Source organism: Neovison vison, chromosome 1, assembly GCF_020171115.1.
Source record: "Neovison vison isolate M4711 chromosome 1, ASM_NN_V1, whole genome shotgun sequence".
Taxonomy (NCBI): domain Eukaryota; kingdom Metazoa; phylum Chordata; class Mammalia; order Carnivora; family Mustelidae; genus Neogale; species Neogale vison.
Window position 1 is genome coordinate 68,232,877 of NC_058091.1, and position 72,089 is coordinate 68,304,965.

The window sequence follows — 72,089 nt, forward strand, 5'->3', positions numbered from 1 at the left end:
CTTAGATCCAAGGTGGCAATAGCTTCCACTGCAACTGTTCTTAGGCTTTGGGTTCCTACATATTTCTTGTAGCTCTTCCCAAACCTGCCCATGACCTTATAAATATTGCCTTTATTAGTGTCTTCAAATTAGTATTTTTAGTGTACCAGCAGTTTCCCATCAGCATCTGAATTAATACAGTAGGATAGGTGTTCAGCCTCATATTGTTTCCCCTGCATCCAATGTGTCTAGGATGAAAGAGCCCATTGATTTTTTTGCATCTTTGAACTTAAAAGATTTCTGTGTCTTTTGCAAGAATGTGGAAATAGCTCAGAGATGACAAGAAGTTTAAAGAGGTCCTGAGCCATGATCAGGAAGACTCAACAATATACTCCAATAAGGCCCATCGTCTGGTGGATCTGGGAATCACTTGGCTTATATCAGTATCAAGGAATCACAGTAATTAAGGATAAGAGACAAATATGTATTTATCAGTAGATGGTAACAGATGAAAACCAGATCACCCTCTCCCAACAAGTGAGACTCTATAGATGTGACAACAGTGGAATTGGGGTGGATAGTTGATCTAAAATGTTTAAATAATGGCAACTTCACAAAGAGAAAGAGAAAGAAAAACCTTGAGTTGACAATGACCAGGAAAATGGGAGGACACAATGTAAATTATTGTAGTAGCCTCCAAGGTAGACCCCAGTGATTCCCACTGTGAGAGTTTGTGTCCTTGTATGGTACTTCTCCACACTGAAGAGAGCTGACCTGTATAACCAGAAGCATACTGTGAAAATGGCAAAATATGAATTCCAAGGCTAGGTCATAAGAGACATTACAACTTCTACTTTACTCTTTTGGACCACTCATTCTGGGCAAGTTAGGAGCTATGTTGTGAGAATACTCAAGTCCCGCAGAGAAGTCCATGTGAAAACAGCTAGCATAACTGCCATTCATGCAAGTCAACCATCTTGGAATCAACTCCTTTAATCTCCATCTATCATTCACACAATTTATAGCCGTGGCCATCTGTAATCTTGACTCATAGGAGACCCAGGTAAGGACCACCCAACAAAGCTGCTGCCAATTTCTTGACACACAAAAATTCTGAATAATAAATGTTTATCGTTTTAAATTGCCAAGTTTGGGGTAATTTATTTCATATCAGGTAATGACAACAGATTTCAGTAACTGGGCATGTGGTGCTGACATAAGAAAAAACTAAAAGGGAGGAAAAGTTTTATAACAGGGCAGTGGGCAGAGCTGGAAGAACTCTAAGAAGAGTATTAGGGAAAATCTGAAGGGCTTTAAAGATATTGTTAGCAGAATCCTAATGGCCTTAGAGAACTGCCAGTGAAGGCTTAAAGAAAAGTAGGGAGAATGTTATTGGAAACTGGAGGAAAGGAGATACTTACACACTGGCAGAAAGTTTAGCAACACTGCCACCTGTGGTAATGTGGAAAGTAGAAAATATACCAATTAATTAGTTATATCACTTGGAACCTCAGATGCAAGCATGTCATTTCAAGTGCAAATGACAACTGGCCATTCTGGGCCACTAACAGAATGCAAATTCCTCTAGTCAACTAACCTTTCAAGTAACTAAGGAGATTCCCAGGCAGTATGCTAGAGGCGCTGCCTTCTTCTTTCTGATGCTTATATTCCAGTGGGAGGAGACAGAAATAAACTAAAGGAAGGTTAACAAAAATAAGCCAGGAGTTGCTCAAATTGAATATTCCCAACCTCTACAAACGGCTAACACTAAGTGGCTTCTGGGCAAAGATCAAATCTAGGATACTATCAGATCCTATCAGAAAAACATGGTTTAAAGAGGAAGCTGATTTTGTGACCATAAAATCTCTTGAGACTTCATAGAGACCTAAGGCATGACCTCAGAACACTGGTGAATCAATACATTAGGACTTTCATCTAATGGAATAAACCTCAATCAGCTCAGCTTGGGGGTAATCTATTACTCTGCAATAGATAATTAACACAATATGTTTTAAGAAATAGGGTTACTTTTTGTTGTTGTTACACAAAACTAAGTTCAAGACCTTAGAATTCACATCTACAACACTTCAATATCCCAAAGGAAAACACAAATTCAATTGGATCAAAACTGAATTTTCATTCTCTGCTTCATTGTATGGAATCACTGTCCACTCTTTTTAGTCACTGCTTAGTCCCTTTCCCCAGCTCAACAGCGCGCGCGCATACACACACAATTGATTACTGGATATCATAGATTCTACTAAGTGAAGTAATTCTAGATTTTTGCAACACTGGCTGGCATCTTGGCTTCCGGTCCAATCCCTGACAGTCCTATCACCATGTTATTCCAAGACTGATTTCCCTAAAATGAAAATCAAGTTATAGGTCTTGTCTATATAGAGAGCTTTGTTGATTTTTAGAAGAAAATTCAGCTCAGCACATGAATCTTGCCATGCTTTGATTCCTGACTGCCTTCTTTACCTTCCATAACTTTCCCATACAGATTCTTTTCCCTGGCCATATCCATTTATAAACACAATATTATTTTTTACTCTGTGCTTTCATACACATGGTATACATGAGGTAGATTACTCTCCCTTTACTTCTTTGACTAGCTAATTTTGAAACAGTGGAAATGCAATATCCCAAGCTTATGGATATAATATTGGCCACATTACTTAAAATAGCTTAGCCTTCATTTACTTGTAGGTGAATAGTAGTAGTACTACCTATATTCTGGGCTTGAAGTGAGGACTAAATGAGATACTTCATGAAAAGCGTTTACCAGAGGTCCCAGCATTGTATCAGCTTTTATACATTTTCACAGCTCCTCATGAGGAAATTTCTTTTCAAAACGCTATGACCTTGCTTAAAGAGAAAAGATTTCATCACATGAAGAACATCCTTAGACACTACTTGAGACTTCAGATGTAAATATGTCACTCAAAGGGTAACCAGTGCAATCATTCTCTCAACTAGCTGTTCTAAGCCATCAGACAAAATACAGATCCTTCTAGCAAATTCAATACTTTCCGGTGCCATTATTTGCATATGATTGTGGGTTTACGTTCACAACTGTTTTTCCTTCTATTAATCTTCATCTTAATTCTTTCCAATGTGCCTTTTGAAACATTTTCCCATTAAAATAAATTCTACCTTTGCATTCTTCAAAATACACTCACAGGACAATCTTGTCTTACACTAAAATTTTGCTCTAGCCCCAATGCTTTCAACGTGATGGATGTTCATTTTCCTGCACTGTGACTATAAAAATGTAACAAAAGCATCGTTTGCATTCTCCTCTTCCCCCTTCTGTGTCACTACTTCTAGACCATTGTTTAACAAAAAACTTGTTTCATAACTCCTGACATATCTGTAAAATGCCTAGGGGTTTTTTCAACAGAGTGTGATTCATGTCTCAATTTTTATATTTTCTCCTTATCTTTTGGTATTTATTTTAAACCCCAGAGAGTCTTTGTTTAAACATTTTATTATCTGAATTTCTTATTGGCCTACTCCTGATGCTTATTGCAATCTGCCCATTTTCCCCTATGGTGGATTGTTTCTTTGAGTGAGTTTATAATGCAGATAGTAATCTCCTCTTCAGAAAACATTAAGATCGTGTCTTTCTCCAGAGTTGTGTCATGTTCACATTATTATGAAATTATAAAATTGTCATAGATTAACATAGAAAGTGGATATTGCTACTTCAAAAAAAATAAATAGTTTCACAGCTTGGGGCTTCCAGACCCTACAGGAAGGATAAATTCAAATCTCAAAATCAGAGCAGAAGACTCATAGATGCAAATAATCTAGAAGACATCACAGAGTGACTCCAGGACAAGACGGGCAAACTCCCTTGTCACCTCCCTGTACTGCAGGCAGTTTGTTTCTGATCTAGCATTTCATTAAAATTGCAGGGACGCCTGGGTGGCGCAGTTGGTTGAACGACTGCCTCCGGCTCAGGGCGTGATCCTGGAGTCCCGGGATCGAGTCCCACATCAGGCTCCCAGCTCCATGGGGAGTCTGCTTCGCTCTCTGATCTTCTCCTCGCTCATTCTCTCTCTCACTGTCTCTCTCTCTCTCAAATAAATAAAATAAAATCTTTAAAAAAAAAAAAAAAATTGCAGTCCTGGCTTTAGGCAAAACACTCAGAACATCTATCTCAAGGTAACTCGAAGCTTTAAATATTCTATTTCCAAGGACATAGAAGCAAAATCTTTGGCCACTAAGCTTGCCAAATACCCCAGGCAATTCCTACATAAACTCCCTCTTAACTGCTCTGGTTTTCATTTTCCTCTTGGGTTCTAGCTTTCAGAAATTGCTTTTACATATGCATATGTATATATTTATACACACACGTATGAACACATGCTTGAAAGCTCACTTGAACATTTAAATTGATAATTGTTGTATTGTATACTGCATTTCCAGGTAGTACAGAAGGTTTCTCGGGCTCTCTAATCCACTGTGTTACCAGAAATGGGAGTCTGTTGGTTTACTTCAACTATTTTCTTTTTTTTACTTTATGGTTTCTACTCACTTCTAATTTCATCTTAAAAGAACTTTGACTTTTCATGGCTCTGCTAAGAAATACATTCTCTTTACTATTTTCTTTAGCTCTTTTCATAGATTTCCCTATTTATACCCCCGAAGAAAAAAGGGGGCTTATCCTTGCTAATGACCATTATTCCTTGTTTCAGGAGGCAAACTAGACCAGCTCTATAGATCACTGGATTGGTTGACCCAGGGGATTAAGCTTCTGCCTTTGGCTCAGGTCATGATCCTAGGGTCCTGGGATCAAGTCCCGCATCAGGCTCTCTGCTTGGCAGGGAGCCTGCTTCCCCATCTCTCTCTCTGCCTGCCTCTTTGCCTACTTGTGATCTCTCTCTGTCAAATAAATAAATAAAATCTTTTTTAAAAATTTAGAAAAAGAAAAGAAAAACAATACTGTGCTGTATATCTAGAGTTGCTGAGAGAGTAGATCTTAAAAGTGCTTATGAGAAGAAAAGAAATCATAACTATGCGTGCTGATGGATATGAACTAAACTTAGTGTGTTGATCATTTTGCAACACATGCACATATCAAATCACCATGTTGTACACCTAAAATTAATTCAATGTTATATGCCAATTGCATCTCAATTAAAAACATAAAATAAAAAGAAATGATGACTTAAAAGAAAAAGAATGCTGAGCAGTGAAACAAAGCAAAAACCTGTGCCCACGGCAGCTTGCATCCTGGAACGACATATAATCTGTAACCTCTAGAGTTCCCTAAGTGTGAACTAGGTATATGGATCTTGGTTGAGAAATGTTACTACCTATGCAGAGTTTCAGTAAGCAATGCTTGTCTGCTCTGTTTCCTTTCTTAATGAGAAGAGCTAATGAAAAATCACAAAATGCTAGGAATCAAAGATTTGTTTCAAACCCTAGAGGATGAATTCCTTAGAAAATGCCAATGTTTAAAAAAAAAAAAAGTGGGGGGGGTGCCTGGGTGACTCAATGGGTTAAAGCCTTTGCCGTCAGCTCAGGTCATGATCCCAGACTCCTGGGATCAAGCCCCACATCGGGCTCTCTGCTCAGCGGGGAGTCTGCTTCCCTCCCTCCCCCCTCCACTGTCTGCCTCTCTGCCTACTTGTAATCTCTGTCAAATAGACAAATAAAATCTTAAAAAAAATGTGTGGGATGCAGGAAATCCCTGATTTAAATTCAGAAGCATAACCAATGGCGATAATGTAGGTACTTTATGAATATTCTTCAATCAACAAATACAAACCTATCATTTATTACAAAATTGAGAGGAAAATATATCCTGTACCCCCACCTCAACAGCTTCCTTTTTCAACCCTGATTCCAGTGGAGATTTTGAGTCCCTTTCTTTCAGTTTCTTCCTGCTCTATACACACTGTGTGTGAGTCATGGTAAGACGGAAGAAGCAGGGTTGCCAGCATGTGGCTGGCATATGCGGTCATTCTTGAAGTGCCACTGGGCATGATGTACGGACGATTCCAGACTATTACTTGCCTTCACAACTTTTTGTAACAGGTGCAGCAGATGAACTTCTGCCCCTGTCTTCCTTAAATGCACACAAATAAAGCGTTACCATGTCCTGGATGTGAAGTCATTCCTACTTCCATGAATCATATTTTGCGTTCATGACTCTGCAACTGAGAATTAGTCATTTAGACCTAATTAGTTTCTACAAAATAGGAAATGTTGTACGAACAATTTAATACCCAGATATAATTTCATGTAGTCATAAAACATCTAGAAAAGTGTCAGGTAAGGTGTTCAACCAACAACAACAAATATATGTATTTTTGCACCCTGCCATCAAAACCCTAAATGAACTCTGAGAATCATGTGTTGAATCTGGCTGCTCTCCTACATTTGTCGAGGGCAGTCACAGTCAAGGGCAAATGTTCAGCAATGTTGAACCCAACCAAGGGCTTGACAAGACCCCATTCAAGGAAAATGCAAACAAATAAACCTTGTTTCATACACCTTTTAAATTTGATATTTTAAATTTGATAACTTGTTATTTGACCAAAATGCATTTACTGAAATACTAAAATCACACCTATTGATGAAACAAGCATGTTACCAGAAATAAAAACAATTCTTTAAATCTGCTGCTTTTTTTCCACAACAAACACATGTATTGAAATGCATAGAAGTGTGCAAAACCCTTAGCTTTATTTCTCTATGCATTTAATATTCGTGGAGACAAAATAAAAGTTTAATATGGGGACTGTCACTGAGATATTTTTAAAATTATTTACAATCTCCACAGGAGTATAAGAATCTATTTTTCTAAGGATGAGCAAAGCACATTTGTATTTCCAAGTAAGTTGATAACACTCTTTGCATTTCTACTTTGGTTTAAGTATACATAACATTCCCAGAAATGACTGGAGAATATTTTCTAGACACAAGTATTTGGTGTCAATTTAATAAACTTTTGTTTAACATCTACTAATATGTTTTATGTTTATATGTCTCATCCATCTTTTTTTTTTAAAGATTTTATTTATTTGTCAGAGACAGAGAGGGAAAGAGAGCGAGCACAGGCAGACAGAATGGCAGACAGAGGCAGAGGGAGAAGCAGGCTCCCTGCCGAGCAAGGAGCCCGATGTGGGACTCGATCCCAGGATGCCAGGATCATGACCTGAGCCGAAGGCAGCTGCTTAACCAACTGAGCCACCCAGGCATCCCTCATCCATCTTTTTTTTTTAAGTTTTTTTATTTATTTGACAGAGAGAGAGAGATTATAAGTAAGCAGAAAGGCAGGCAGATAGAGAGGGGGAGGCAGGCTCCCCGCTGAGCAGAGAGCCCGATATGGGGCTCAATCCCAGAACTCTGAGATCATGACCTGAGCCAAAAAAGAGACTTTAACCCACTGAGCCACCCAGGTGCCCCATCATCCATCATTTATTAACTAAATTCTTAAGCAATTTTTATGCTAATATTAATGGAATTGTTTTATTTTGCAATTTTTCCATTGTTTATTGCTAGCAGGTTAAAATAATTGATTTGTGTATGTTTACCTTATACTAACAACTTTGTCAAATTTACCTATTGATTCTATTAAGTAATTTGCAGATAATCTCACAGAATTGACATTACTGGATTCTCTTTACACAATGATGTGATGTACCTTTTGCTTCTTTTAAAAAAAATATTTTAGAAGTTTATTTCTATTTCATATCTTACTGAATTACCTAGGCTCGTTGAAGGATTCTGAAGAGAAAAATTACCTGTTTGCATTAGTATTTTTAAATAATATTCTGGTAGAAGTGTGTAATATTTATTTGAAATGAGAAGTTAGGTCTAGAAAAATCTAACTAAGGAAACATTTGTGGGAATTCAGAGAAAGGCACATATTCAAGATTTTTCAGAAATAAAATTGACAAGAGATGGTAATCATTTATAAGGAATGAGATATCTAGCCGGGACTGTTAGACATCTACATGAGTTAAGAGACATCTAAAAAGGAAGAGAATTAACTAGAAGTAGATTGAGAAAGGGTAATGAGAATGAACACGTTTTAAGAATATTTGATATCCAACTCAGATCACATTTACATCTTACAAAACCAGTAATTTTAACACTTGTATCGATTAAGTATCTCCCTCACCCAAGGGAAGAGGGCAGATAGCCCTGGGTGACATGGTTTGAATCTCCAGCCACAGCTGAGGGATCTTAATGTGGGATCCAATAAAGTTGATTCACAGGGTGAACAGTTGCCAGGTGCAAAACAAAAAAGAAAAAAACAAAAGGTGGCTCAATAGGAATTAATTTTGAATAGTCTATTTCAACGAAATATGAAGGGATTCGGGTTTTGGAAGCAGAAGCAAATCTAAAAAAAGCCTAGAGAAAGTTTATAGAATGAACAGATTCCATGAACAAACTATAGTTACAGTTTAACCTCAGTTTTAAGGTAACAGAAACTAAGAGGGGACAAATGAGCTAGAGATGAAGAAGGATAGGTATCAAGTACAATTCAAATGAAAATTCAAGAAATATTTGAGCACTTACTATGTTCCAGGTACTTTTCTGGGTTCTGGAAATACAGCAGTGAATAAAAGTTACCAAAATACTTGCCCTCATGGAAGGAGCACGTTTTAGTGGGATGATTGTATAGTATATTGAGCAAAATACATATCCTATCAGAATGTGTAAGTGCTATGGAGAAAAATAAAGCAAGGAAGAGAAATTGTGTGCACTGAATAAAGAAGAATATGAGTATAGAGTAGAATGGTTCAAGAAAAGCATCACAAAAATGATAATATGTCCAAGAATCTAATTTGAAAGCACACTTGACATGTTCAAGGAACACCAAAGGAGACAGTGAATCTGGAATAGACGGAGTCAAAGAGAGTGTAGGAGGAAGAAAAGTTGGATACAACGGAGGCCATGAAAATGTACACCTACAGGTGTTACATGAGGATTCACCATAAATGGATTGATCATTCTCAGATTTACAGTGTCCTTGCTTGACTGACTTATATAGCACCCATTTCCCTTGATCTGCCTCATCTGTCAAATTAACAAACCTAGAATATTTAGCATCTGCCACAATCAAGATCAAGTTTACTCCTCTTTTTGTACACTATTTTTGTTAGACAGTTGCTACTCATTTTGGAGACCCAGTCTCTTTAGACAAATCAGTTTCTCAGCCCCCCTTTCTCCATGATCCCTTTTTAAACCTCGATTCATCATCCATCCCAACCAAACTGTTGTCGGGATGCTGGCATGCAGAAGTTCACTCCAGTTATGAGGGTAACATTACAGATTTTCTTGCTCTAGTGGTCATAACTTTAGTAAAACTCCCAATCAGCACAGTAATATTTTCTTTTTAAAATAATATCCCCAGAGGCAAACCTCACTTTCACTGGAAAAAGACACAAGCTATGGCTTTGGAGGTCCCTCATGGCCTGTGAGCTTGCTTTAGGAAGTCATTCAGCTCACCTCCCATCAGAAATGCACAGGATTGGCAGAACTATAATGACACTGTGGGTTTGGGTGAACCACTTAATAAGTAAGTTACTTAATTCCATTTCTTGCAACTTATATCTTCTCATGAGCTCTAGTCAGAGGGCATCAACTCTGTTCCTCCCATCAAGCTGTTCCTCTCAGTTGGACAATGAAATAGACAGAAAGCTGTTTTTCTTAAGAGTCTGAGGTCCTGGCTTGGATTTATTCCTTTACATTATTCTTCTTTTCTTGTTCCTTTGCACACATGGACAAAAATGAGAAATTGTTGCATCCATGAAATCTCAGTCCAAGGAAGTGATTTGGCATAAAATATGCTGATGTACAAGTTAAACCAACTTTTTTTTCCCATAAAATAAGTGACATCTCCCAAAGAAATGATAACAGTTTTAACTTGAAAACAAAAGCTGCAAAATAAACTAAATTTAGAAGACAATGAAAGGCCAGAATGCTCAAGTTTGCTTGCCTTCAGTAAATTTACAGAAAACTGTAATTTTAAAGAGTTGAAAATACCTTACAGAAATATCATTTCAAAATTTGGAATGGCCATTTCTCCCCCAGAAATCCTAACAGAGTCACTATTACCTAAGTGTGATAAAATTGAAAGTATATGAACAAGTTTCTCCCAATTTTTATAAAATTTTTAAAAATTGAAAAGTAATTATTAGTCCATATAAAATTGGCCAGAATCAAAATATTGGAGAGAGTCAGCAAACTGGAAAATGTCAGTTTCACCAATCTATATTATTAAAGCGCAATTTGCTGCCCTCTTCAGATATGGACATTTAGCAGGGCAGTGTGGTAGAGGACCACGGACTACAGGGAGGAAATTAAACTGATTCTGGGTTTCCTGAATTTTCAGAACTGACATCAAATATTGGATACTACAAAGTAATGCATTTTGCACAGATAAGAGCAAAATTTTGAGATGTTCAAAATTTTCCAAAGACAGAATAAACTTTCTGACCCAGCAGTGAATTTTCCTCTTCTGGGTTTGTCAAACAAAGGCCAAGTGAACACTCTTCTTCATAGATGGTTGTAGAAAAGTATTTCCCAAGCTTTAGTCATTTAAAAACTTGTATCATTAATTCACCATATTTATGTACCATGTTTCAATTTTTTACACTAAAATGATGACTTTTTTGCCTAAGTAATTTTGTTGAAAGAAAAGGCAATAATATCTGTCATAGTGAAGGCTTACTGTCTTGGAATTTTTTTTTCTAAAATAATTTAAGCACTTTAAATAAGCATTTGAATAACTTAAAGACATTCATTCATGTACTGTCTAAAGTCACATTTCAACTTTAGGAAATCTGCTGCAGAAGACATTTCAGCAAAGAGAGTGACCTTTAACGTCCCTTTCCCTCTGTGATCTATGATTCTAAATAGATGATAGCTGCAGAAGCATGATTTTTTCTTTTCAGGGGCTAAACACAGAGAAGTCCACATGGTCACATAGAACCTTCCATGTCAATCGACTTCTATCATTTCAAAAGTGCTTTTATTGGGGCACCTGGGTGGCTCAGTGGGTTAAAGCCCCTGCCTTCGGCTCAGGTCATGATCTCAGTGTCCTGGGATTGAGCTCCGAGTCAGGCTCTCTGCTCAGCAGGGAGCCTGCTTCCTCCTCTCTCTCTCTGCCTGCCTCTCTGCTTACTTGTTATCTCTCTCTCTGTCAAATAAATAAAATCTTTTTTTTAAGTGCTTTTATTATTGTATTTTACCAGTGAGCTCTGCATAGAAATAATAGGGGCAAGAAAATAAAAGCACATAAAGTTGCATTAAACTCACATTACACAGTTAATTCATGGTAGACTTTGTCTACAAGTCAACTCTAAGCCATATGCTCATTCCACTAAATTGAATTCATCTTTAGTGAAGAGACTTATTTATACCATTTGCTGTTTTATCCTCCTTTTAATAAAAATGTTTTCAAATTAGTTGTTCTTTGTTTCTTTATTTTCCCTTATTTCTTAAAATGGGAAAACCATGGCTCAAACAACAAACAAAACTCTGGGTAAATGTTCTCTTGGATACCTTGTCTTTCCACACTTAAGGTTAGATAGTTTTGACTATAAAATGCAATTTCACTTAACATAATTATCCTTATAATAATATTTAAATGTTGAAAGAAGGTACTTGAATAAAGCACATTTTTTGTAATGTAATTTTTCTTGATATCATTTTGAGTGACATTCTGATACTCCAATAACTCAAGTAATTTGTATTTTCTGAAAACTACATATATGCCAGCACTAGGATACATGCTGTGGAGATTTATGTATAAGTATAAAGCAGTACATCAAGAATAATCCTACAATTTAATTAACAGAACAAATTAACATAAATGGAAGAAATAACAAATAACTCACTTGCTAATAGATTGCTCTAATAATTGTTCTAATAATTTTTAATTATTAGATAATAATAATAATTGTTCTAATAGACTTTTCTATGCCTTTGGATAAGACACTTTTCCTCTCTGAGTTATTTTATTTGTAAAATAAGAGGGTTGACTTTGTTCTTTTAAATCTCTGAAATTCTAAATTTAAGTCTTAGGGTAAATAAGATTAAAGAAAAGAAAAAGACACTTAAGAAACTTAATATTCTTGAGGCAGCTAGATGGTTCAGTCAGTTAAGCATCTGCCTTCAGCTCGGGCCCTAATCTCAGGGTCTTGGAATCGAGCCCCACGAAGGGCTCCCTGCTTAGTTGGGGGTCTTCTTTTCTCTCTCACTTCCAAATAAATAAATAAATAAAATCTTTTAAAAAAAGAAAATATTATTTTCTTGCAAAGAATGCAAAAGAGATCAATTTGATAGCCATTAAGTAAATTTTGCAACACCCTGCTGAAGTGATACCAACATTTTTTTTCCCCAATTTATTTATTTTCAGAAAAACAGTATTCATTATTTTTTCACCACACCCAGTGCTCCATGCAAGCTGTGCCCTCTATAATACCCACCACCTGGTACCCCAACCTCCCACCCCCCCGCCACTTCAAACCCCTCAGATTGTTTTTCAGAGTCCATAGTCTCTCATGGTTCACCTCCCCTTCCAATTTACCCAAATTCCCTACTACTCTCTAACGCCCCTTGTCCTCCATGCTATTGGTTATGCTCCACAAATGAGTGAAACCATATGATAATTGACTCTCTCTGCTTGACTGATTTCACAATGGATGCATTCCTGGAAAAATATAAACTACCAAAATTGAACCAGGAAGAAATCAACAACCTGAATAGACCGATATCTAATAACGAGATTGAAGCAGTGATCAAAAATCTCCCAAAAAACAAGAGCCCAGGACCTGACGGATTCCCTGGGGAATTCTACCAAACCTTCCAAGAAGAAATAACACCTATTCTCCTGAAGCTGTTTCAAAAAATTGAAGCAGAAGGAAAACTTCCAGACTCTTTCTATGAAGCCAGCATTACCCTGATCCCCAAACCAGGCAAGGACCCTACCAAAAAGGAGAGTTTCAGACCAATATCACTGATGAATATGGATGCTAAGATTCTCAACAAGATCCTAGCCAACAGGATCCAACAACACATTAAAAAGATTATCCACCATGATCAGGTGGGATTCATCCCTGGGCTACAAGGATGGTTCAACATTCGTAAATCAATCAATGTGATACAACAAATTAATATGAGAAGAGAGAAGAACCACATGGTCCTCTCAATTGATGCAGAAAAAGCATTTGACAAAATCCAACATCCGTTCCTGATTAAAACGCTTCAAAGTATAGGGATAGAGGGAACATTCCTGAACCTCATCAAATCTATCTATGAAAGACCCACAGAAAATATCATCCTCAATGGGAAAAAGCTTGCAGCCTTCCCGTTGAGATCAGGAACAAGACAAGGATGCCCACTTTCACCACTCTTGTTCAACATAGTATTAGAAGTCCTAGCAACAGCAATCAGACAACAGAGAGAAATAAAAGGTATCCAAATTGGTAATGAAGAAGTCAAACTCTCTCTCTTCGCAGATGACATGATTCTTTATATGGAAAACCCAAAAGACTCCACCCCCAAACTACTAGAACTCATACAGCAATACAGCAGCGTGGCAGGATACAAAGTCAATGTGCAGAAATCAGTGGCTTTCTTATACACTAACAATGAAGATACCAACATTTAAGATTTAATTCAGACATATAGGTTAAAGTAGTTGTAAGCTAGTTAACAAATACTTCCTGAACAATTGTTCATGCCAGGCACAGTTGCAATAGCTGCTGGTGATCTCTGCAAGAGTAACTGTCCATATTGGAGCTTCTAGTCCAGAATTAGGGTGGGGTGATCCAAAGAATAAACATCAGGTATCATCATGATTTTGGATTGTACTGAAAACATTAAGCAATAATCACATCTATTTCATAAAAGTTCGGTCTTTCTTCCAATGTGCCGCAATCACAAGGTATCAGCTTGGCTTCTCCAATCCAGCTGCTCCTCTCAACTGGACCCTGAAATAGATAGAAGGTAGAATCTGACTCAAACTTCTGGGGGGTTTTATCAGTCCTTAGGAGAACTATCCCCTAAAAGCTACAGCATATCTATGGCTTCAGATCTCTTCTCCAAGTTCCTTTACCTAGGGCAAATCCATCTGTCTCCTGGCCAGTCTCTTGCTCCTCCTTCCCAGAGGCACCAATGCCTTCTTCCAAGGAACCTTCTTGTTAGAACTAAACTAATCGCATGCCGTTCGTTCACACTGTGGCCTCATAAGATGATCTCACACATCCTATAGTCTGACAAACTTGAAGAATGGGGATCTCAACCCAGTCAGCTCTCCTTGGCTCCGCATCCAAGAAGCTGGTCTTTCCATTACTGACCTTTCAGGTTTTTAGGCAGGATCCAAACACTGACTAGCAGGGGCTTATATTAAGTTCTCAGGGTGGTCTCATTAAGGCCCTTTTCTCCTGATCTGAAGTAAAAAGGACCCATAACAGACTAACTCCTCTCTTCAAACATGTTCCTTTTCTAAGCCTTACTCTTTCCACCCTCTTTATGAGTGAAGGGTTAATAGGATTAGTTTTTCCATCTTCTTTGAAAATGTGGTGTTATTCAAGCCTTTAAACTTTGTCAGTTTACAAGGAGAACAGAACTTTAATTAAACAAGGATGAAACGAGCAAAATCCAGAATGTGGGAAACTTCAAGACAACTAACCCAGGTTTTTTCAACAAATAATTGTCATAGGAGGAAATAAAAGGAGCAACTGAAGAGATATATCAATTAAATATGATTCATAAATTTTGTTTGGACCCTAATTCAAACATACTAACTATGAAAAAATATGAAACAAAGAAATGTAAATACTGGTGGGATTTTGATGATATTAAGGAAACAGAGTTAAATTTTTCAGAAGGATAATGGTATTATGGATATATTAAACACTGAGGAGTCTTTATCTGTTAAGGATACACATTAAGATACTTACTTATATCACATTAAGATATTATATATCACATTAAGTGATATGATGTCTGGAATTTATTTCCAAATAATGTAGAGGGGGTGAGAATAAAGATGAAACAAAGTGATATATGTTGGCCGTGTGTTGAGACCAAGCCATAGATACTAAGGATTCATTATACTATTCTATCTACTTCTGTAAATGTTTGGAATTTTCCATGATACCAACAGGGGAAAGCACAGCTTCATGCTCTCACAGGTCTCTTTGAATTGTGGCACGGACTGTTTTAATGCCTCAACTAAACTATTCACTTAACATTTTACATATAAGGTATTTTAAATGTCTACATGGCCAATTCATGGGTTGTCTAATATCCAACTTACTTTCTACCATACTGTAATTCCCCTCCCTGAAAGCTGAGCCTGGACAACTGCTCCACTCTCTCCTCAGTCCCTCCAAAATGGTGTTGGATGGTCACATCATGCAGGAGCAACATGCTACGGAAAGTAACTCTCTGGATTTTGTAGTCTATGAGACACTAACTGTACACTTCGAAATCTCTTCTACCATGGTAATTCTGAAATTAAGTAAGCTCCATCATGAAATTTTCTGTGGGAGACAGCTATACTTCTTACCGGTCTCAAGAGAGTGACTTTATTTTGAGGTCAAATACTTTAAATTACATTCGTTAATGCCCGAATTTTTATGACCCTTTGACATAATATGATAATGTAGACAATTTATGAAATGTCAGTTGCACTTGTGGAGTACGCTGGAACTGAATGCCACTTAGAGTTTTTCCTATGATGACATTATGCCATCCTAAATCCCTTCTCTGTAAAATCACTTCTCTTTTTAGAATCTGTTGTAAATCTCATGATTGATTACAGAAATTTGCCTTCAGAGCCCAAAACTCTGACACTTGTTTCTTGTGCTGCATTCTGTATTAAGTTATCCAAAAATAACAGTGCCAAAAGCCATTATGAGGACAAGCATTTAGAAGAATTTTAGGGTAAAGCTCATGGAAAGCAAATAAAAAGGAGCCACATAATATTCCCCACTTAATGTTACACTTTCTCTCCACTCAAATATTCTTTTTTTAATAACATGAGTAAAAGAGAGGGCAAATTAAACTTTCTCACCACTATTAAACATTACAAGATACAGATATATTTCCACTAAGCATCATTAATATGTCATAAATTATCCAAATTCTCCTTCCATCCTTAGGAATGGAAAGGAAATCTCAAACACACACATAGAGCCCCAAGATGTCACTGACTTCCTATCACTAAGTTGAAGTTCCCAGCTTCCACATTTCATTGCCTTGCACAGTAAAATAATAAATATTGGACATGCAATATAAAAAGGAACTAAAATCTCATCAGAATATATATATACATACAACTTAATTTCTTATTAGTAATTGGGGAAAAGACCAAAGTTTGACCCTGATTCATTCTCCAGTTAAAGATATGGAACAGAAAAAAAAAAAAAAAAACAGGAAAAAAAAGATATGGAACAGGTTATGGTCATCAAAATTATACACAAAATGTGGGAAATATATTAAAACTTATCACCCAAATGTCTATTTATAAAGATCAAAACCATTGGATTAAGAAAAATTTGAAGGTGATGAATGAGACCAATACTGAATTGGATTGATAATGTTTATTTTATTTATTTTTTAATTATGTTATATTAGCCACCATACAGTGTATCATTAGTTTCTGATGTAAAGTTACAAGATTCATTGTTTGTGTACAACACCCAGTGCTCCATGCAATAGTTGCTTTCCTTAATATCCATCACCGGACTCAGCCATCCCCCATACTCTCTCCCCTCTAAAACCCTCAGTTTGTTTCCTGGATTTGCAGGAAATCAAAATCTTCTTCTTCTCACTAAGTTCTTCTAACTAATCTTCTTCTTCTAACTAACTTCTTCTAACTAACTAAATCTAAATCTTCTTCTAACATCAGAAGAATGCTGGCATAAGTTGATAAGTTGACTCTGAAAACAATTACCTACGTATGTCATACAGATGCTTTGAAATAACTGGGATAAGGTCGTTATGCAAATTATAAAGTAGCACACACCTGAGAAGGAGCCTCACCAGGAAAAACTGCTTATGCCAGAATTTCAGCCAGTAGGGGAGAAAAAGAAAAACACATATGACAAATGCAACTGAGCAAAACCCCAGATATCATCTTCAGAGAATTTTGTATATTTATCAATTATTTGGACTTACCAACGATATTGTTAGAACATTAGGTGGATGGTTAGCTCTAGATAGCAGCTACATATACAGTGTTTATTATGTATTAGAAATTGTCCTAAGCACTACATCAATCCCCGTAATCTTCATAATAATCCTAAGAGAAAGTACTATTATGATACCTATTTTTAAGAGGCATAATAACATAAACTGAGGCACAAGAAGTTCTATAACTTGCCCCAGGGAATAAGTAAACCAGAGCTACTACTCTCTATTACCTCTTTACTTTGAATGGACAAGACTAACTTTCATTAAATAATTAGAAAACAATTGTAAATGTATTACAAACCTATATGTGCATGCCAAAAAAATGTGGTGAATGGATATGTGGTTTTGGAGAGGGAACATGGCCCCAAAAATGAAAAAAAATTTCATAATATTTAACTAGGGCAAAATAAAGTATATCAAAAGAGATATGATACTTCATAGTCTCAGCCTGAGTTAGCAAAATAAATTAAAGTGCATTCAAAAATCATAAATAGAACCCCAAGAAATAAGAATCTTGAGATAATGTTCCTCCAGCATACTTGGTCAGATTATTCCTTGCCACCATGCCATTGATGGAAAAAGCTGAAGCTCAAAAATGTAGGTATAGGGGCGCCTGGGTGGCTCAGTGGGTTAAGCCTCTTCCTTTGGCTCAGGTCATGATCTCAGGGTCCTGGGATCAAGCCCCACATGGGGCTCTCTGCTCAACAGGGAGCCTGCTTCCCCCCCTCTCTCTGCCTACCTCTCTGCCTACTTGTGATCTCTGTCTGTCAAGTAAATAAATAAAATCTTTTAAAAAAAATGTAGGTATAAACCATCAAATAGTAAATTTATATTTTCTGCTTTCCAGACACTGTGCTTTATTAGTACATTAGTTTCATTATTACCGTTAATACAAAAAAATCAAATTTTCCTTGTTGTGATCCAAAATAAGTACTGAAGCAAATAAGGTAAGCTCAACAAGAATGATAAGGACAGACTGGACATAGTGAAGACTCCTGAAAAATGCAGGTCAGAAGTTTATGGAATTGCAGCATTATTGACAATAGCCAAGGTATTGAAATAACCTCAGAGTCCATCAGTGGCTGAAGAGATCAAGAAGATGTGGTATATCTATACAATGTAATAGCATTCAGCTATAAAAAAGAAAAAATATTGCCATTTGCAACAATATGGATAGAACTTCAGGGCATTATGCTAAGTGAAATAGTTCAGAAAAAGAAAGACAAATACTGTATGATCTCACTTATATGTGGAATCTAGACATCAACAATAACAACAGCAGGAACAAATTCTCAGAAACTTTAAGATCAGTGGTTGCCACAAGCAGGGGGTTGGGGAGTGGGTGAAATAGGTGAAGAGAGTCAATGGGTACAAACTTCCAGTTACAAAATTAAAAAAGTCCTGGGGATGTAACATAGAGCATGGTAACCAAAGTTAGTTATACTGTATCACATATTTGGAAATTGCTAAGAGAGTCAATTTTAAAAGATCTCATCACAAGAAAAAAATTGTAACTATGTACAGTGATAGATGTTAACTAGACTCATTACCATGATCATTTCACAATACATACAATATATTGAATCATTATGTTGTACATGTGAAACTAACATAACGTTAGTGTCAACTATACCTCAACTAAAAATAAGAAAAAAAGAGAGAGAGAGAGCGCCTGCAAGAGATAACCATACCTTTGCTGGATAGAGAGGATCTAGACTGGCTACTCTTCCCTTGCATGAACTTTGAGTGAACTTTTTCCTATCAGGGTTCTCTTCGAAGTAGTCCTCATAGTGAAAAGTTTGTGAAGAGATATTTTATGGCCGATGGAAAAGATTTTTTTTTTTTTTCCTAATGACGGGCAGAACAAAATACTGCTTTGAAAATGGTAGGATTCAGTTTAGACATAGGAGAAATTTCTTGGCTATAAAAACCTACACTATCTGCTGTATCATAGGAAAGTAAATTATTGACTCATCTAGTGTTTTTATGACTGAAGAAGAAAAGTATCTTGCTGGCCTGCCTAGAAACAGGGGGATGGACTAAATGACTTCAAGGATTCCTTCCTCCTCGCTGATTTGGGGATAATTACAGGGAAGAACAAACACAGTCTACTGTTAGTTCTCTGGTATATCCTCAAGTGATTTTAAAAAAAGTTTTAAAAAAACACATTAAGGTACTTGAACTCATTATGATATCTTAAATACACTTACATCAAAATCTTTGCAGATGTGAAAATGTGTTTCTCTTGCCTTCTTGTGTCTAGTATCTGACGTCCTTGGCAAATTTAGCCCTAGTGTATCCCTAGCACTGAGGCAGGGGTTTCAAATTACTGATGAGGTCTTCTGTCTCTTTAAAGGTGGTATTAAGAGTACCTAGGAGTTCTGAGCAATATCATCCCTTTTTAGATCTGTCCATTCATCATGATCCCGTGCCAGAATTTGTTAGGTAAACATGATTGACAGACAGCCATCTTTATCCTTTATATGGCTGGAGGTCAGCCCTGGTGGAAAGTAATGCTTTTTTAATTAGCTGTTAGAGGATTGAATTTCCTTTGTGTGCATTGCATGCTGCTTTCTCTCTTAGCCAGTATCCAAAGTGGGCATCTCTTATGCCTTTCGTGCTTAGTATAACTCAGATGACTGAAGAACAATCATAAAAGATTCATATTGAAGCTGTTTTATAAAAATTTGCACAGCTGGCAAAAAAAAAAAATAGAAAAAACATACTTGAAATAACAGAGTCCTCAGAAAGGAAAATGAGCAAACTTTTCAAGGCTATCTTGGCAAATAGAGGCTGCAAAGAGAAAATGGTTTTGTCACAATACCTCCACTGCAAAAATAAAATAAAATAAACATAATTTTTAACTGTAATGTGCAAAATATAATTTCCCTCCAAGGAATTGGTCCTTCCATTGAAAGGTAAAATAAACCCCTGAAACACTTTTGGTTTGGCAGAGTTTGCAAGAAAAACAGAGCAAGCATTCGTGACTAATTCAATGGCACTGTTCTCCTTCCATATCTTTTGTGAGGCAAGATGTTCACTTCAGAAAAAGCTGATGATTTTTATGCCTAAAACAATTAATTCCACAATATGTGAAACCACTGTGAAATAAGAATGGGTGTTCACAAAACATTAATACACATTCAAAACACATGCTTTTTATTTAAGTGTGAAATTGATGGGCTATAAAAGAAACACTCTTGGTCTTATAATATAAACTACTAGGTAGTTTATAAATACAGTAATGAGATATGAAGATTCAGTATAAGGGCTAGTTTATACTAAGATCCTAAAAATAAATATTCTAACTTATGAATCAAAAACTATGATCGATTATTGTAATGTAAGGCAAAAAATAGACCCCGACTCTCTTTTGTCCAGTTTTGTGTCTAAGCTAATCTACTGGTTCTCTTTATTGTTTTCTGTTTCCAATTATTTCATTGCTTTCTGATCTTTTAATTATTTTCTTCTTCTTAGGGTTCTTATACTCTTCTTTTTCTAGTTGTTTAAAGTGAAAGCTTACACAGTTGACTTGAAATGGTTTCCCTTTTTGAGAACTTCCTTCCACCATGAGTGCTCTCTCTCTCTCTCTCTCTCTTTTTTCCATTAAGAGGTAATATGGTGTTTAAGAGCTCCAGATTTGGAGCCAAGCTGCCTGGGTTTGAATCTGCATTCATTCACCAACTGTGAGATCTTGGGGAAATTGCTTATGCTCTCTGGGCTTTGGTTTTCTAATCCCTAAAATGGGTCTAAAAATACTTCTTGCCCATTTAACAGTTTGTTGTATGGAATAAGTGAGGAAAGATATCTACAGAACTGTGAAGTTCTTTGCAATGTGTGCGATTTAAGTGCTATTATTCTTCCAAGTGCCCCGAATTTATAAAATGTGTAGAGTGTCCATCAGGGATAGTCTACCTTTTGAAAAGCTAACTTTGTTTAAATAACACATTATCAGTAGTGAATAATTTATTGGGGTTTTTGTTTATTCTCCATTTCTCAATGCATCAGTTGAGCATCAGTGCACAATATGGGGTTGTACTTAGAAGAGGAAAATGAATTTATCCACTTATAATGTTGATGATGTCTATCACCCAGTGAAGGTATCCGTGCCAGGGTGTGCAATTTCAACGCACAGGAACTTGAAGAAGTCTCCACTGCATGCCTTTTGTATGACAAGAATTGATTCATTATGAATTATCCTTGTTAGCTAATTAAGCTCCAGAAATTAATACATTACTAACCTATACCTCTTCTCTTTTGAGAAGAGGTAATGATTAGTGACCTGGTGGATATATTGTTTAAACAAGGAACAACCTACAAAAGCAAAGACTTCACTTAAAGCAATGGCTACAAGTCCAGATGCCATGCATGATTTAAACAAAGAAACAAAGAAACAAACTCAAGGAGGACGTGGTTGTCAGAGATTTCCCAAGATGTAGTTTGGTTAGTTTTGTGCTGGATGTTGGGCATGTCGCTTCTGATAACTTCAGGCAGAAAACTGGTTGGTGCTATCAGAAACCTGGACCATGTCTGAATTCGCTTGAGATTTTGTCTTGCTAAGATTGAGTTTTTCCCCACCAAAGGGTTGTGATGGCTGCGAAGGAATCCACATGGAAAATGTCTGCCTCGGTTTGAACAAGCTGTTTCATCTGCAGCTGCTTGGGAGACAGGCAACCAGGCAGAGCCCACCAAGCGAAGGGCCCTCAGAGGGTCACATCACGTGCACAGCCAAGATTCGTGCTTTGGTTCCAATTTTGCCCAACACATGGCATCTTCGCCTTCAGTGGGTGACTATAGGAGATGTAGCCGGGGGTGCAGAGAAGGGACGGACGGGAATTAAAACGAGGCAGGAAGTCATTCACTTTCTTGAGCACTTACTCTATGCCAGGTGCTGTGCTAGGTAAGCCCACTACGTGTTATTCTCCTCTGATCAACTGAACAAAAGCAATCTTAGAAAAGCCTTTCAGGATGAACAATTATTTGAGAATTGGAGGTTGCGAAGAGGAGCTCTTTGGGACGGCCGGGATACAAGGCACTGAGATGTGTCAATGCTCATTTTGAGAGCGTTTTGGTGCATCTCTTTTCCTCTCCTTTATTGGGACTGCAGGGCTCTACCTCACACAGCCGGTCTTCTTCGCTGCTGTGGGTGCACACACATCTACATAGTCATGAATATATAAAGTCTGCAAAAACCTGTTATAGGATAGGTTTTAGCTGGGTTTTTTGGTTTTTTTTGTTTTGTTTTTTTTTTTATTTCCTTTTGCCAAGAACCAGTTTGGAAGGGAAAATACTGCTGCTTTGGTGTTTCCTCTCATTAAAAGACTCCACGGAAAAGAGTGTGCTAGAAATTTATAAACAAGTGCAGCATTATGGGTCTAATTAGCTGGAAGAATACCTGTATAAATGGAATCTGTCGGACACAATAAGCTGCCCTCCCCCCCACTTATATAATAATCCTGGCTTTCAGAAGACTAATCACTACACACCATCTACACAGCATCTAATTTCCTCATCAAATTTCTCTGCTGGGTTTAGCCATGCTTGTCAACTTCCCAGCTCCCTCTTCAATAACTGGGTTTATTCTTAGTGTCTCGCCAATAAACATTCCTATGAGCAAACCCATGAAAGAATGAAGTCCAGATTTCTTTATCGCTCCCTCTTTCGGGAAGAGTTTTCTGCTCAGACTCCTGGGAAAGGTCACAGGTAATTTCAGCTGGTCACTTTAGGGTGGCAGGATTGCAGCGAGCACATTGGGGCCTTTTGTTTAAGCGGCTGCCCGACCACCAAAGGTGACCGCAAGCTGCAGGGAGACCATTTAGAAAAGCGAACCGGCGGTCATGGAAGCAAGTCCACCCAGTTCAGTCTCCCTTTCCGCAGAAATTAAGTTGCTCATGTTCCCTGTCCGGACAAATGTGGCTTTCTGCGAGCAAACTTATCTTCCCTTTTGCTTAGGTGCTCTGCATTGTTTTGGGCTTGCAAGGCATTTTTACGATGACTCATTGTGACAGAGAAAATTGTCATGAGTGAACTGAAAGCCAAATCCTTTTCATATTAATTTCATCCAAGGAAAGTTCATTTACATCTTTCCCGCAGAGTATCTCCAGAATACTGCTTTGTAGAGTCTCAGAAGAGAAGTGGGCACCTAGTTAGTTGTGTAAATGCGGAACGACGGGGTTGGCTGTTTCTAAAATAGTATTGGCGTGAGGCGCTGGAGGGATGGAATTATGTCCCCTCCCCCTTCCCCAAAAAGATACGTCAGAACCCTAACCCCCAATGCCTTGGAATGTGACTTTATTTGGAGGTAGAGATGGTACAGAAGTAATCATATGAAAATGAGATCATTAGGATGGGCTCAAACCCAGCATGACTGGTGCCTTATGAAAAGGGGAAACTGGACACACACGGAGAAGTTGGCATGATACGGCAGAGGCCAAAGATTGCCAGCAGAGGACCAGAAGCTAGGAGAGAGACATGGAGCAGCTTCTCGCTCACATACCTTAGCAAGAAGCAAGCCTGCTGCCACCAGGGTCTTGGACTTCCAGCTTCCAGAACCGTGAGACAATACGTTTCTGTGTCCCTCCATCTGTAAGACATCATTATGGCAGCCCTGGGAAGCTGCTTTCCTTTCCAATGATACATTCCAGGGTATTAAAAAGTAATTTTTTTAATACCTGGACCTGAAAAAGCATCCTATGCCCACAAATAAGTCAGTAGCAGCTGTAGAAGTAGGGACTAGCAAGATTCCGCTATGACACAAGCTTCTTCTTGAGCAAGTTAGACTTGGTCTCTCCTTCCACCTGTTAACGACACTGCCTAAGTGTTTCACCGCCCTCCAACACTAGTAAAACCCCTAAGCCAGAGTTTCACAACCTCTGTGCTATCACCATTTGGGTTCAGATGATTCTTCAGCATGGGCTGTCCTTTGCACATTGTAGGATGCTGAGCAGGATCCTTGACCTCTACCTACTAGATGCCCATAGAGCCATCCCCTAGCATTGGGACAAAGGCTGCGGACGGGTTCCAATATTCCATGAGAGGCAAAATCCCCCATAATGGAGAATGACTGCTCCGAACACATTTTCAGGAAGCGATTGCAAACTTGTAATGAAAAAAAAAAAAAATATAATTGATGTTCCCTAATCCCCAGTTTTCATGGCCTTCAGAGACTTTTTCCAAAACTTAGTAAATGAAAGCCTTCTTTTATTCACAGGCAAACCAATCCTATGCAATCTCATTTACTAGCATTTACCGAGGGCTTCTCACTGACACCCTAAGTTAGGCCGCAGGTTCCTTGCCATGTGCATCTTACTCAATTAGCCTCGGAAATCTACCTCTTTGTATCCGGGAGCTCTTACCTAAGAAATGGGTCAGTCTGGCAACCGTCATCTTCCGCTTGTCCTGAGGGTGAAAAGGAAAGTTGATGTGAATTAACATCCCTCCTTTCAAGAGGAAAGGGTGGTCTTCTGTGGTTGTGGGGCACCTTGCCAAAGTCAATACTGAGTAAATATTTGTTGGATCAATGACAGCTCTTGTTCATCAAAGACAAGAAATAAAAAGTTTCAGGCAAAACATAGGACAAGCTTATTTTATTGGTAAGTTCATCTTTAGTGAGTGAACTTAATCTGTTCTTTTTATTCTACACTAGTTTTTATACTTTATGTTTTCAATCCCGAAATAAGCATTTGTCCCCAAAAAAGAAAGTTTTTCCTCTTTGTGGGGGGAGGTGGGGTTGCCTTGTGTGGAGGGTACCAGTATTTACCATCTCAGTACATTATGATACATAATATCACGGTGTGATATTTAGGTTCTGGACTCCAGATTCAGATAGACATGATTTTGAATTCCAGATGCAACAGGGAGCAGTTTTTTGCCAGTTCCTTGTCCCAACACAGCTTCAGGGTTTTTTTAATCTGTAAAATAGGAGTAATAGTACCTGATAAAGTTATTATGGGATGAAATAGGGTAATGCTTGCATAACACTTAGTTGGGATAAAAGCACATTTACTGTTAATTATTCTTTTTAGAGCTGGACAATTTCCAAAAGGACCCATTTAAATGTGTTCTTCCCCTAAATCTTTCCAAATGACCAAACTTTGTTGCTGCTGAGATACTTTCCATGGCTTTCCATGATAACAATATACAAGTGAAAGGTTTTCTAAAATAGGGGTTAGCAAACAGAGGAGCAGGTGGAAATATTTTAATCTTTGTCAGACAGTCTCCATTTCAACTACTCACCTCTCCCGTTGTAGCTTGAAGACAGCCGTCAGCACCATGTTACCAAATGAACATGGTAATGTTGCAATAAAACTTTATTTACAAAAACAAGGGACCAGCTGGGTTTGCCACACAGGCTGTAGTTTGCTAATGCTTGTTCTAAAAAGAACAAACAGCTTTCCCTTTTCACATGTCACTACCCAGGCTTTGTGTGTTGGGGTTCCTTTTAAAAAATAATAATAATAATAACTTCCAATATAAACCACGTCTTATCCTCTTTCCTTAGCAATTAAACTGAGCTTATAATTTGTGAGATGAAATCAAGGCTGAAAACATCATTTCACTTCTGTTCAGGAGTACAGGTTGGGCATGCGTGAGCATCCTGTCCACTGCGTGGCTGGAGAAGCCTCCACAGATGCTCATGGGGTGTGTCTGATTTAGCCCTTCTTCTGCTGACTTTATCCACAGGTGAAGATGGACTTCCTGGGGAGACCTCCCATGATACGGGAAGCACTATGACAAGAACTTCATCTCAGACATCACAGTGGCCTTAAGGACTCAGTGCCAGGACCATCATAAACACCTAAGATTTTGTGCCCAGTTTAGGTTTACAAGTCTTTGCTTCCCTGTGGTCCAGTCTTTGAGGGTTACATAATTCAAAGAACAGAGTCCAGTTTACAAAAGTCATTTCTAAAAACAAAAACCCTCAGTCATTTATTTCAATTTTTAATAACATTGAGGGGACCTGTACAGCAAAGTGTGTCTCTTTAAAATCCCACTTTTGGGGTACCTGGGTGGCTCAGTGGCTAAGAGTCTGCCTTCAGCTCAGGTCATGATCTCAGGGTCCTAGGATGGAGCCCTACATCAGGCTCTCTGCTCAGTGGCTCTCTGCTTGTGTTCTCTCTCTCTCTTTTCAAAATCTTAAAAAAAAAAAAAAATAAAATAAAATAAAATCCCACTTTTGTCTCACATCTATGTCTATGTTTAATGTAGTTTATTTTGAAAGATTTCTTAATACCACATGCAGGCTGGACAACAATACTCAGACCAGGGACATGGGATCCCTACTTTCATAGTCTCTATCTGACAAATTCCCCAAAACAAAAGCCCAACCCTGGCATTTGTACCAGCTGTCATCTTCTCCTTTCTCCTTCTGGGTTGCTCATTATAAAGGCCAAATGTTAGGCTGGTAACAAAGAAGGTAGTCCAGAGAAAAAGCTAGGAACCTCGTGAATAATTAATAAATCTTATAACAAAAATATGACACATGTTGATTATGATGCTGTGCTTTGAAGCCTTAAATCAGAATTCAAACAAACTTCAATCCCTTTTGAGAAATGAAAGAGTGGCTACTAACCCTAAGGCAGAGAAGAAAATGAGATGTTTGACAAGAAGAATGTAACAACCACTGCCACCATTTATAATTTGAAGTTCCTTCTAACAGGTAATTTGTGGCATCTACAGTGTGGCTACACATTTCTCTTAGCAATACCAGTTCTGTTGATGTTCAAAATCTAGATACCATTTGTACAGAACAAAGGTGTATTCATTTTCTATGGCTGTGTAACAAAGGACCACAAACTTCGTAACAAATGACCATAAACTTAGTAGCATGAAGTGACACTCCTTTATCATTTCACAGCCTAACTGGGTTCCCTGATCAAGGTCTCAACAGACTGAAGTCAAGGTGTCAAACAGGGCTGTGAGTCCGAAGAGGGCTCCGGGTTCTCTTCTGAACGCCCATGGCTGTGACTCAACTCAGTGCCTTGCTGCTATAGGACCGAGTCCCAGCTTTCTTTTTGGCTGTCAGCTGGAGGTCTGTCTGTCCCAGCCCCAGGAGGGCCCTGGCCTTCTTGCCATGCAGACTTCTCAGGTGCCCTCTCCTAGCATGGCACCTGATTTCAAAGAGAATCTCTCTCACAGAGAATTTTCTTTCACAGAGAATCTCTCTGACCTCAGGGAGGGCTTTAGGTTTTCTTTAAAAGGGCTTGCTTAATTAGCTCAGACCACTCCAAATAATCTCTCTTTTAATTAACTCAAGGTCAACTCATTAGGGACCTTAATGACATCTTCAAAATGCCTCCTCCTCTGCCATACATAACACAAGGTAATCTCAGGGACGATACCCCATCATATCCACAGGTCTTACCCATACCCAGGGACAGATTCACCAGGATGTGTGCCACAGGACACAGGAATCCTGGGAATCATTTTAGAATTCTACCCACCACTATGGGAGAGACTGGGATCACGACAATCCATCTCAAACTACCAAAGATGTATGCGTGTAGAAGTATGTGTGTGCATGTGACACACTCCTATCCTTGGGAACCCACTTCTGAGCATGGGCTCCCCCAAAGTGTAAAATCCCCCAAAGATCCACAACGATCACACAGGGTATTTCTTGTTTATTTATTAAGACTGCGGCATAATGGGCACCTGTGTTTCCCGCTTCCGCTCCATAAAACAAAGTGAAATCTCGAGATAACTCTCTTGATAGGGTCGGGAACCCAGATGTGCCTTTCAGGCAATGACTTTCTCTTGCCTGGAAAACTACAAAGTGAATTTGAAACCACGGGCAACACAGTGGCAGTCACATGGATAAGATTAAAAAAAAAAAAAAAAAAAAAAAAGAGGAAGAACAGACACATCAGGAGACCGTAAGCTGTTTTCTAAATTCAGAACAAGTGGAATATTTATGTTGGCAGCACCCCGTACCTCGCAGCAGGAGAAGATCCGACAGAATGCACTCTATACATAACCCATGCAAGCCCCAGATCAAGAGGAGAGTTATTTGCATAAACAGAATCCTAGAGACCATGTCGTCGCTGTCTTGCTCTTCCTCCTTCCTGCCTCTCTCCCTTGCAAGCCAGTGGTGTTGAGTTTCCCCGGGCTACCTTCCATGAACATCAAGGAATGCAACAGAGATGAATGTTACATTGACACCAGCAGTGCCACCACAGAAAACTGTTTGTCCACTCTTTTCATTTCTCAGTCCCAGCAAGCATCTAAAGACTTTGCACCTGTTCTAGTTAGCCCTGGCAGATGCAGTCTGTATTTATATTAATAGAATGATGTTTTCATGTTTTCATAACAAAATGGGTGTGCAGCAATTGTGGCGCTCCCTTTGGATGCTCTCACCAGAGCAGGACCGGGGGAGGGGCACTCTTACATAAAGTCCCAGGGCAAGGGTAAAAGACTCACAGATCCCAAGCTGAATCATCGGGGCAGTTCGAGAACTTTTTCAGGGATGACCAGACTTGAGTATTGGAAATTGAATCAGATACTCGCGTAAGAGGAAGACATGCTGGATGTAGATGGGCTTTTCGTGGGGGAGTTTGGAGCTATGAACTTTTTTGTATTCCATCTCCTGTTTCTGTAATTTGTGTCTTATCTCCCCAGGGTAGAGCTGAGAACTGGTGAGATCATGCTTGGCTCAATTCCTGAAAGTTTGTTTTGAGTCACCAGTGTAAATATTGCCCACCCAATCTGTACATTTGCACAAATTAACTGAAACCAGCTACCCATTCCTTTCTCGTATTTGGATCTGTTGATTAACCCTGACAGCTGTAACCTCATTAGTCCAAGCTCTGGCCATAGCAAGGCAGCTGTCAAATCAGGAGGAAGTAGACGCTGAAGTCGCCTCTACAGACCGGACATACTAAAATCAATAGGTGCTCTAAAAGGTTTCAGTTATGATTCTAATTCTAATTTATGTGGTGCAGTGGGCTTCTCCTACACCCACAACATAGGCCTGACCTCAGTTGTTGATGAAGAAAGCAGAGGGACTCTTACAAAGCAAGAACATGGGTTTTTACCTATGTAAAAACCTTCGGATCTGGATTGGTTGAAAATGAGTTTTTAGCATGCATTGTAACACAGACATTTTAATATATTTTAAGATATAAGCTCCTAATGTATTTTTTGGCGTGAGAGATTGTGTTAGTTTTGACAAGAGGCCAACAGGGTCCTGACTATAGAAATAAGAAAGATTCTGCAGCTGGTGCTCGCTGGAAAAGTAGAGATAAAAAGCGAGGAAAGAATTAGAACACACTCCGAGAGGAATGTGGTTTCCCTAAATAGAACGCAAAGTCCTCCGAGTGAATCCTATTCTCTTCCATAAGACTCTCTGGGGAAGGGGTACAAAGGGAAAATTCTTAGTAACTATTCATTAGAACCTGAAGGTTCAGGGGAGGAGATGATTTTCCATTCACCCGTGTTGAAAAGGACAATGGGGCTGGTCAATGCAATGTGTGAACTGCCCTTGCGGTATTCTCACTATGAGGAGATAGCATGGCGGAGCGGAAGAATCTGTAAAGGAAAAATCTGGAGACCTCCGCTCTAGGCCCTGTTCTGCCACGGCCCACAGTCAGGGTTTTAGACCTTTGCTCTCTACAGATCTCGGTAGACTCCGTCATAAAGTAAGGAGGTTGACCTGATGATTGGAATGGCCCTGTCCATTTCTAGTGACCCATTATCATAAGAAGTTACTCCACCATTGCCCAAGGTGGATCCAACCACAAGTTTTCTCACTTGGGGGTGATTTTCTTTCACTCTTTGCAGTGTCCTTCAGGGTATTATGCAAACAGGTGCTGTCCTTTGGCACCCCCTGGTGGTGTCTATGACTGTTACATGAGCCTTCACCATGTGGCCCTTGAAAATAAGGCTCAGACTGCTCTAGACCAGGAAAAAAGTAAACCAACACTCATTGTTGTGACATTACACTTTTTAGTCCACTGCTTTTTAGAGGCATAGCTGAGCATGCTGATTTAAAAAAAAAAAAAAGCCGCATTAGTCAGGTACTTTATTGACATAAACACTATATAAGGGCCAGCCCACTTCAAGTTGAAGGATTTACAAAATAACAAGGACTTCTACTTTCATTATTGTGAGGAAATAAGATTGATTGTATAGGAATTATTCAGGTATTGATTGGAAGTGTTTGCTTAGCACATGACCAATTTAAATTACCAGAAATACTAGATTAACGTATATCCTGATGTTTCCTAAATATACACTGAGATAATAAGAAAGCATTGAAAGTTTACTGGGCCTTTCCTCCAATTTAAAAATCATGTACAGAGAAAATTCTGAAATTCAAAAGCCAGTTAATGTGAAAAAATTAAGATGATTTTTTTGTTCTTAAATGACAGTTAAATCGATTCTAAGAATTGTGAGTCTTTAGAAATCAAATTCCATTTGACTGATCTATTTGATTGATTCTATCATGATTGATCTTCAATCATGATAATCTCCATTTAAGGTAGCAATTCCATTCTATTTCCCTGATCACATCAGCCCCCCTCTTTTTGCTCACAATTATATCCTGTTCCTTTCACTTTGAAATTTAGTAAAAAATTGTCTTTGATTTACTGTAAAAAGCAAGTACAACATTTTAAATTGAAGTGCCAAAAGTTATGACTACCCAAAGAAATTAAGCAAACACAGGGTAAAGGAAAATGGGAAATCTCACAAAAGTTTAATTATTCTAAATTATGTAGACTACATTGACTCTACCATGTGTTAATGCTAAGTACTTTCAAGGCTAATTCATCTCCGTGTATTTAGTTTGATATGATTATAGCAACTATAACGGTTTCCAGGTAGGGTAAGGGGGAAAAAAAAAAAAAAAAAACAGTCACAGGAAAAGAGAAAAGTCAATATTCCCCTAAAGGAAAAAAACATTTCTTTGCCATGTTTACTTGACTCCTTCTGGCAAAAGGCTGTTAGGAGTTGTACCACACAGTTCAACCAGAGCTTGTCTGCAGAAAAAAAAATAATAATAATAAAATAAAAAAATAAATTGCATCTCAGAGATTTGGTTTGGAAAATCTGCTTTTGTTTCCAATGCCTTGTCTCTTCTCAACCACGTTTATAAGCATTTTCCAAGCTCTTTACGAGCATTCTGCCTGCCTCTCCACGCTCCTAAATATCACCCTCAACTCCTGACGGCCAGCCACAGTTTCCAGCCTTGGCCAAGGAATAAAACATTGGTTCACCTCAAAGGCTGCCATTAAATTTACCTCATTTATTGACCAGCAGGAGGTGCACCCACCGTACTGGGGTCAACGTTAGCTATAATATTGCGGAGCTCATTGGCGCCCCAGACTGCTACCCTGTTTAATGACTGTTGGGCCCCATGGGCCAGGTAAATTCTACTGTTGACATATTGGTGGCAATGCCCTTGGAACACCTTTGATCCATTAGTATGCTCTCTCCATTTAGGGATGTATTTTACTGTGTGTTGAATAAAAATAACCAGATATGGAAAAGTGAAGGAAACAAAGTGAGCGCCTACTGGAAGAATAAGCCGTTTATACTTCTTTGCAGTAGATACCGGGGCCTATGAGGACATCAAGTTTCAGGAAAATAAGGCTTAGAGAATGGCACCATCTGGATAGAAGCACCACAGGTCCTCTGTTGCCCTGGAGGTGGGCGGTACTGAATGGCCCAGGACGCCGCCAGCTCACTGAAAGACCAGCTTTCACTGCTGAATGACCTTCGGGCATGCATTTCTTTGCTTCTCTTCATCGCTTTACCATTCTGTGAAAGTGTGAGCTTTCTTAGCACAGTGACTGTGTTTAAAACAACTTGGAAGGCTTAGATACACTGTTACCTAGTAAAGAGAGTGCCTGGACTATGGGTTTATATTTTTCCATTGGCTGATAAAAGATCATACCCAATATACAGGGGGGCGGAGGGGATTTCATTTTCTTTACAAATTAAGGGCATAAAAATGTGCTGGATGGAAAAGCCTGGATATCGGAATGATCACTGTATCCATAGACTGTCAAATGCTCTCAGGCCATGATCCCTTCCATGCTCCCATGTCCCCTGCAGAGCATGATCTGGCCTGGGTTGACCAGGTTCGATGGTCAGGGTTTCTCAGGCAGAATGCTGATTCAGGCCTTCTCTCTCCGCTGCCAATAATAGTTGGCTGTAGTGCCAAATTTAGTGGTGGTTTCTTATGATGTGGATACCTGTCCAGCAGGGGTTGGACTGTGACCACAAGCCGTCTTCCTTAAACCACAAAATAGCTGTCAGAGGGTAACTGCTGATCATCATTACTTGCCAGGCTCAGTAACCTCCAAGTAAGGGCCTTGCACATCCCATAGCGATTCCACTGAACGGCCCTTTCCCACCACGAAGCCAATTTTGTCAAGACGTAGAAATTCCTTGGGGTCATGATTCAGTGTTTGAGTTTCAGTTCTTTAAAAAATAAACAGACAAAAAGCAAACAAAAATCTCCTGCTCGTCTCTCCCTTATTGATCAGATCTTCTTATTCTGGCATTAACGATTTTCTGTTTCATGGCACTTACATATTTTATGGTCAGCCACATTCAACTTTTTTGGTCATCAGCGGGGACTAAATTTTAAAATAAAAAAAAAATTATACTCATGAATTGCCTTCCTGTGAGAGCTAAGAATACTTTTGAGATATTGTTCTTATGGCCTCTTCTTTTTGTAGGCTGAGTCCCATCTTCCTCTCATTTTATAGAAGAAGAATGTAGGTATCTATTGTAAGCAGTAGAGTGCTAAGAATGCCATACTACTTTAAAGGTAGTTATAGGGCAGACAAACAAGATCAGAAAGATCATGCATCGCTACTATCATTTCATGATAGGTTAAAACCTCTCTTCTTGAGTTGAGTCCAGCAGACTTGGACAATATGCTTTAGGTGAATTGTTAACACAGACAGCAGTTTACTGTCACTAAGGCTGACTTATTGGAGGAAATTTCCTAGAAACCCCAGATTGCAACAATTTCTCTGTTTCATCTTTTTTTTTTAATTTCAATTAGCCAACATGTAGTACCTCTTTAGTTTCAGATGTAGTGTTCAAGGATTCATCAGTTATGTATAACACCCAGCGCTCATCACGTCGCATGCTCTCCTTAATGCCCACCGCCCAGTTACCCTACTCTGTTTCATTTCTTATAAACTAAAAGCGTTGTCCTGTATGCTACTACTTGGAAAGCATTATTCTTTAATCCATAAAGTAGATGTAAGCTCTTGGTAGTAAAAATGTTTCAAATAATGAACCAAATCCTAATATGTAAATATAATTGCACAGATACACACACACACACACACACATATATAGTATGTGTGTATGTGTATGTGAAAGAAAACAGTCAAATATCTTTGTAATTAGAGTGATTCTTCACATTTGGCGTCTGAGATTTAAAGCACACTCACTGGGGCTAGTCAACGAAGCTTCTCCCAAAGCGAGAAGTAAGACAATTCATGATTTAGAAGCTGTTGGACTTCTTTTGCCAGAAATCAACAGTCTTTACTTAAATAAAAGATATAAATTTTTTTATTAGAATAGGCTTGAATCTCTATGATATTTTAGCTCAGACCCAAAGTGCACAATTTTCAAACTTTTGTACACAAAGCAACTTGTCTCCATGAGATTGTAGAAGATGTTAGAGTCTTGGAACTGAGACACCCTGGGTTTCCTATGATCTCATTCATCATACAGGACAGGACAATGAGGCCCAGTGAGATTGAGTGAACTCCCCAAGGTCATGCAACTTGAGTTAAGACCTTACAACTTCTCCATCTCATTTCAGCGAACTCCCCAAGGTCATGCAACTTGAGTTAAGACCTTACAATTTCTCCATCTCATTTCAGCAGCTATTTCAACTCTATTGTAAAAACCAAAATACTGATATTAGTCTACCCCTATATGATACCTATCTGGCTTCTACTCTTGCATCTCCCATGTAGAAGCCCAGTTCAAAAAAAAAAAAATACGATCAAGCCCACTGGTTCTATAAGCTCCCAAGCTTGTTTTCTGTAAGCCAAGCTATGATATATACTAAATACTAAAATGTCTTACACATAGACAGCCACAAAAGTTCTTCAAAGTTTTAAGCCAAATAATAGATGTTTAATCTGCACATTGTGGAGGAACAAAAAAGGAAAATAGGTGAAGTCGCCATAGACCAAACCAGACAATAAGAAAAAATGTCCTGTGTGTTTGAGGACTGAGACTAGGCTCCAAACACCCTCTCTTGATCCTCTTCTAGTTTTACCAAGAGTGTCTTGGAAACAAGTGTGATTTAGAATGAAACACAACCAGTTTCTGATAATCCCTTCAACTGCTCTATTTCCTTGGACACATTTTCAAAGTATTTAAATGAAGCCCCACATGCAAATTATGTTCCCGGAAAAGAAAGCCTTCGCTGGCAAGTTGGTATTCAGTTTTTGCGGCCATGGCATAGATACACAATGTATTTTTAACATTCTTGTTTTGTTCTTGTCCTAACTGACACTAGCAATTTGAGAAATGTCGAGGGCGTTACTGAATATAAATTTGAGGAAAAACAGCTCTTCCAACTATATTGTTAGGAGTAGGATGAATATTCAATCAAAGATGATTCAAAAAGTTTGGATGATGTATGTGGCCATATACCTTCCTGAAAACAGACACTTCCCATGATTCTCTCCTCGTGATGTGGGATCCACAAGAAGCACACTGCAATTTGCAGCCAATTGTGTTCTGAACGATAGAAATCTGCCCCACACTCATTTCGAAGTTCTTTTTATAGATTTATTGAATTTCAGAGCTAGAGATGATAGATGAACTATCACATTTTGGAGGGTTTTGAGGACAAAACTCCTTGCCTGAAGTCATAGAATATGTTCTAGCTTTATTTAAAAACCCAGATTCTGAACCCTTAGCAGAGAAACCATCTCCCCATTCTTAAAAATGATGAACACCATGTCTCATGCTCTGGTTTTCTCTCATGCTTATATTTAGTCATTCATTCTTAAATTCATTCCTGTCCCCTGCTTCCTTTCATAAATATATATTTAACCACACGCCAAACATTATGATGAGCTCTAGAATACAAAGAATAGAATATGGTCCATGGCTCAAAGAACAGGTTGTTTACAGACAAGATTTGACATAGTAACCGATGGTTCTGAACTCTTAAGCTGGTTTACATGGTCCTCTACAATCTGACCCCTAACTCACCTCTCTAGCTACCCTTCATCTTCCTCTTTGCTCCAAACTTACTAGATTTGGGGGGCTCACTGAATGGGTTTCTCCCACCTGTGCCATCACATACGGCCACTTCCTGGAAGGTTGTTTCTCCCCCACCCTCCGCATTTGGCTGGTGCCACCTCATCCTTCAGGTTTTAGTCTAAATACCTGTTTGAAGGGAATTCTTCGAACCATAAGACTGGACTAAGTCTTCCTGATAACTTGCAAATGTTTGCATAATGCCTCTCTTCCTTTCTTGACTTGTGGGTTCAATAAGAACAGTTATAAATAAATAATATATCCTTTCTTTTCTTTTTTTTTTTTTTTTGAGAGAGAGAGAGCACACACACATGCATGCAGAGGGACAGAGTGAATGAGAGAGAAAGAACCTTTAAGCAGGCTCCACACTGAGCATAGAACCCACTGCAGAGCTGGATCTCACAAACCTGAGATCATGATCTGAGCTGAAATCAAGAGTTGATGCTTAACTAACACATTCCTTCTTATATCCCCATTTTCCAGTTCAGGAATTGGCACCCAGTATAACTTCAGTACATACCTACTGAATAAAAGAATTTGTTTAGTATATAATAGAAGCACAAATGTAGTCAATTCAATTCAGTGGGTGTCATCCGTATGTACTTCTTTTGAAGACTTTGGTTGAATCTCATAAAATCAAGTGGATACATGTCCTACCAAATTTCCCATCTTCTGTTCTGATAAAAACAAAACCAGTAAGTAAGACCAGTATTGATTTCTACTACCAATGCCACAATTTTTTTAAATAAATTTTTTTTTATAAACGTGGATGACAACCTGATCTTAACCAATAATAGTCTTTATCTCACTTTATATGGACATTCACGTTTTGCCTCCGAAATATCGATGTTATTAGTCTCATCTCACCTTGTGTGAATGTCAGTGCTGCCTCAGAAATGTTTGGTTTTGAAGCTCCCCAAGGATCATATCATTTCTCAATTTGAAACGTGCCTGGTGTCAAAAATTTCTGAGAAGGGAATACAAACGTGCCCTAAGGTACTATCTTGTGTTTTGTGAAAATTATTCCATCAATGCTAGCTCTTTTTTTGCACTACTCTCCTTGATTAAATTTTTTGCCTACTGAGAACAACAAAAGTAAGACGTACAGAATTTTAGAACCCCAAAACTCCAGTAATAAGGCCACTCAACATGGGCTAACACTGGAACCGATGTTGCCCTGGATCCTTAATACAAGAGATCGTCTTCAGGCTTCATTTTTAAAGTTTTAGGATTGGTGAGGGGACGTAATCTTGCCAAACTCCTTTATCCTGTGGAGAGGGGGGGTGAAGATGGAGGGAGAAAAGGTCCCTTGAGGCCAAGCTTTGTCCTGTGTCACATAGCAAGTTTATGGCTGCTTTATGTCAAGAAAACAGTCATTTGGTTCCTTGTTTAGTGTTCCCTGGCCCCTACCAAATTATACCACTCAAAAAGCAAGGTGGAAATATAAAAAGTAGAACCTCAATGACCTGGAAAGCAAAGGAAATTCTATGATAGCCTCATTCCTTGTGTTTTCACAGGAGCACACTTCTGCACCCTAAGCCTGACCCCCAGGACTCAAATGTTAGGAATCAAGCAGGAACACCACTCCTGTGGATCAACTGTGAACCAAGAGATTCATGAGCAATGTGACAATGACGGGAACCTGAGAGCCAGGGCGTGCAGATGTGATCCTAGACCCTGGAAGAGCACAGAGTGGGTGGGTCTAGAAGGAACTTAGGAAGAAAGACTTCAAACATTTCTGAGATAACACTGTCATTATCCTAGCCTGAGCCCCAGAAGCTAAAATTAGGACAAAAAGAAATGTGTAGCTAAGAAGAGTCCTGTCCAAGAGCTCTCAAAACGGTCAGCTTTAACAATGAATACATGAAACATGGAAGAAAGACTTTTAGCAGGACAGATAATAAATTTGCAAAGTCCTGTTTTGAAAATGTGGGAAGAATAGTACTGAATGTCTCTGTGTTTAGGAAGGGATTTTACCTAGTTAAAAAAAAAAAAAAAGAAAGAAAGAAAGAAAGAAAAAAAGAAAGAATTATTTTAAAAAATCTATGTATTTGCTTGAGGTAATGGTGACATGTGGGTGAGAGGTGAGAACTCTTCCACTTTCTAAAAAACAAGAGTCATCTTGGAGCTAAAAGAGAGAGAATGGAAAACGCCAAAAAAGACCTGAAGTCTAATATAACAGAAACACCATTAAGTGTCTGTAAATGAACCCAAGACCCTGCTGACACACAATAAGAGAGCAAGCAAGAAATGTTGCTGCCCAACCACTGGAAATGGCTAAGAAAGGATGAACACCCGAATTTCACACAGGAGTAATGACTACAAAACAGAATGTATTTCAAGGGAACCAAATCGCACCTGTTAAGTTCACTTTTCTCTTAGGGAGGTCACCCACAAACAAGGGAAGTGATTTCATGAACACTCTGGGTGGATTGGCTCCAATGCTTTACAGCTTGGTGGATTATTCCCTTCAAGGGAAGTCTCGGTGCTAACCAACCAATCACCGTGGAGGGAGGTCCTGGGGCGTCTTACAGGGCTCGGTTCTCAGCTCTGTCATTTTCCACATTCCTATTGGACGATGCAGGGATGAAGGTAGCAAATTTTCATTTGCTACAAAGTCAGTCAAGTGATAGAGAATAAATCATTCTCGGCAGCGGAGAAATATGGCCTAGAGCAAAACAAAAATGTCTAGTGGCTTCATTGGCTGAAGTGACTGGTAAAATCAGCACTCCCCAAAAGGTGTTCATGCCTCCTTCACAGATACAGCAACCCTGACTGAGGGAGACAGAAGCCTACCCTGTGCTACTTTGACCAGACATTCCTAGGAGTTGTGCTCAATTCTGGGAGCCATGCTGTACAAGAGAGTAAATTCAAAAGACAGACAACTCCAGTGAGGAATAGAGACAGTGCACAAAATTATATTAAAGAATCTGAGAATTTTTTACCTCAAGAGTGGGCTTCAGTAGGATGTGATCACCGACTTCAGATAGGCTTGCCACATGGAAAACAGATTATTGCTCTATGGGACCCAAAGTTCAAAACCTCAAGGACATAAATTCTGGTTCCACATAAGCAAGTTCTCCAAGGAAGAGAATCATATTGCCTCTTCTATCTCAGAGCAGGCCACTGAACAAATCCCCAACTCGATGTAAAGTATCCTTAAACTATGAGTCAGGTTTTGAGCACCAATTAAGAAGGATGGTAGAGAATCATATCTCAGTGAAACCAACAACTGAAAAAATGTTGCTGAAAGAAAAGATTATGTCCTTTTTTTCTTTTCATATGAATATACTCCACTGAGTTAGTATAAAGACATGAAACAAAAGTGTTACTGAAAAGTGGGCAAAGTTAAAAAAAAAATACTAGTCTTTAAAAAAGTGCTTATGTTCTTAGGGTTCAACTGTATACACCCTCAATATGGGAACTAAAAATGTGAATTGTGACCTGTACCAGACCATTGGAGAAGAACGGGATGGTTACTGACCATGGTGTTTGTCAACCCATTTCAACGACACACAAAACCAAAGGTTTTAATCTACAAAAACGTGAGTTCAATAAACCCTTCACCCTGACTCCCTCTACACATAACTCTGAGTTATCTACACTAAATCATATTTAGATTTTGGCAGGCAAACTTCTTGGAAATAAAATCATTTTCAAAAGCCCTGATTTTTCTATTAATCTCAAGGCATGAATGGAATTTTTTTAATGTCAGCTGAAAGTCCACAGTGGGAACTTAAGAGCAACCCACACATTTCCTTTCAATGTATATGTTAGAAGGGCTCTGTGAATAAAAGCATAATCTAAAAAATTCAAAAAGGGTGATTTTAAAAAAAAAAAAAACATAGAGGAATGAAAACAAAAAAGAATCTGCTCTATTGCTCACACTTTCAAAATGAAACAACAAAAAAGCCATTTATTTAACACGCAACAGTCTATCAAAGAATGTTTGCCCAGGAGGGATTTCTCACCTCCCTGTCAATTCTTAAAAGAAAAATCCAAGCTCTGCCATCTTGTCCTATCTTGACATGTTTTCAGATTGTGAAAAATGACACAGAGAAACGAGAGCAGCCTTAACCATTACTTCGTGACGGTCCAGAGGATTTAGTTATTCTTGGTGGAAAACATTATGGAAGATCCATTAGATAAAGAACAGATTGCCTCATTTCTGCTGCCTCAGGATAGGACCGCAATCAACTGGCCGTATTTCCCAGGAAGACAGGGAAATACCTGGGCAGAGCCTCTTCTCCTGGCAGTGTTTTCAGATGTCCAGAGAAGTCTCTGAGGCGTTCTGGTTGGGTAACGACGGGGCTAGTCTACAGGGCGGGGTGTGCAGACATGGGTCATTACAGACTGGCGTACACCTACAGAGCAGAACTATCCAGAATCCCAGATATGCTGTGTGTGCTCACAGACATGTTCTGTGGTAGCCAGAAATTAAGGGAGATAAAATTTATGGGATGAATGTGTGTCTTCTGGAATGACTAAATTTAGAATTTTCCACAAATATTATCAAAGTTACACAATCTGCACTACTGCTCCCCAATTAAGAGTAAGTTTTGTGTTTCTTTGTTTGAATGATATTGCCCTTTGTCTTTTTTTTTTTTAGCAGACTGAGCCAATAATGATAAAAATACAATAATTACCTCTCTGCATACTATATATTACTAATTACAATAACAATGATGCTTCCAAGATATGTTAGTGAGGTAGTGGTTCCTAAACACTAGTCCAGACTGGTGGAAAATTTTTCCCAGAACATGCCAAAGCTTTTACCAGTAAATTACAAAATAAGAAAAATGAGAAGAATGCAGTGGTTGATTAAAACAACGGAACTTAACTCCATTTACAAGGTTGTCATTTATTCTGATACTGTGCCATGCTTATTCTCTTGGTATTAAAGAAACATCCCTCTAGGACTAGAATGACCGTGAGAGGGTGGGTAAGATATGCTACTGTTTTGTTGCCTAAGGTCTCATACAGCCATAGGGTGACATGTCTGCAAGCCAGGCAAACCGACATGCCCCACTGTACCTCAGTGTTCCCATCTGAAAAATGGAGACTGAGGAAAGCACTCTCCCCGGGGGTGTGAAAAGTCATGCATTCTTATTGTGCTGTTCTCCAGGAATGCCTGACATAAAGAACATTCCATATAAGAACGACTAAAGATATTTGTGTGTTTCCAAATCCTGCAGCCAGTGAATGGCAGAGCCAGGATTCCAACCCGTACAGTTGGGCTGTGTCTAGACCCTTTACCTGCACGCACCACTGCTTTAGAGTCATGCTGATTCACACCATTAAATGCAAAACGAGTGTGAGAGGCAACCACTAGGTTAAGGCATAACCAGTTTCAAAACTATCCGGGATGGAGGCAGTCAGCCATGGAAACGGGTAGTTGCCTTGTTAGCAACTAAAAAACTAAACATATCATCTGGATGGGAGGAAAAGAAGGGAACCAGGTGGGCTGTGCTCCCCAGGGGTCCCAGCACTCCTGCAGCTGTTGTGTGGGGTTAAGAGGCTTAAAATAAAAGCCGGCACAATTGTCAGCCTGACCTAGCCCTGTCTCAGGCCCTGCAGGAGACAACATGTTCGTAGAAGGAATATGCATCAGCTGGTTTTTAAGAACTCTAGATGTAGCATTAGTCATTGCTTTGCTTCTAAATGTTCTAAGTTTTCCAAAGAAGCTGTGCTTCTCAAAAGCATACACACACACAGCATTTTCAATCATCATCAAGGCTCCATTTATAAGAAGAGTAAGGAAGCATGTTCCCGTCAATACAGAAGGAAGGAAAAAGAGAGATTTTGAGGTTTTCTGCCATCCTCTCTTACTTAGGCAGCTAACTGAAAGAAAAAATGATGGAAGCCTTATAGGTTCCTGGTCCCACATCTTGCTCTGTTTTGTCCATTACTTGCATTTCATTAGCTCAATGTAAACATCCTTGCTCTTGTTGCTGCCAGGTTAGGAAAAACTATTTAGCCTTCCAGGAAATCACCAGCACTTTGTACTTGTATCTTGATGAGTGAAAATTTGATGGAAGAATGAACCAGCAGGACTGAGCGAGTGTTTGGGGACCCATTACATATTGCTATTTCTACAATTGATCATGCCGGAGAATTTGCCAATTAGCACGGCCTTCTCAAAGTACCCCACATCAGGAGATCTGGCTCACTCATGTCCTCTCCTGAAGCCTCAAACTCCAAATACAGCTCAGGTCTTTCATCGCTTGTCACAGTCTTGTAAACAACTCCAACCAGCTGCAAAGGTTTTCCTTCTTTTGCCGGTAACCTTGTTTCCCGTACATGTACAACACGAGAGACGACATTTTGTTCAGGACTTCTTTTTTCATTAGTTTCTCTGACCAGGGAACCATTGTTACTGAAACAGATGTTGTGGGGTCCAAGAATAGCTCTCAGCTGCCAAAGGCAAAATAAGAAACTGTGCCCAGACCACGCAGAACAAATGACTACAATGAGGGGATGCTCGAGACCAAACAAGAGAACGAGTTAGCACTTCATGTTAGCAAGTTGTGTGTTTGCACAGCCTGGACATGCCCAACAGGGCTCCTGCATTCCCCTCTCTTACGAACAACCAGCACAGAGGGCAGGTACAGAGTGAGGTGAAGCCTGCCCCTCCCCAAATGAGAACACAGAGATTCACACTCAGGAACCATAGTCTAGCCAACTCACCAACTGGAACTCAAAGTCCCTCTCCCACACTCTTACCCAGTCTGTAATATTAGGCAGGTAACTCCACATAAACTAGTTTCACGTTTAAAATGACAACTAGATTTTTTTGGGGGGGGGGGGAGTCAGTAAACATAAAGTATAAATGCAACACGGGTTTATCAGAGTTGTATGCTAGTCAGCATTTTAACAACAGGCTCTCTGAGGAGAAAAGTCCTAATTGTAGTACTTTCCAGTTTCCAAGATATAAGCATTCCCATGATGATTGATTTCATGCTCTCAACATGACATCCCCAAGCAAAGAGATGGAAAGAGATGAGTAGTGTCATACGGTCATATAGTGATACACAAACACACACAGGAAGAAACACCGAGAGCATCAGTAATTGAGAGTTGTAGTAAAATAATTACCAAGTTATGATAGGAGTATTTATTGCCTTTGTTCACAATTCATGCAATGGTACATTTCCATGATTTAATTGTTGGTAATGACTGTGCTTGACAACGGTTCCCAAGATTCCTGAAAATTTAACAACAGGCTCTCGCATGCCAGTAGAAGCCAGCTCTGCGGCATTGCAGGCCACCATCACCATAAGAACAGCTATTTTTTTAAGACTTTTTAAAACATTTATTTATTTTAGAGAGAGAGAAAGCAAGCAAGCAGAGGAAGGGGCACAGGGAGAGAGAATCCTGAAGCAAACTTCACGCTGAGCAGGGAGCTCAACGCAGGGCTCCATCCAAGGACCCTGAAACCATGCCCTGAGCTGGAATCAGGAGGCAGCCCCTTAACTGACTGAGCTACCGGGCCCTCCTGCATGGCCAGTGAATACTGTTCCGTTCAGACTGCAGTCCTCAGTCTCGCAGGATCGACATCATCTGAGAGCTTGTCGACCCCCACCCCCCACAGTCCTGACTCAGAATCTGCATGTAACAGAATCCCTAAGTGGTTCTCGGGGCACAGTAAAGTTTGAGAAGAACTGAGCTAACAAACAGCTTGAATGGATGCTAATTTAGGGAAATATATATATATATATATATATATATATATATATACACACAGATATATAATTTATTATAATTAAAAATTAGTGACTATATCCTTAGAGCATCACTTTTTTAACTGCTAGAATCAAGAAAAAAAATTTTTAAGAAAACCTCCAATAATCGAGATGCTTCAAGACAGCTGCAAAATCCATAACGTCCCAAGATTTTTGTTTGAGTAATTCTGGATAAAACGTGTGTTGGCATTCCTGCAGCTTTGGGAGTCAGAGATTCTGCTGCTCAGACTTTTGAGTTCAAATCCCAGCTTTCTGCCAAGTTTGCCAGCAAAGGAACAGTGTAAAAATTATTAAACCTCTCTATATGTCAAATTCCTCATCTATATAATGGGGGGATCTTACTAGTAACTACCTCCTTGAGTGGTTGTAAAGAACAGTGAGATTCAAGTGTTTTCCCTAGCACCTGACATCCAGTAAATGCCCAGTAAACCTGAGTAACTAGTACTATTTCCTAGAGGTGAAGAATTCCAAACTATTTTATATGTATCAACCCTAAAATATGTTTAAAAAGAAAGACATGCTTTCCTTGGTATGCCATCTAAAAATTCTGGTTTTGATCAGAAACTTTTATACTGTCCTTAGTCCCTAAGATTTATAAGCAAATAGAGCAATGAAAATTACTTCTAAACTATGTCCAAATTTCAGAGTGATTTGTCCTAACTCAGGGAGTCCCCTGGGGTACTTCTGGGAAAGGGTCTTTAAAAAGACTCAAAGTGGGGTACCTGGGTGGCTCAATGGGTTAAAGCCTCTGCCTTTGGCTCAGGTCATGATCCCAGGGTTCTGGGATCGAGCCCCACATTGGGCTTTCTGCTCTGCGGGGAGCCTGCTTTCTCCTCTCTCTCTCTGCCTGCCTCTCTGCCTACTTGTGATCTCTGGCAAATAAATAAATAAAATATTTTTAAATAATTAATTAATTTAAAAAAATAAAAGAGATTCAAAGAAGAGAAGGCCTCTTCTGCTCAACTCTTGTGGGGGCACTGTCTAGAACTCTGTGTGACAGTGCTCGCTTCGGCAGCACATATACTAGAACTCTGTGTGACAGTGACCTCAGAGGCATCCAAGATGGCAGAGAGAACAATGGAAAGAACCCAAACAGTGGGGATGCCAGGAGCTCCTGCGTCCAAACCTGAACAACTGGACCAGTGCCACTTAAGGACTTCTGTCCTTTGTGATAACAAATAGTCCTTAATGTTTAAGTGAGGTGAGTTTATCTTCTTTCATTCACAGGGACACATCCTATCTCTTGCAATCTCTTTAGGTTAAACTGAGGCTCGAACTGGTAGCAGTTTGTGACAGCCAGGCTTCACAACACCCATGGGTTTCAGGCCGGCTTTTTTTTTTTTTCTTTTTCTCTTCCCTTCTTTTCTCCTTTTCTCTCCTTTTTCTTAGCTAAGTTCACAGTAAGTTTGACCATTTCAAATTTTTCAGACAGTTAACACTACCTATTTGTGTATGCAACATGTCCAATGGTATGACTGCAGCCAAAAATGTCCCCAGGAAGCTGTAGACAGCCAAAGAGGCATTCAATTCCAAATTTTGTGCTTTTGAGCAGACTTTCTCTAAGTAACCATAGGGGATACAGCAACTATGGTATAAAATTACACCAACACAAATCCAAAAAATTACTCAATTATGAAAGAAAAATAATACCATTAAACTGGCTGTTTGGTATCATGTAGGGAAGAAAAAAAATTGATTTATTTTCTAACTTTTGCTATATCCAGCCAATATTGTTGGTATAACCAAACCTATTTTCCCCCCTGAAATATGCAACTCCTGGAAAATGTATTCAGCAATGACTTACAAAAATAAGTTAAATCAAAAGAGATCTGATCAGGAAAAAAGAAATTACTACAAGTGATTTCAATGCAGGGAATTGGTTACAAAGTGCTAGAGAACCTAAGAAACCAAACTTGTGATAGTGAGGAAACCCAGAGCCTAGTTACAAAAAGGAAGTCATTGCCATGCTGGGCTGGATACACAAAGGGAGAAGATGCTAGTGGAAAAACCATTATTGTTCAGAAAAAAACTGGGGCACCTGGGTGGCTCAGTGGGTTGAGCTTCTGCCTTCAGCTCAAGTCAAGATCTCAGGGTCCTGGGATGGAGCTCCACATCGGGCTCTCTGCTCAGAAGGGAGCCTGCCTCCCCTTCTCTCTCTCTGCCAGCCTCTCTGCCTACTTGTGATCTCTCTCTGTCAAATAAATAAAATCTTTTAAAAAATTTTTAAAAAGAAAGAAGGAAGGAAAGAAGGAAAGAAAGAAAGCTGGAACAAGTAAGTCTGGTGGAAGCCAGCACCACAGGGGAATCATTGCTAAGATACCACCAGAGTCCCAGAGCAGGCTAAGAAATACCTACTCTTCTCTCTTCGGCCAGCTTCCAATCCCCCACCAGTGGCTCCCCCTGATCAAAGCCATCCAGAAGCCAGATATCATGGAAACCTGGGAACTACAGCCTACAAGAATCAAGATCAAAGCTGAGTACTAGAAGAGTAAGCCATGGGTCTAAGAACAATAGACCAAGGATCCTCCCAAGGGCTTCAACTCCTTGTAAAGAAACTAGTAGTTTAATTTATTATTGCGTTTTCTCTCAATTCACTTAAAAGTGTTTCAGAGGAACATGAGGGTCAAAGATACTTTTATTCTACTTTAGTGGGTCTTCCAATCAACATACATAAGAATTAGTTAAACTAAGATGATAGGGACTACTCTAACTCTTTAAAAAGAAACTTCAGTACTGAGACCATTTTAATTCAGACACCAACTTCCAAGTTGGTAGATGGGCTTGAAAATGAAATATGGGCAGGAAATGGGCAGACATAGGGCACAACTGAAAACATACATCTACCCACCCACTCTCATATTAAACCAAAAGAAGAAGGAGGAGGAGGGAAAAGAGAAAACCGGAAGGAAAGAAGGAAGGGAGGGAGGAGGGAGGGAACTGCATTCAAATCAGAAATATTTTAACTACTATATGAGTCACAACATGGATATCAGTAATGACCATTTAGCCTTTGAGCATTTTGTCTTGGAAAAACACCTATTCATCTTCTAGAGCCTAACCGTGTTTCTATTAGCTGGATTGAAACAACGGGCTACAAATGGGTCATCTTGTTTTGTAGATATGTTTTGTGTTATGTTTTACATAACACATTTTCTGAAGATTTAGGAGTTTTATTCTACCCATTTTTCTATCCCTCAGGGTGAGTTTGCTGGCTTATGGACCTAGCCAAGAATGAAAGATTCCAGTCTGATTTTCAATTTCAGACTGTGTAAATTCCCATTTTAATTGAAATTGAAATCCCACAATTATGTTAGAAGAGTACTTTCTCAATGAAAATTTTTTGGAAGGTTATCTTTTTCTAAGTTGTATAACTAGGAAATGAAACGGATCATCAAGAAAATTCCTTAGGTCTTGTGCATGGCCCATTAAGGAAATGTTTAGGTCATATATCAATTCACTTTTTCTTTTTTTGCCACCCCCTTTTTGTATTAAGTGATTTTTATCTACAAAACAAGATGACCCAGGGCACTACAAAATGATTATAAGTTGATATTAAAAAGTAGGAAAGAGGAAATTTTAAACAAGATGAGTGTAGGTGATTGAATACCAATTACTTGAATAAGGCACATACTTTTTACCCTACATAGAAAATCAACAAGGTGTGTTAAAAAAAAAATATATATATATATATATCTTCTGTATTTAGTGAGTGTTTGGAAATGAAATGAGAATATTAAACTTTATAAAGTGTTTGGTTGCTTGCTTTAGATGGGTACCACCACTTCATGAGATGGACTGATGAAACACCTTTATTGCTGTCAGAACTCAGTACCACAGTTCTCATCAAGCAGAAAACACCACAGAAGTATTGTTTGGCAAGAATTTAAAGTCATGTTTCATATCAGTAGAAATTATGCCTAAGGGCTTTTGTGTGTATGTGTAGACTATCTATTAACTCCAAAGACGTGTTGGCTTTACCCTGAGAAGACACTCAAAACCAGGATATTGAGATACTCAAATGTTCATGAGAATATTAATATGGATGACTCCCAACAAGAATGAAAAAAGAAATAATGTCCAGGCTTCCCATTACATCCAGCACACTTTTCTAGAAAAGCACATACTTTAAGCTATTTATTTGTCTGTCTCCTCTACTAAACTTTAAATTCCTTCAAATTAGGGGTTGTATCTTTCAATCTCAACCCCTCATGCTAGCATACTCCCCGACATGTTGGGAATTTTAACCACGGTTTTGAAATAATGAGATGACAAAATAAAAGTATTATGTTTACTTGCATTAAAACCTTTTATAAATGTAATTGGAAGTGAATAATACTATGGAATCTAATCCTCAAATTTGGCCTAAAACACTGATCTCTTAAGGTAGTATCAATATTTACTCTATTTGCTTAAGGAATTGTCACAGTGTTATTGATATTGGTCATGCAATTTAGCCCCCTGGATAACTGCACAAGCTTTGAGCTTGCTTTGTTCAAGCAAATAATTAAATATATGAATTTGGACAAAGTCATTACTTAAATTTCTTATCTCAGTTTATAAATCAGTAAGATTTGTGACTTGTAACAAGACATTTAGCAACACTTAGTAAATCATAGTAATTGCTCAGTGCAGATAATTGCTATTTATAATTTATAATAAATTCAAACTTTTTTAAAAGAAATTCAAACTTTAAATTGTACAACATAAAGAAACTAATATTACTATAAATTTTTATCAAAGAAATTTGGGCTAAACGATTAAATTGTCATTTTAAATGCTATTTCTATCTTCTTTGAGTTTTAATTTTTTAAAGATTTACACATTACATTTCTTGAAGCAAAAATTTATCACATTACACATGCTGTGAAGAATTTCTTAATGGTTCTTAAAGATAAAAATAAAAAGCAAAAAAAAAAAAAAGTACCAGAGTGCCCAGTGGTTTGAGTACTTTTTACCTGGACGTCAAATTTGCTAAAGATATTCGATTATTTCAAGAAGAAAATTTTCTTAACTAGAATAAACAGATTTCCCTACAAAATATAGTTCTAGATCTAGAACTATATAGTTATAGATAGATAGATAGATAGATATAGTTATAGATCCAGAGTCTTCTTTCTGGATCTTCAAGTTTACCCAGTTACATAGAGGAAGTTCTGATAGACTTTTTCCCCACCACTCTTTAAACTATTAAATGCATAGGCATAGGAAGTAAGCTGGATAGTCTCTATACAAGAGCTTCAATTGCCAAGTCGAAAATCCTTGCCTGCCCACCAAAATGCCCTTGTAAGGAAATGGCCTGGCTTCCATCTTCTCTGTGAGTGTCTGATCTTAGTGGCCTGGGTATCATGAGATACTCTAATCAACCCAGTAAATATATTAAGAGAGCCCTGCCCCAACGATAACCCAAGGATAGCCAGTGATATTTGACGTAGCCTAGACTTAAGAAAAGAAAAAACAGCTTGATCAATCAAACTCCCTTTCTCTGTGATTTTAAGTGAGAAATACCCACAGAGCCTTACTGCCAACTTTAACATAAATGCTAAAATGGCACCAGAACAGCAAGAATCATGAGGAGCCAAAGCCATAAACCAGCCAAAGTAATGGCAGAGCTGAACATGTTAGCACTGAAAGAAAAAAAAAAAAAAAAAGAAAGAAAGAAAGAAAGAAAGGAAAAAAAAAGAACAGCGTGGTTGCCCAGCAGGAGAATAGATCCTCCAATGAGGCTGTAAAACCCCTAGAAAGCCTAAGGAGAAAGTCCCAGAATCTGCCTTCTTTCCATTTCAGCTTTATTCAGTTCCAACCCACGTATATTCTTCCAATAGCTTCCTAAAAGGAAAATAGCTTTGCTGCTTTCCTGGTAGTAAACATTGGACACTGTGAAACAAACAAAATCTTTAATATGATAAGCATTTTTTTAAAACCACTAATAGCCATTAGTCTTCTCTCTAGAAAATAGTATTCACATATGATTTTTCACAGCTGATTTGTAGCTTGCATTTTTTAAGTTAAATGACATGAACACATTTCCATGATCATAAATATAGCTTTGTAGCATCACTTCTAATGGCTCATACTATGCCATTGTATCCATATACTGTAATGTCTAACAGAAATGCCTTCATGATAGACATTTATATTATCTCCAGTTTTGCTCTATAATAAGTAATGTGGCAATAAATCTACCTCAGCATTCTAAATATCTTCTGCATGTATTTTTATTTAACTGTCCAATTATTTTCATTACTTAATATTTTTGAAGTAGAATTATTAGGACAAATAGTGTATGTTTTTATTTTTGACTCAGTAATCCTATTGGCAATTTTAATCTCATAAGATACTCATTTTTCTAAACCATTGTTAAATGGTTTTCCAAGCAGATAGGTGAAAAATACTATCTCATTCCTGTTTTAATTTGCTTTTCTCTGATTGATATTTTTTGACACTTTGTATTTCTTTTTTTAAAGATTTCATTTATTTATTCGAGAAAGAGATAGTGAAAGAGAGCATAAACAGGGAGGAGAGGGAGAAGCAGTTTCCCTGCGAGCAGGGGGCTGACTGTGGGACTCGATCCCAGCACCCTGAGATCATGACCTGAGCCAAAGGCAGACCCTTAACCAACTGAGCCACCCAGGCACCCTCTTTGTATTTCTCTTCTTGTAAGTACCTTGTAATTATAAACTTCCCCCACTTTACTATGAAATGTTGATTGTTTTCATTGACTTAAGGAGTTCTTTATACATCAAAATCATTAATATTTTGTCTAGTATGTATGTTATGAATATTTCTTCAGTATGCTATTTGCCTTTTAAACTGTTTAAAATATCTTTTGCTGTCAAATATTTGAAATATTTTGTAGTCAGAGTTACCACCTTTTTACTTTATGATTCCTGGTTTTCTTGTCACACACAGAATGGCCTTCCTAAGAACAGAAAAATATTCATCCTAACTTTTTAAAGGATGTTTATGGAGTCATTTTTTATATTTATATATTTGATCCATCTAGAATTTATTTTGGTATGATTAAAGTAAATGCTTAATTTTTTTTCCCTCAGTTTGGAGAGTCAGACCAGCACCACTTTTTGACTAATATATTGCTTTTCCACTGGCCGATCCAAAATGCTACTTTTGTCATGTACTAAACACCAGGAGAGATTAGAAAGACTGTGGACATAGCGGCAAAGCAGTTTAGTGCTAGAATTAGAAAGACTTAATGTTCACACTGACTAACTGTAACTTTGGACAAGTTCCTAAATCGATCTAGGCCTCAGCTTCCTTGCCTAAAGTGTGGAGACAATAATGCCTCCCAAAACCACACAAGGATAAAGTGATAAAAAGTGCGCCACACACTCAGCCAGGCATCTGGAACAATAAACATTTCGGTAAAATTAGTTCCTAGCTGGACTTGGGATTATTATTAGATTTTCTTTTCAGTCCTATTATTCCTGTGATAAGTATAATTATAGTACAATCCTATAATGAGTGACTCTTAATTATTATGCTTCATACCTACCGAGGCAAGTGTTTTGCATTAATATTTTTCTTAGAATTATCTAAGCTTTATTAGAAGGTTATTCTTTAGAAAATACTTTTCTCCCTTGAAGTAACTTGAGTGGTGTAGTTAAAACAATAATAATTATTTAATCTCACTGAGCTACAATTTAAGCACATATGAAAAGTATGGAATACCTACTCCTTAGAGCTTCAGGGAGGGCTGGATATGAGTGGCCCAATCCAGGGCCTGAAGCAGAGAAGAAGTTCAAGAATAAGTAGTATTATGGTGATTATCATCTTGATTATCATCTCTCATGATATTCAGGCAAATTATTACCACAAGAGCTTTAGGTTTTGGAAAGTGACAAGCAGAATTCTGGATTGGTAACGATTACTGTGCAATCATCAATTCCAATTGTAAATGCAAACTGAACAAGACGAAAAGATTCCTGAAGTGCCTACAACATAGGATTAGTACTACTGGGGTGGACTTTGATACAATAATTAGAAAACCTTTGCTGGAGGAGGAGGAAAGAGTGGGCAATTCAACTTTCATTACTCCACGGGGCCCAAGACAAAACAGAAACTTGGTTTGAAATTGCAAATATCTAGGTTGTTCTTTGTAGAACTTGATGCAAGGGCATGTGTGTAAGGGTCTGGATGAGGGATGATGTGGAGAGCATTTGTTACTCCTTGAAATACTGTGTCTACAAGGTAAATAACTATGCACACTTTTAAGGATGTTTATGGACTCAAAATTGAAATGGCTTTGAGAAAACAGATTAATGGGTCATTTCCTGAGAGTAAGAAGACCTCTGGGAATAATGAAACTTGCTGGCCTGCTCCCCTTCCTTCCTTCTTTCTTTACTTCCTTCCTTTTCTACTTCCTCTCTCTTCCTTTCTTCTTTCCCTCACTCATCCATTCAACCAATAGGGCCTCCTCTTACAATTCACTATCTGTCATTAAAAAAAGAAAGAAAGAAAGAAAATGTTTATTGTTCTCCTTTACCTCTGAGAGAAGGGAAAGGAAAGAATTTCAGAACTCTAGTCAAGATAAATATCAAATGTATTATTATTTTTAATGACTCTTCCAGGGGAGGGGAGTTCCTCATCCAAACCACCCACACAAAATACCTAAAGTACACTATCTTCTCAGCGTGAGCGTAAATCTACTAGTTATAAAGTAAAAAAGCAGAAAGAAGAAACAAGTGCCAAACTCCACTTTCTCTCTCTCGTTCTTTCTTTCTTCTTTTTTCTTTCTTTCCTTCTTTTTTATTTTTTTTAATTTTTTATTCTTGCTAATGCATTAAAACCAACGGATGTCAGATTGTAAGAGTTTAAAATACCTACCGTACACTGGGTAATATCCATCTGGGTAAGACTGAATGTGGCCAGCAGTCACCTTACTTTTCAGTTCTGAGGTTATGTTCACGAAGAGATCTGCAGTTGGTATCACATTGCACAAGCTCCCGGAGCTTGGGGGAGAATAATGACACGAATCAATAATGCTGTCTGGGAAATGACTTAGAATAAAATATTACAGAAGGGCACGAACATCACCCAGGGGGAGACTTCAGTGTTGATTAAATATGGCTGCCTCAGCTCTCTTCCACGCAGTGACAGATGGGGTAGGAGTGCTTACTTTGGCTTTTGCTGCATTTTCCTGAACTAGGGTTACTCAGGTAGCATGAAAACAGGGCGGTGTATGCCAGCTCTTTTAGCTTCACTGCATTTGGCTGCCCCCTGCAGGCCAAAACTGCACACACAGGCAAAGAATCCACAGCTTACGGGAAGTTTGTCTCTGATTCTCTTCAAAGTATCCTTGGGAAAAGAAAGTCATTTAACCAACACTCACGCAGAGTTCTTTTCACCAATCTCCACATCCCAAAGAAAACAACAGTTCAGTTCAGTTCACTGAAGTTAACAAAATAGGTTAAATAGTGGAGAAAAATTAACAAACTTCTCCAAATAAAAATGAGAATTTAAAAAGTAGCTAGATAAATATCAATTCAAATCATACTTGAATGCACAAAAAAAGAATGAGCACAAATTTTCACTTCCAGTGTCAATAAATCACTGTTTCTTATTTCTTCCACATACAAACTGTTTTATTTTTTTTTATATTTTTTTTAAGATTTTATTTATTTATTTGACAGAGAGAGATTACAAGTAGGCAGAGAGGCAGGCAGAGAGAGAGAGGAGGAAGCAGGCTCCCTGCTGAGCAGAAAGCCCGATGTGGGACTCGATTCCGGGACCCCGAGATCATGACCTGAGCCGAAGGCAGCAGCTTAACCCACTGAGCCACCCAGGCGCCCAACATACAAACTGTTTTAAAAGCATATCCTGCAATGTCATAATCAGGAAATCTAGTGTTTTCCTTCCATTTTATCAGACTCTACTCTGAACTTACCATGGTGCAAAGCTAAAACAAAAATCAACACCATTTATCCTACAATATCATATATCCTACCAATCCTTTATTTTGGCCTTTCACAGAGGCTAAATTAATTTTTTAAAACAAAACAACTTATTTTATTCATGGGGGTGAAAAATGTAGGTGGCAGAGGAATTAGCCTTCAGTAGTCTGGGCACCGAATTTCCTCTGTGTGTGAATGCTTGTGTCTCTGGGTTCCCTGTGATTGGAGACACAGGTCCAGAAATGCTTGCTGCCTACTCAGCTCTGTTATAAATTTGACTGAAACCATTAGCTAGAATGTAATGAATTCCATGTGTCAGTCTTACTTGGCATTAAAAAAAAAAGATGGGATTTTTAGAACACACAATAGTGATATACCCACTGTGGATTATATACATTTTGTTTGTCTGTTTTTGAAACTAGGATTCCTTCCATACATAGATTTTAAACAGTCAAATGGACATTTACCTATTAACTGTTTGTTACAACTCCTGCTTTATAAATCTACACTTTCAGCCATTTTTTCCAGTATCTTACTCCATGGGAATTACTGAAGCAGGAAAACAGATTAACTTTTTCTGGCCACTGACACCTAGAAACTTCTTGTTGATAATTAGGTATACTTGAGATGCTTCCCCAAATGTTGCATTCCTTGAAATTTTTATTAAAAACAGAAAGTATTTTGTTCAATCAATCTAATTTGTAAGACCTCAAGCTTATTATGTGTTCTTGTACCACTCTTATGTCCTAGAAACAGTCTGTTTTGTTTCTTTTATCCAGTACCATAAATAAAAACTAAAGAAAATCTCCCAGAACTCGTTTATGTGGAAGGATTTTAAATTTATATTAAATTGGCCACTCCCAAAGATTTCTAACTCAGATACTTAGGAAAAGATAGTAAGTTGTGTCTTTTAACAAAAAATCTTCTTTAAAATATAACTGTAGGGGTAACTGGGTGGCTCAGTGAGTTAAGCCTCTGCCTTCGGCTCAGGTCATGATCTCAGGGTCCTGGGATCGAGCTCTGCGTCAGGCTTTCAGCTCAGCAGGGAGGCTGCTTCCCCCTCTCACTCTGCCTGCCTCTCTGCCTATTTGTGATCTCTCTCTCTCAAATAAATAAATAAAATCTTTAATAAATAAAATATAATTGTGCCCCTTTAAAATATATACATGCACAAATACAGGTAAGTACTGACCTCTCCTATACAACATACATTGTTTATTCTTGATTAGCAGAGATTTTGAAAGAAAACAGTATCAGAAATCCAAATTTGCATTATTTTAAGTTGAAAGGAAAATTAAAATGTGCTACATAATAACCTCAAAACACCAATCAAATCGTTAACACAATGACTCATAACTACAGGTAACAAACTAGCAAGTTGGAATATAAGACACTGAAAACATCTATTCCTCATTTCTGAACAGTTAATTTTGCTATTGACACATGGTTGTCTTGTGAAGTAGGGTGACCTTCCTTTACACCAGCAGCCTTGATTCTGATATCAACTGTGTTTGGAATACAACAAGAGTATTTTCCCATACACTCATGAGTTTGGGGGAACAATATTTTTCTTTACAGACATTATCTAAATAATGACTTGAGGAGATATGCATGTTTCCTTACTGGAAGCCAGGAAGCATTATCATGGGAAAATGACAAAAAGGAAGAGCTTGGGCAGAGTGTACCCCCATCACCAGGGTGATCCAACAATCAGTGGACTGCCTGACCTTATAGAAGAGCAGCAAGCCCAAGCTGGATGGCCTTGTGATTACAGTAGTACACTGGGGCATGGCCAACTGCATCCATTCCCTGGAGCTACCACACACACTGCATGGCTTAAAATGACAGGACTTTATTCTCCCACAGTTCTGGAGGTCAGAAGTCCAAAATCAAGGTGTCATTGGGGTCGTTCCTTCTGAGACTCCACAGGAGAATCTGTTCTATGCCTCCCTGCTAGCTTCTGGTGGCTGCCAATGACTCCTGGCATTCCTTGGCTTGTAGACACATTGCTCCAATCTCTGCCTCTGTCTTCACATTTCCTTCTCCCTTCTCTCTTACAGGGGCACTTGTCATTGGATTTAGAACACACCCTAATCCACAATGACCTTCTCTTGAATTCTTTAACTTGATTTCTTCTGCAAAAAAACTTTTTCCAAGTAAGTTCAGATTCAAAGATTCTATGTAGACATATCTTCTTGGAAGGGTTGGGGCGGGCGGGCGGGGAGGACACCATTCAATCCACTATACTCTCCAAGGTTAAATTTATATAACATATCACAGCTACTGGAAATCATGCCCACAAGGCCAAGGCAGCCCTCTGTCAACAAGTTTTCATCCCATTGAGCCACAGCCTCCCATTGTCATTGTCATTTGCTGAATCAAAGGAGGGACCAGAACTTCATTTAAATCTTCACTGGAGGCGTTCTTATGTAACAAATTCAATAGGATCTCTTTATGCTTCCTCAGTGTACATATCTAAAAATGAGCTGAAAAAAGTCAGTAGCCAGAGAAGCTTCCTAAGAGTGATCCTGTGGCAGGTACCATGTGGAGTCTCTATGGAAACATGTCAAGAATTCCTGTGATTTTCTGATTTATTTATTCATTTACTTATTGCCTAGAATCTGCTTCTAATGCACCTCCATTAAAGTCGTAAATAGAAATCATTCTAATTGAGAAATCACATGTAGGCAAAATAAACAAACAAAACGAAACGAAACAAAAACAAGAAGTGGTGCGCCTGGGTGGCTCAGTCGGTTGAGCCTCTGACACTCACTTTAGCTCAGGTCATGATCTCAGGATCCTCGGATGGGGCCCTAGTTCCAGGCTCCAAACTCAGTAGGTTGTCTGCGCAAGGCTTCTTCCTCTCCCTCTGCCCCTTCCCAACAAAATAAATAAATAAATCTTTTAAAAAATTTTTACAAAACAAGGAGTGACCAAAGAAATCACATGTTTGATGGCTCACTAGATTTTTATCACTTGCACCTAAGATCAAAATTAGAGTCCTTACACACACCACAAAAATGAGCTAATAGGCTTGACCCAGTTTTTATTCCAGTGTAAAATAAAATTAATTCATGATGTTTACAGCTGTGGGTAGATGAAGAGTTTCTACATGTTCGTAAGTGCACACACTCAGCTATGCACCGCCCACGTATAATTCACAAATATTCATAGATTGGCTCTCGAAGAGTTTTGTTCTTATCAATTGACTTTGCAGTTCTGAGGTTCCCCCACCCCCCTTCTTTCTTTTTCCTCTTTTTTTTATTTTTTTAAATAAAATTTTCTTTCAAGTCCTCTACTGTTACCGGGCTTCGGCCATCAAAGTCCCCTCGTAGCCATTTTCATTTACCTTGTGACTCTGACCCTTTGTGAAGCTGAGCATTTTCAGAGGTAAGCCGATCCAGCAGGTCCCCAAGGATGTTATTCTCATTTATTCACTCAGCCCTTTGAATGCAGCAGCCCTCACTTGGCAGCCGTTCAGCAGACCAGGATTCAAAGAGCACACAATCCTTTTTCTTCCAAGGGCCTTTCAAAACCTGGTCCAAGACTTGTCCAGGAGCTTTAATGGATGTCAGTCATTTAGCATGTTACATTTCATTCATGGCTGCCAGGGAACGTGATGAGTAGGGAAGGAATCAAAGAAAACGGGCAGACAATAGGGGTCAGGGATAATTTTCAGAGCCTTTTGTGACGTGACATTATAGAGGGCATTTTTGAGTTGCCATTACTCATGATGAGGGAGTTAAAATAGAGGAGTTAATGTACTTGTATTTAAAGCCCCACCAAAGCCTCCCAAACAGCTTTAGAGCCAGGATTTCAGGAAACTAGGGATCAGTGTGAAACGTGGGTGCTCTGGATCAGAGACAGCTGTTCAGTGGGGCCTTCCTTGTCCCCCCAGGTGGGTGATGGAGGGATGGAGTCCCTTTTGTGCCATCTGCACGGACACCTCTGACAGCTGGCTCTCCTTTTCTGAACTTCAAAACGTCGGGGGACAGGCTCTGGGGACTAGCAATAAGACAGGGAAGCTCACTGACAGTCCCAGGAGGCAGAGAAGGGGGAATGGAGGCGAAAGCACAGGGCTGCGTGCCTCTGTACCTGCCAACTGGTGTGTCACAGACAAGCTAAAATTACTGACTGGTCAATTATCTGATTAAAAAGAGCCTTTCGTATGAGGTTCTTTTTTTTTTCAATCCAGACTGAAATCTAAACCTTCTAGAAAGTTACCAAAACTTTTTTTTTTTTCTTTTTTCAACTTGGGCATAATCAACAGTTACGGGGTGGGGGGAATGATAAAAAGGTACAGAAAGAAACACTTTGTTACTGGCTATAGGCCATAAATTGTTCCGGGATTTTCTTTTTTTCTCTTCTCACTCTCTCACTCTCTCTTTACCCCCTCTTGGGTCGGACAGCAATGTTATGAATTTACTTGAAACTACTGGCATCAGATTTAATCTTTCTTATCTTCACACACACAGAGAGCTACCAGGCTGATTGTATTTTTAAATTAATAGAATCAATTGATTAAAAAAGGTACCAGTGTTCCCCAAAAGCAATTTATTTTTTATTAGTTTTACGATTGCATTGAAATCCTTTTAAATTATAGAGTTCATGAATTATACCTCTGTCAGGCAGCATCAGAACGTGTCTTTATGGCTCTTGGATTCCACAGAGGCTGTTGTGGTTTGAAAATAACAGAACAATGTGCTGCTGCTTCCCCAGCCAGTTAATGACTTACCCCAAAGTTAAAGGCCCCAAACCACACAGGGCAAGCGGGCTGAGCCACCCGGGCCAGGGCTGCCTGGCTGGAGCTTGCAACCATAGGGAAACCATCCCATGGCCATTATTCAACACATGCTGAGTTGACTTCTTGAGATTTTATTAATAATTTCTCCATAATTTATGCCGCCTTGTTTGTTATCTAAGAAGGAAAAAAAAAAAAAAAGGCACTGCAAAGTTGTGGAGTCAGCAAACAGCAATGCGGAGGAAAAAGTTAAAATGTCAGAGCTAAAGCCAAGAAAACACTCTTAATCCTTAGACCCAATACCGGGTGTGGGGGCTGTGGAGAGAGGTCCAAAAAATCGTGCCCCTTTGTTAGAAAAACAAAAAGGAGAAGGAGGAAGAGAAAGACAAGGAGAAAGAGGAGGAAGAGAAGGGGAAAGAGGAGAAAGCGAAAGGGAAAGAGGAAAAAGAGGAGGTGGGACAGGAGGAGGAGGACGATGGGGGATGGGAAGGAGACAAGAGGGCAGGAGGAATCAAGGAAGACAAAGTCTCATCTACACAAAGTCCATTTCTCAGTTCACAAATAAATGACCTGGTCTTCCCAAATGAAGCATTTACAGTGAAGAATACAACAGTCACTAATGCACAAAGATCTTCAGAAAACCCTATCAAGATGGATGCCAACAATAGTCTATTTTATTTAGGCTGTTCGCGTCACACGACGTTTCTACTCTATCATCCCCAAGAAATTCCACAGGCACCTGCAACTTCATCTTTTGTAACTTAATGCAACACCTTCGTGATTTTCATTATAGAGCAAACATCCGCGTTGACCTCTTCCTCTCCAGGAGAGCTTCTCCCGCACAAGGTGCAAGGTCACAGCCCCACCCATGCGTGTCAAGCGACACAGCAACTACGGTAGTCACAACCTGGAGAAAAGGTTCCTGCTACAGCTGTTGACGGTGACTTTGATTTCAATGGATTTTACTGTTGTCACCTACTACCTTGTCCCCTTTCCTAAAAAATTAAGAGACGGTAAGAAGCAGAAAGCCGTAAACGCCAGTGTGGACCAGCTCTGCGCGTGCGCATGCGCACATCTGTCTGCGAGGGCAGAGGGCGCGTCCGCTTTATGCCCCGGAGGCACAGGAGTGTCCCGAGTGGGTGTTTTCACGGAAATGAAAATGCACCTTAGCTACTAAGAGGAAAAGTGGACCTGAGGCCGCGACTCTGCTTCTTGGAGGAAACAAGATAGAGTATTGCCATGGACTCGACCTCCGACTCCGAAGGACTTGGCAGCCTCTCCTACCTCTCCCAGGTGAGCTCGCAGACCCCGCCCAGCCCTCCTCGCAGCCGGTGACTCCCTAAGACTGAGTCACCCCGTCCGGAAATAACTTTAATTATTGGAAAAGCCTTTTCTTCTAGGAACCTAAAGGTGCCATCCCGTGACTGCTCCCCATACATTTTTCGTTCCCTAGCTCTGCAGAAAAATCTACCCGGTCTTCTGGAGAACAGCCTTTGAAATTTTTAACACAACTTGTCATTTTCTCGGGTTAAATGAACACATTCCCCCAGTTACTCCTTATATGATATGGTTTCCAGACACTTCACGGCCCCTCCTTTGAACATGTTCCAGTTTGCTGTCAACTTCTCTCTTAAAATGTGGTGCCCAGGACTCAATACAGCACTTCCTGTGTGACCGGCAGAATGAGGTTAGACTAATAATTCCCTTGATGTGAATGCTATATTTCAATTAATAGAGCTTATGACTGACTTAGGTATTTAGGAACAGATGCACACTCTTGGGTTACGTGAACTTGCCTTAAAACCCCCGATTTTTTTTTTTAACATTTCTCACCAAATCATATTTTCACCATTCTCCATGTGAGGCATTGATTATTTAAATCTAAATGTAAAATTTTTTCATTTATCCTGTTGCACTTCCACTTCTTTGGTGCAACCGATCTTTCTAACATATGACATCCTTCTAGTGAATTCTTTTTTGTTTTCAAACTCATTAGCTAATCCTCCTAATTTTGTGTAACTCACAATTTTGATAAAACTTCCTTCTTTGTCCAAGGCATTGAACAATAGAGAAAAGAGAAGCTCCTTTACAGACCAAGAATTTAATGAAGTTACCTGACACCTAACATTTAAAAAACATTAGCAGCTAACATCATTAAAACCCTTCAGAGTCCTTCCTATGGTGGACATCATGCCCATAACTCATAAAGACTTGTAAAAAGGCAAAATGGGGGTGGTAGGGAAACAGAAATATTATAAAGGAAAGAGAGACCAGAACTTGAAAATCAAGATACCCATGAGAAAGCCACTTTGTTGTCCCCATGGTTGAGATCCTGATGGTGGTCAGGAGTCTGATCCAAATCATACCTTCAAAGTTCCCCCTGAATGTGTTCCCTTTTGCTCCTGGGTTTCTATTTCCACTACTGTGAAAAAATAAAAATGAGAACTCGTAAATAATTTAGAGTGGAAGTCCAAAATTTTGTATTTTATTCTAATAAACAATATTCTCACCAGGTCTTTATCAGTAAAATGGAGGTTGGAAGTGACTGTTAGAAGATTTATTCATTTATGCTTTAAATAAATAACTCTGTATTTTTATGGTGCCATGATAACAAATTACAGGATGTTTCCTGCTGATTCCAATTGCATCTTAAGCATTTACTTGTGGCATATTCCCTTTGGCACAATATCATAAAGTTTAATAGTACACCTTCTGAAAAATATTTTTAAAATATTGTAGAAACAACTGAAAAAGTGCTGAAAGCTGGTAACTGCTGTAATTTTTTAATTATTCTGTTCCTTCAGTGTATCTACTTTTGTTCTTTATTTATATACAAAGTATATACAAAATATATAGTCTTTACAGTGTGTGTTTCTGATACATATTAAATAAGTCCAAATAAATGAAGGTTTTCTAAAGTAACATGCTCTCTCTTCTTTCTGTTTCCTAATTGCCTATTTATGTTGTTGAGAAAGGCAAAAATAATGTTTATTCTTAGGAAAATAGGATTTATAATATGGAAGGAATATAGATCTTGTATTTATAAACTTTAGACCACTAAAAAAGTTAAGTTATATAACAAAATTAATCAGAACCCTAGAAGCAAACAAGTAGAGAGGTAGATGATACTTACATATCCAAAAATAAATGTAAAATATACATTTCTACCAATTTCTTTTATTTTTCCACTGTTTAAGGTATTGAAGAACATGATTTCTAAAAGACTATCTGATTTCTTACCCATATCTATATTTTCCATCTGAAAGCTAATTTTATATGAAAAAATAAAGTTCTAATTATGCAACATTTGAATTCTCCTTAGCTTATGAGAAACATAGACACACATGCATTCCTCAGTTAGAATGGAATAATGTTAAAGAGCGATTAGAAAAACAAGGATGCGGTATTTTTTAAGAGCCCCATGGCTGAAGGAGATGGTAGAAAAGACTATCATATATGGCTCGAAATCATCTATGTCATGGAGGAATCTCACCTTTTTCAAACCACCTTAAGCAAAGCCATGTACCTGTTCTCTGTGCACCTTGATAGTCTGAGACTGACCAGGCTCCCTACTGTGACTGGAAGCTCATTTAATCCTGGGCTACTGTCCTGTTCACCTACCCCAGGATCCTGCAGTTATAAAGACATGAATGAGTGGGACTGAATGGTGGTTAGGACTAACCCAGTCCTTCTTCTCCAAAATGACCGCCTTCTAGGCCACCTTGGAGAGGAAGCATAGAGAGTCCCTTTACTGCATTGGCTTCTGCCTTCACTTACTAGTGTGTGTGTGTGTGTGTGTGTGTGTGTGTGTGTATGAGAGAGAGAGAGAGAGATAATCTGGTTATTGATTTTTTTAATGTTAACTGACACTGGATGCTTTTAATCTACCCACACAATCAATAATGGCTGAGAAAACCAATAAGAAAGAAATTCTTCCAAGTTAAGACAACTCACAAACATCGAATAATTTAAAGTAGTTATCATTGTACTAGGGGACCATTTTTATTTGGTAAATCTCTTTGAAGGAACAGAGGCACCAGCCTTTGTTAGCCCCATTTCTGCTATAAATCTGTTTCAACCTCACTGATAAGTTATTTTTTCCGACTCCTGTGTAAATACATCTATATATCTAATACCACTTTCTGAATAATTAATTATTTACATTTTTCTTTATAAAGACTGAAGGATCTTATTTGTTCATGACTTGGTCTTAGTAATTTCTGTATTCTAAATATGTTATTCTAGAATTCGAAAGTCTCTCTTATAATCTTTATAAGTGTTTCACACTTACTTTTCTTACTTTTATTCATTTGAATACTCCCTTATTTTAATTTAATAAAAAAATCCACCACTTTATATCCAAAAAGGTGGATTGAACAGTTTACTTTTTTTGAGAGCTTACAGAGCACAGAAGTAAGTACTTTCATTTATTACTGATAATCCTATTACATAGATCCTATTTTTATAGTCACATTACAGATTAGGATACTGTGCTTCAGAGGGTTTAAATAATGTTTCAAGATCTCATAGCTAAAAGTTATGGAACTCTGAGAGAAGGAATAGCTCTGCTCAGATTTTTTTTTTTAAAGATTTTATTTATTTGACAGAGAGAAATCACAAGTGGGCAGAGAGGCAGGCAGAGAGAGAGAGGGGAGAAAGCAGGTTCCCCGTGGAGCAGAGAGCCCGACGTGGGACTCGATCCCAGAACCCCGGGATCATGACCCAAGCCGAAGGCAGAGGCTTTAACCCACTGAGCCACCCAAGTGCCCCGCTCTGCTCAGATTATACTGATTCCCATCTATGCTTCCTTCCCTCAAACCAGCTTCTCAAACGCCAACATGAGCTCACGTTTAACACCTTCCTTAATGCCTGTGTTCATTATTCCCTAAATGAGAAATACCTGCATCTTCCACTGATGTGCTCAAAGGTGTGTGTGTGTGTGTGTGTGTGTGTGTGTGTGTGTGTGTGATTGAGAGAGAGAGAGAAAGAGAGAGAGAAAGAGAGAGAACATGGAAAGGGGAGGCAGGGTTAAAGAGAGGAAGGACTTAACTTTTATATTACTCAAGGGTATTGGCATTAAAAAACACAATAAAAGATGGGGAAAGAGCTCTTCTTCATTATCAGAAAAAAAATTATCCATGTGACTTTAAAATCTTTATGAAATTATAATGTCAAACTCACCTTTACTTCTAACATGCATCCCATTAGACCATCTTAAAATTTATGCTAACTACAGCACTATACTTTTATGCATTGTTGTGTATTTGAAATTAAAGGTTTTACAGTTTGGGCAATTACAGGGAGAATTTGAGCAGGAAGCAAAAGTATGTTCTACAGAGGACCCAAATGACAATAGTGACCCGTTGTACACTGATTTAATCTAGACCTCAAGAATGGCAATAGACCTTAAAATATTAACCTTTTATTTGCTTAGTCAGTTTCTAACCAGTAAGGAAAATCAGATATCCACCACATACAATAAAATCTAAGATGCTGTTGGCATAACGTTAGCAAAATGTGGCTGTGACAGTGATAGGGTAAAGCTATTATTTTTAAAGAAGACATTCTTTGACTGCTATTGAGTCCTGTGCAACTTGTCATCAGTACAGTATCAGTAAAAGGTAAGAAAATGCTATCTTGCCATGTAGGTTGTCATTCGAAATTCTACTCATTGCTAGATTAAGTTCTTTCCCACTGGAAGACATTTAACAGCATCTCTTTGATCTATATGTTAGAAAACAAGGCCTTGAGTAGCTTGTCCAAGTAAACAGAGATAACAGATGACTGAGCCAGACCCCAAACCAGGACCTCTGATTCCAGATCCAGTGCCCTTCCCCACTGCAGCAAGAACATGGAAACTCTAAGATACACATTTCAAACAGGATATGCAATTTGGAAATTTTACTTTGAATTATAACCTTGTGCCCTGATTATTTTCCATCAGTATTTATATTTGTGTGTTTCTCTGTCCTGAGGGTTCTCTCTTTTGGATCGCTGTTATCTGATTTTTCTAAACATTCCTGTTTGTCTTTCATTTTATCTCCCTGGTTGCTTTCCATTTTTAGGCTTTATCTCTACTTTTATTTTTACTCTGAGAGGCGTTTTTCTTTTTCCATTTTCTGAAAATATAAAATAACATGATTTCATTATTGGGAACTTGGATGCTACTTATATATTCCGGATACTTACAGTTATCTTTGTAATTAATTTCCCCTTTGTAATTTTTATCAAGTTACCTAAGCCCTTTCATCCCTTTGTATATCTGTTTTGAAATTTGCTTTGTAGGTTTTGAGAATTCTGTGGATGAAAAAAAAATGGGATGAGTGTGGTTAGGATAAAAAACAAGACTCTGGCATGTAATCAATATGATTCAGTGGATAAGCAGAATTTCCGACTGTTATATCAGTTTTAAACCAAATCATGCATTGCCCAATTCAGGAAGCTTGATTCTTCCAACATGTTTGAACTGTTTTCTGGCAGAGAATTGAATGCCTTGAGAACAGAACAAAACCAACAGAGTTTATGGTGTGGGATAGCCCTAGATCCTCAGAGATTCTGAGGAACAAACACAGGGCAATTTAAAGGCAAAGATTTGCTCCACTGGATATATTAAGGATTATAAATTAACTATTACCATGCCCAGAGAGGCAATATTTTGGATTTTGAGAATTTTGCATGTTTCAGAATTAGGGACAGGTAAGAATTTTGAAGACAAACCTGACTTCAAATTCTACCAGAGCCATCACTTACTAGCCTTGAGTCCTTGGAGCTTTAACTTTCTGACCCTTACCTGTAAACACTTTAGGGTTGTTATGACAATGAACATAATGGATGTATAATGGTTCCAAGTGAGTAATATGATGATGGTGGTGATGAGGAGGATGGTGGTGATGAGGATGGTGAGGATGACGATGATGGTGAGGATGGTGATGATGGTGGCGGTGGTGAAGATGGTGATGAGGATGGTGGTGATGAGGATGGTGAGGATGACGATGATGGTGAGGATGGTGATGATGGTGGCGGTGGTGAAGATGGTGATGAGGATGGTGGGGATGAGGATGGTGAGGATGACGATGATGGTGAGGATGGTGATGATGGTGGCGGTGGTGAAGATGGTGATGAGGATGGTGGTGATGAGGATGGTGAGGATGACGATGATGGTGAGGATGGTGATGATGGTGGCGGTGGTGAAGATGGTGATGAGGATGGTGGGGATGAGGATGGTGAGAATGACGATGATGGTGAGGATGGTGATGATGGTGGCGGTGGTGAAGATGGGGATGAGGATGGTGGTGGTGGGGATGAGGATGGTGAGGATGACGATGATGGTGAGGATGGTGATGATGGTGGCGGTGGTGAAGGTGGTGATGAGGATGGTGGGGATGATGATGATGATGGTGTGGTGATGATGATGGTGGTAAGGATGGTAGTGATGATGATGGTGGGGATGATGATGATTGGTGGTGGTGATGATGATGAGGATGGTGGGGATGATGATGGTGGTGGTGGTGATAGTGGTGATGATGAGGAGGAGGATGTAGGGATGATAATGATGGTCATGATGATGGGGGAGTGATGATTATGGTTGGTGATGGTGATGATGATGGTGATGAGGATACTGGGGATGATGATGGTCGGGGTGGTGGTGATGATGATGGTGGTGGTGAAGATGGGGATGGTGATGAGGAAGAAGATATGACGGTGAGGATATTATCCAGATCTCTCATTGATGAAAGGAGGAGAAGAAGCCTTAATAGCAGATAAAACTGACATAAAACCACCAATAACTAAAAATTTTAAAGAGTGACAACAATTTAAAAATCATATTAATTTTTAAGAGCAATGTTAATGTTTTTAAGAGCAATGACTTTCTGTAAAAGTAAGTCATTAGTATCTCAAAACTGGTTTTTCCAGTGTCTTTCACTTTCTAGTACATGATTAAAAGATCATAAAACCTTTTTAAAAATTTACCATTTAAAATTACTTACGTGGGGCACCTGGGTGTCTCAGTGGGTTAGGACCCTGCCTTCAGCTCAGGTCGTGATCTCAGGGTCCTGGGATCCAGCTGAGCAGCGAGCCTGCTTCCCCCTCTCTCTCTCTCTGCCTCTCTGCCTACTTGTGCGCTCCTTGTCAAATAAATAAATAATATCTTTTTTTAATTAATTAATTAATTAAAATAAAATGACTTATGAGAATGAAGCAGACAGTCCAAAAAGAAGAAATCTGCTTCCATTTGTACTTTCTAGAAAGTTTATTTGTAGATTTTCACTCTACAATTTTGAATTTGTTTGAGATATTAAACAGCAGATACTCCAGGGAGAATCTGAACCCTGATAAGGCAAGGACATGCAGATATTCTGTGCATTGTGATCCCTATATGGAAATAGTTATACTCACAGACAGTTTTAGAATAAACAAAAATCAGACTCAGCCAAGCAGGCTAGCAAACTTTTGTGGGAGAACGAACTGGAGAATCTATGCGGCAAAAATTTTCCAGGTTCTCAATTATCAAAGCAAAGTTCTCAAATGTTGCAATGGGTCCCTTGTTTTGTTTATTTTGTTTAGCTGCAAGCCAGAGGTAACCTGCCAGCGGCTGGCCATCTTTCTGCATGTTGAGTGCTTTACTCAACTCCCTCGGGGAAGAACCCACAAAAAGAGAGTCCCCGGGGAGGTGGAGACCCTATTGTGCCCCTCACTGATTCAGCTCTCGCCAGGCCTTTCTCAGTGGCTGGCAGTAGCAGGAACAGCAAAGGATCTTTTCTGTTTGCTAAAGCTAATGCCGTTATTTTGAAATTTTAAAATAATCATTTGACTCAAGCAACATATTCCTGAAAACTGGAGAAAAGGACAGCAGCAAAAGAGACTCAGTACCAGGGTTCCCTCCCATGGGAGGTGTTGAATAAGAGCCTCCAATAATTATTTCCTCTACCCCACACTCTTCTCCTTTTTGGTGCACTGCCCAGGTAGGCAGCCAGTACTAAGTATCTGATAACATGTCTTGTCGGGCCATGTAGAATAATATTTTGTTCCAAGCCATGTAATCTTGCTCCTCCACAATCTAAGGCTCCACGCCCAGCACATCTTGTCTCTTGGGAAAGCCACAGAGTCTTGGGGCCAAGAGTCATGCTATTTCTACTTCTTCCAAACCCAGAAGAAGATTTGAAACTTTTGTTTGCTTATGGCCCACTTGAACGTATTCACACATTCCAAAAGCTCTGACAGAAATGCAAAGATGAAGTAGTCTCTGAATTAGAAGCCAAGTGTCTCCTCAAATCTAATTTGGCTGGTTGATTATATGTGTTTTAAAGACTATATTATGGGAATTCATTTATGTTTACCTCTCTATCAACTTCAATAGGTGCTGTATTTCTTATGCGGAAGGATGCAGAACTGTAAACTGGTTTGCCTATTCTCTGCTAGGTAACGTGATTACATATATGCTGAATTATCTTCTTTATATTTAGCCAAGTACTGTGAGCCCTACTTTAGACATAAAAAACCGAGGTCCAAAAAACTACGTTAGTCACCCTAAAAATACAGCTTTGCTTGGAAGTGAAGAGTAACACTTTAAATGTGATCTTTGAAGATGTCGCACCTGGAACTGTCATTTTGTTTTTTTCTCTCCCTTTTTTTTTTTTAAAGATTTTATTTTATTTATTTAACAGAGAGAGAGACAGAGACAGAGACAGAGACAGGGAGAGAGAGAACACAAGCAACAGGAGGGGGAGAGGGAGAAGCAGACTCCCCATGGAGCAGGGAGCCCGAGGCGGGGCTTAATCCCAGGACTCTGGGATCACGACCTGAGCCAAAGGACTGAGCCACCCAGGTGCCCCTTGTTTCTGTTTCTTAAATGGCCAATGTCTATAAGTGATGCATAGGTAAATGTCAGGTGGTTTGAATTATTGAGAGTAATATGGGAGATGGAAAAACACTACACATTACTTTCTTCTTTGTAGGCCAGCTGCAGAGTGAAAACGAAGTGGAAATTACCATTATCTTGACATGCAAATCAGCATTTGACAATTTTATAGTTACATCGCACAGAATGGGGGAGAGGGTACTTCGCTTCTCGCATACTGTTCCTTCCAACTCAACACCTTCCCACTTTTGACCCAGTGCTCTCTTTACCCCTTCAAACACTTTGTCCAAAGGACACCTCTCTGTGAGACTTCAAGTACTCCAAAACAGACCTCTCTGCAGATCACATTTGCATCAACTGCATCCCATTCCTTATTCTGTGGCAAATAACAGCCTAAAAGGACAGATCCCTCACTGCTGTAATTAATCATTCCCTAACTTATAAACCTTATAAATCAAGATGTTGTACAGCGGATTGTCTTCAGGTACAGGACAGAGGTGTTCTTTGCTTCCTGTGTTTGCTGTGTTGCTCCCTTGCTTGAGAGAATGAAACCATGAGTCACCGAGAAGGCTCCATGAGGATCTCTGCTCAACGGAGAGAAGATGCTAAGGGAAAGAGAATGGATGAGCTTAAGAGGGGCTTGAATCCTGGAGGGTCGGGAGGAGAAGGGGAAGGCGTCCAGCGCTAGGACTATTGCAGGGAGTCCTGCAACTATTCAGAAACGGTCTCTAACACAATCAATTTTATCTTATAGTTTTCTGATTCTGAGTCTCATAACTCACCAACAGCTGAGATGATGAAGACCGAAATTTATGAAGACATAAATAACTTTAAAAAATGTATAACTCGGGCGCCTGCGTGCCTTGGTCTGTTGGGCGTTTGCCTTTTGGCTCGGGTCATGGTCCCAAGGTCCTGGGATCAAGGCCCGCATTTGGCTCTCTGCCCCTCCCCCCTTGCTTGTGCTCTCAATCTCTCTCTCCCTCTGTCAAATGAATAAATGAAATCTCTAAAATATATACATATAACTAAAAATATAACCAAACTATCACTTTAAAAAATACCTTTTAAAGCTTCTCTCACATATTACAAATTTTACATGTCCACAACTTTTTCTGCCCCCATTTAATCCAACAAACATAGACGCCATATCTCCCTGACGACAGGTTGTAGATCATATCCATTGTACCCTCAGACCCTTACATACGTAACAGGCCTCCTGGCTGACGGCCAGGAGTGAAGACGACAGTGAGAGGGGTTTTGTCTCTCCTCCTGATGGAAGCCTTATTACCGTGTGAAGCGAGGGATTCCGTGGTTTTGTCTCTCCTCCTGATGGAAGCCTTATTACTGTGTGAAGCGAGGGATTCCGTAGCTTACCTGTCTTCAGCTCACGGGAATGCAGTGTTAGCGCAGAGATGACCTAGCACGTTGAGTGTTGGACCTCAGCTACGGGGCTTGAGGGCCTCTGGAGGACCCCGAGAGGTGAGTGGATAGTTCTCCTGTCCTGCGTGCTGCGCTCTAACATGTCTAGGAAGGCCTCTGCTCTCAGTCCCCCAGGGCACTGTTTCATTTTTCTTCCAGTTTAAATGGTTCTTGGGTCAGCAACTGACCTTCTCTGCGCAAGACAGGATTGCAAAATCCCCTCCTGAGAGGCAGGTTGGCCAAGGCTCCACATTCCATGGACCTTTCCTGGAGCTGCGGGACACAGGAAGAGGGACAGAAAACACAAGTCTCTGCTCCCAGGCCACAGACCACCTTGACTTCCGCATATCTGGAGATTCAGAAAGCTGGCATGCAGCTTTCTATTTGTGGGAGGAGCTACCTAACTTTCCAATAAAATAAACACAGTTTTCCTAACGCCCACCGGTCTCTGACAAAGTAAGAACTTTCAAGTTCCTGGATCGAAATATGTAGAATTGCATTTGGATGTGCAACTTATTTATCATCTTTAAACTTTTAATTCAGAAGCCCAACTTGTTTAAAATGATTTCAAGGCCAAAACGATGCCACGGTTAGAGCTCTCTGACCTACTGTTTGTAACCAGAAAAATCAGCAAAGTCAGAAGCTTTCTGCAGTGAGCACTTTTGTTTCTCCTCTTTTGTTTTATTAACCTCTCCACAGCTGGTGCAGTTGAAAACACTCTTTCATCACATGCTTAGCAGAAGTTCAAGTGCTGCTGAGAACGCAGCCAAGAATCTGTCTGCCGGATTCACTGTCAGAATGTCCTGTTTCACTTTTAGCCTAACTCCTATCTGATACAGCTGACGGAAACAGACAAGAAAATCTCCAACAGGAAAGGCTCTCCCCGGACCCTCTAAAACTGATTATTCCTGAGGAATCGAGGACAAGTCATGTCCAGCGGTCGTAATATTTCCACATTCATATATGAATTCGGCATTCACTGGGGGCCTGTCTGCCCTTTTTTTAATGTCGTAAATAGTCTGCAGATCACAAAGCTGCTGGATTATGACATGATACTACGCTCTTATGGGATACTACTTAGAATTTACAAAACTAAAATTAAAAGAGAATAAGAAATATAGTAGATTTCTTCTTTCCTGCCTTATTTCAATAGAGCACTTTATATTCCCAATCTTTGTATCTCAGTCTCTCTCTCTCTCTTTTTTTTTAATCTATGGAGTATTCCTGCTGATTAGTTAATATTTAGGTAAATATACTTGTTTATTATAGCTGCAACATGGTAATATTGGCTGCCAGTATGTTTTCTGTAAAATGAGATGAGGACTCAAGTTACTTTTTTCGGATGAGTACATTTCCAGTAACATTTCCCAAACTACATAGTTCAGGTTAAAAAAAAATTTTTTTTTGCCTAGCCTATTATAAGAGAAGCATTTTGTCTTCTTCCCTAATACATTCATATTTTAAAATACTTCCATTTTAGCAAATTATTGACAGGATCATCTTCAAAAAGTAGCTACATACACTTTTACTGTTGTGATATTCAGTTGATAAGCACGTTAACAAAAATTAAATATTTCCTAGGGTGCCTGGGTGGTGCATCAGTTAATCTCTCAACTCTTGATTTCGGCTCAGGTCACAATCTCTGGGTGATGAGATGAAGCCCTCCATCGGGCCCCACACTGAGCACAGAGTCTGCTTGCGATTCTCTCTCCCTCTCCTGCCCCTCCCACTTGTGCTTTCTCTCTTACTCTCGCTCTTTAAAATAAATAATTTTTTTTTTAATTAAGTATCTTCTGAAACTTAAGAAATGCTACAGTTGGGCATGTGGGAGGCTCAGTGGGTTAGGAGTCTGCCTTCAGCTCAGGTCATGATCCCTGGGATCAAGTCCTACTTCTGGCTCCCTGCTCAGTGGGAGTCTGCTTCTCTGTCCTTCCCCTGACTCATGCGTCCTCTCTCTCTCTCTCAAATAAATAAAATCTTTTAAAAAAGAAAAAGAAATGGTGCTATCAGGACTCATCAGCACTCTAGCCCATGAGCCGATCTGGCTCCTTCATTTGATCGAAAGACAAATAATTATTAAGAGCCTATTACATGACTGGCACTGCCCTAGGTGGTCCTGTGGATACTGCAATGAACAAGAGAGAGAACATTCCAGTGCTCTGGAATTTATGTGGGGAGAATGAGACAGAAAAGACAAATACAGGGGTGCCTGGGTGGCTCAGTGGGTTAAGCCTCTGCCTTCAGCTCAGGTCATGATCTCAAGGTCCTGGGATCAAGTCCCACATTGGGCTCTCTGCTCAGCGGGGAGCCTGCTTCCCCCTCTCTCTCTGCCTGCCTCTCTCCCTATTTGTGATCTCTCTCTGTCAAATAAATAAATAAAATCTTAAAAAAAAAAAAAAAAGGAAAGAAAAGACAAATACAAACACAATAGCTAGCAAGGAGTTCCATGCAGGGAATTGCAATTCAGTGATGAGATACAGAATGATGGGCAAAACTCTGTAATTGTGGGTAGTCAGAAGGTCCCTCTGAAGGAGTGTGCTTATGTCTCAGTTCTCTCCTGTGATTAAGAAAAGACAGTCATGGGAGGATTTGGGGAGAATTAGCTAGTTGAAGGACCATGAACTGCGGAATCCAAAAAAGATTTGTAAGGCTAAAAAAAATTGAGTTTTACTACAAGGGTATTGAGAAGTCCTTTGGAGAATTCCAAATGGGAATAACTTGCTGCAACTACTGTGTTAAAAGCATCACTATAAAAATTAGGCGGTTAGTGGAAACTAAGAAACCCTGGGAGCAATGATGTCAGCTTAGACAAAGTGGTAGCTGATATTTGCTGTTACACACAGATAAAGTCAAAATATAATGTTCAGTTGTTAAAATACTGAAATACTGCCCTTGTCCTGCATCCTCTAATATGCCACCTTCCTATCCTGGCCATCCTATACCCCCTGCAGGACCTCCAAATTTTTCAGTAACTAAAGGGTTAAGGTGTGGCATAGCGGAGAACTTACAGCACTTCA

General features: G+C 39.0%; 1 long non-coding RNA gene across 2 annotated transcripts; it reads right to left on the reverse strand.

Annotated features, from left to right (window-relative positions):
- Nucleotides 1-13,561: 13,561 nt before the first annotated feature.
- On the reverse strand, nt 13,562-52,241 carry LOC122899053. Of its 2 annotated transcripts, XR_006383095.1 has the most exons (5): nt 38,349-38,449; nt 24,914-25,064; nt 24,510-24,552; nt 23,651-23,737; nt 13,562-13,943 (listed from the first exon to the last, which is right to left on the reverse strand). It is a non-coding gene; the product is annotated as an uncharacterized LOC122899053 (long non-coding RNA). The 2 variants fall into 2 exon arrangements; XR_006383096.1 differs by lacking the exons at nt 24,914-25,064; nt 38,349-38,449 and adding an exon at nt 51,987-52,241.
- Nucleotides 52,242-72,089: the final 19,848 nt, after the last annotated feature.